A 71,470-nucleotide genomic window follows, 5' to 3' on the forward strand; every position below is an offset into this window, starting at 1 on the left:
CTTAAAAGATGTCGTGCCCGCGAGCTTTCCCTGCTCTGCCCTCACTTTTTTGCAGGGTGAGCCTAAGTTTTATGCCCTCATCCTTAACTATGTCCTCCCGTTTTTTGAGAGGCGGGCCTAAACGGCTCGGACATACCCGTTTGCCACCCCTAATCTTGACCGTCATGTACTATATGACATTTTCTTCTGCCCATACGACGGTCACTACAAGACGCGTCAACTGGAAGTCATCTCCTTATACTCCAGATGGATGGAATGTGGGTCAGCTATGATGTCTCCTTATTTTTCAGAGCGAGTGATGCATTCATTTGACTATTTACATATTATTCTAAGACCCCATTTGACTCCGCTCTTCCCACTGTCTGCCGCAGAGATCTTGATGCGATACTAGATGATTTCAAGAGTCATTCTCTATTTTTTATTGAATTTTTAATCTTTAAGAATACAAGGCTCGCATGTCCATCCCACTTATTTTCTTGTGGGATCAATCAAAATTTTATGTCCTCATCGTCAACTATTTTTGTCTGCAATAATTTTTCGAAACAGATTTAAACAAAACATCTTGCTCGTTTTTACCCGTATTTCTAACAAGTAAACTTAACTCGTATAGTTATGATGTGTTTGTTTCTGCAGTGTAAATGCTATAGACGTTCGTTTGAGTTTAAAAACTATTTTTTGTAGCTTTTTATTTTCATCGGGTGGAGAGAGTCGAAAAGTTATACCAAACATGCACTTATTTGATGATGAAAGTCAATCGCTATTTAGATATTTAATTTTTTTTTTGAAAACCAAGTTAATTGTCGAACACAAATTCAAATATTAACAAATATATTCCTTCCATATTAGTAAATGTTTGAAATACCATTCTCGAAGGAAAAAAAAAACATTGAAAATGTATCTCCAAGTCCAAGTCTATAGTAATATATTTTTGTTCTTTTTGATGTAGGGTATACTCACTTATATAGACAAGACCCAGCACACCTTGGTCATTGCCTCTGTCACATCTCTTTCAACACCATTTTTCAGGCCTGCCATTAAAAAAAGTAAAAATTGTAATCATAATTCTACACAAATTCCACCCACCTCATTACCCCACCACACTTACCCCCCAACCTTGTACCAACAACTCATCATTTTAAATACACCCCATCACTCTTTCCCCCTTTACCACCAAAACATCTCTTCTTCTCTTCATTTCTCAAACCATGGCATTTCCTATCTTACTTCTTCATCTTACTTTTTTCACCTTGAAGGTTTTCTCTTCTCATTCTCATCCTCATTCTCATGCAGACAGAATCATTTCCCTCCCTGGACAATACCAAAACATAGCCTTTCAACAATTCTCAGGCTATATCACAGTTGATGACAAAGAACACAAGTCACTTTTTTACTATTTTGCTGAATCAGAAACCAACCCTTCTTCTAAGCCTCTTGTTCTTTGGCTCAATGGTGGACCTGGCTGCTCTTCTCTTGGAGTTGGTGCATTCTCAGAAAATGGACCCTTTAGACCAAATGGTGAATTTCTCATCAAAAATGAACATAGTTGGAACAAAGGTATATAGCTTCTTCCACAATGACATACATGCATTCATTTTGAATTCTTCAAGTGATTGTCTTGTTCTTTTTGTTGTGTTCAGAGGCCAATATGCTGTATTTGGAGACACCAATTGGAGTTGGATTCTCTTATGCAAAAGGTAGTTCTGCTTATACAACAACAGTGAATGATGAGGAAACAGGTATTCATTATTGAATCTTTTTTGGTACTAAAAATGTTTCTCTTTAGATACTTCCTTTTAAATCCTACTTCTATAGGCAAAAGTAGTATATTTATGTATTTATACTTTCTTAGGCTTTTAAAAAGTTTAGATAAAGATAAAACAGTGATTTATTGTGTATAATGTAATGTCATCACTAACTTTTATATGCCACTTTACATTATTATTCTTCATGTCTTGTTCTTTAATCAAGCATTAAACTGTTATATACTTTTTATATCAGTATGTATGATAATGATAATGATGATGGTTATGATTTTTTTTTTTTGTACATGTTTTTGTAATCTGAAATGGTGCTTTTTTGAATTGTTAAGCTAGGGACAATCTAGTGTTCTTGGAAAGATGGTTTGATAAGTTTCCTCAATATAGAAACAGAGATTTGTTTCTAACTGGTGAAAGCTATGCAGGTAAATTTTTCACCTTTGATTCTAACACTTAAAAGCATGTTAATGTTACACATTTTATTTATTGGTTGAAAATATTTGTGATATGTTTCATTTCAGGTCATTATGTTCCTCAACTTGCAAAGCTTATGATTGAAATGAACAAAAGAAACAAGATATTCAATCTCAAAGGCATAGCTGTAAGAAATGCTGGTGATTCTGTTGTTTGATTATCTATGTGTGAAAATTGATGCTAATGTGAAAATTGGGTTGCAGTTGGGGAATCCTGTTCTGGAATATGCAACTGATTTCAATTCAAGGGCTGAATTCTTTTGGTCTCATGGACTGATATCTGATTCAACTTACAATATGTTCACTAGAGTGTGTAATTACTCTCGCTATGTTCGTGAGTACAATAGAGATTCTGTTTCATCTGTTTGTTCAAATGTTATGGGATTGGTGAGCAAAGAGACTAGTAGATTTGTGGATAAATATGATGTCACTCTTGATGTTTGTATTTCCTCTGTGTTGTCACAATCTAAGGTTATTTCTCCTCAACCTCAAGTAAGTCTCTTCTCTAGTACTCTTTCATTTCACATGTTTTCCATCACTTCTGGACTATGAAGCACAATCATGACACGACTTGTTGACACCGATAAATTTCATCGGTCGGTGTCACACATTGACATGACTCCGATGTGAAGTGGCTGTGCTACGTAGCTTCTAGTTATTGATTTTCAAGTTTAATAACCAATGTATTTTGATTGTTGTCATGTGTCCTTGTAGCAAGCAAAAGAGATGATAGATGTGTGTGTGGATGACAAGGTTACAAACTACTTAAACAGGAGAGATGTGCAAGAAGCACTTCATGCAAAGCTCGTCGGAGTTCGCAAGTGGGATGTATGCAGCAAGTAAGTCATTCTCAAAGTTTTAAATTGCAGTTGCGTCCGCATTTCTCGATATTACACAGAATCACATTTAAACATAATCGTTACGACCTCATTCACAATCGATCTATGAAATGACTGTTCTTTGTTATGTTGATGACAGTGTTTTGGACTATGATTTGCTTAACTTGGAAGTGCCAACACTTCCTATTGTTGGATCACTAATAAGAGCTGGAATTAAGGTCCTAATTTACAGGTACCTTAAAGGCTAAAACCTAAACTTTTCCTTCTCAATTTGATTTAGTGCTAAATTAACATAACCATGTGCACTGATTTTTTTTTTTTGCTATAGTGGTGATCAAGACTCAGTGATTCCACTGACTGGAAGCAGAACCTTAGTTCAAAAATTGGCCAGACAAATAGGACTGAATACAACAGTCCCTTACAGGGTCTGGTTTGAAAGACAACAGGTAAATATATATTATATTGCTTATTTGAATTGTTGAGAACTCATCACTTCAAGAATGTTGGCTCCATTATTTAAGAGAACAGAAAGCCCTCAGTGGACTGACTAGGGAATACTGACTAGTCTTTCCCCCAATGTAGAAAGATCCCTTTCCCTTGGCTTTAGTCTTTGTCAATTGGCTTCTCTGGAGACTTAGATTTTATTCTTTCTTTGAACTTTCTTATGTCTCTATTCACAACAATAGTACTAAGAAAGCACTTATTCACTATTATCTATCATCACATCGAGTTTTGTGTAAGCCCTCGAGTATAATGCATTGCGACTACGAAGTATTGTCTGTTTTATCTGGTTTGAGTTTTGAGAAACTAATGTGAGTTTGAATGAAACATAGGTTGGTGGATGGACTCAAGTGTATGGAAATATTCTGTCATTTGCCACAGTGAGAGGTGCTGCACATGAAGCTCCTTTCTCACAGCCAGAAAGATCACTCGTGCTATTCAAATCATTCTTGGAAGGAACCCCTTTGCCTGAAGTTTTCTGACAAACCCTTTCACTTTAGTGTTTTAAAGGTTGTATTGTAAATAAGCATTATCCTTTAATACCAAATGATGTATTAACTGTGCAGAATGTCAAAAGAAAAGTGTTATTACCTTTTTGGCCTTTTTGGTTTTCAACCTTTGTACTTGAGTTTTTTGTGTGCTAGAATGAACTGTTAAGTGTATTGAAAAGAGATTATGTAAAAAAGTTGTTGAAGAGAGTGCAAGTGGATTCTTGGTTTGAAGTCTTAGGCCAACAAAAAGGTTTGAAATTAGGTGTTGATTAGAAAAGATTTGGTAGAATAATTGAGCGGATGACAAAAATGTCAATTCAGAAAAGATGTAGTCAAGTACAAAGTGTTGGCCTAAAAGAGCAACTTTTGTACAGAAAGGGAACTTCTGATACATTTTGTGCTCTGCAAACTGCAAATATTCCAAATAAACAGTAACAATATTCAAAAACTATAAAGTGACAAAAAGAAAGAAATGGCTCACACAAATCTTTGTGTTCAAGAAATGTTTTGTATTTTTAACAGTCAACTGAATTGATTGCTTACTTTTTAGTATCAATTAATAAAAAATACACACAAATATTGTTTTTAATTTATAAAATGAAGAAGGAAAAAGAGGTCTTAAACTAAAAAGTCATGTAATTTTTCGAGTGTAATTTGATCGTTTATATATATATATATATATATATATATATATATATATATATATATATATATATATATATATATATATATATATAAACCTTTACATTTATTTAGGCAATGTTGTTAAGTTTTTTTATTAGGATAAGTTAAGGGATTGAAGTTTGTATAAAAATTTCTATATTATGACAAAAAGTACTCTATATGAGTACATTGTTTATTTAAATAAATTAGCATTTCTAGTTTAAATAAATGTCGCTTGTAAATAAATTACGTAGATGAAAAAAAATACATCTTAAATCTAATTAATATAAAGAACTGAACTTGACAAAAATAATAATAATAATAAATAGACATAATAGAAACCAGTAGACATAGAAAGTGTAAATTAAAGGTAAAATACATAATAATAATAATAATAATAATAATAATAATAATAATAATAATAATAATAATAATAATAATAATAATAATAAAAATAAAAAATAGACATAATAGAAACATGTAGACATAGAAAGTGTAAATTAAAGATAAAATACATTCTTAGTAAGTTAGATGTTCCGATGTAATCCAAATTTTAATTAGTTTAGTTTAGTTTAGTTTCATTTATAAGTTTTATTTGGTTTTGCAATTGAATTTGAACTAGTGTATATAAATTTAAAGTTAGTCTCAGCATGGAACCATTTTTACATTTTGTGAAATTGAATTGAAAGAAAAAATTAGTTACAAGGCTTTATAAAGTCTGGGTCTGTCCTACGATAAATTTGAAAAGCCTGAGTCGGCATGTGGCCTATAATAGACTCTTGTTTTTGGTCTGACCTGACCTTTTTAAGAGTCTGGTCTAGCCTAAAAGCTTATTTCAAAGCCTATTTTTCATTATAGTTTTTAATTAATGCATATTATTTAAGAAACCTTATAAGTCGTCATATTTATGCATATATGGGCCGGCTTATTTAGTCTTTGTTATAATATATGAGTATATATAGGCTTGCATATTTAGCATTTTTTCTAATAAACATGCAAATATAGGCTGATCTATTTAGCCTATTTTTAATATACATAAAAATATAGACCGGCCTATAAGGGCTTGATAGACTTTTTTTAATAGCCTAAGTCTGGCCTATTTTATTAAATAGACTTTTAAAAAAGCCTAAGCTTGACCTTTTTATTAAATAAGTCTGGTCTGACCTTATATAGGCTAGGATATAGGCCCCTGTAGGCCGGCCTGACCTATTCCCACCCCTACAAGTTAGTTACAATTTTTTTTTATACTCTCTATCTATCTCTCTAAATTTTTGCATCCCCATCTTCTTCTTGTGCATCACTCAGTTGTAACTCCAACAATTGGTATCCAAAGTTCTGGTTCAATTCATAGAGAAACACGAGTGCACGTGAGGTGTGAGATTGATTTTGTTCCTCAAATTCACATTAAATTGAAGGTCAAAATCGAAGAGAATCACATTTCTTGATTCCCAGGGTTTGAGAAACATGGGTGTTGGTGAGAATTTAGTGATTTGTACAAGAGCGAAGATGAACGACGCTTGAATACAAAGCTTCCAGTCTTCTATGGAAAGAATTAGAATCGGTGGCCGATTTAGATGTTTGTGTTAATTGGCGCTCAAGATGTTCTTGATCTCGTCAATGACGGTTACACGTCGGTTGCAGAGTATGCAACAAAGATGCAAAGAAATGCGCAACGTGAAACGAGGAAGAAGGATCAGAATGCATTGCTCTATATCCACCAGTGTATGAATACGATGGTGTTTGAGAAGATTTCCAACTCAACGAAGACAAAGGCGGTGTGGGACACACTTTTGCGGTGCTATGGTGGAGACGCATCATTGAAGAAAGTGAAGTTGCAGTTCATACACAAGCAATACGAGAATCTCAGCATAAAGAACAATGAGAAGGTGCCTGACTACATCTCCATAGTGATTGTGGTGAAGAATGAGATGAAGGCTTATGGAGAAGCGCTATATGAATAAGTAATCATTAAATAGCTGATTGATTTTGACTCTGGTAGAAAGACCAAGATCAGATGTGCTGATGATGAGTATTCGAATGCCGAAGAAATGGGAATTGTCAAAGTAAAACTGAAGAATGCCAAAACTGTATTGATTAAGGATGTATGGCACATTCCTAGATTAGAGAGCAATCTAATGAGTGTAGGTCAACTGCTTGAAAAAGGGTTTTCAATAATCACAAAGGACAATCTCTTGAAGTTGTATAACTGTAATCAGAAGCTGCTTATGTAGTCTGAATTGGGAAGAAAGAGGACATTCAAGGTGAATGTTGAAATAGCAGACACTCAATGCCTTATTGCAACTAGTGTTAAAAAGGAAATGAACTATGGAACAAGAGATTGGGACATCTGAACTTCAAAAGCTTAGGGCATCTGATTTCAAAGAATCTGATACCTGGAATTCTAAAGATTGTTGCACCAGAGAAATCATGTGATATATGCATGAGAGAAAAGCAACCAAGATTGCCATTCTCATCAAAAATGCATTCAAGGGCTACTCATGCTTTAGGTGTGGTGAATTTTAATGTATGTGATCCATTTGAATTACCTTCACTTGGAGGAAATAAGTATTTTGTGTAATTTGTGGATGAGTTCACAAGAATGACATGGCTAATACTCATAAACTTCAACCATGAGATATTTTTCGAGTTTAAGAAGTTCAAAGTGAAGGATGGAAATCAAAGTGGACAAAGGTTGAAAAACCTTAGAACCGACGGCGGAGGTGAGTTCAACTCTGCAGAGTTCAAGAAGTTCTCTAAGGATCATGGAATTGAGATTGAGGTGACTACTCCATATACTCCACATTATAATGGTCTTATTGAGAGAAGTAATAGAAATATGTTTGACATGATAAGAAGCATCTTGAAAGAAAATTATCTACCTCACACATTTTGGGATGAAGTTATTGCCACTGCAGCACATGTGTTTAACAAATGTCTAACAAAGAAGTTAAAACAAGTAGTTCCTCTAGTGAAGTGGATTGAAAGAAAGTAAAATGTAAGCCATTTCAAGGTGTTTGGTTATGTATGTTACAAACACGCACGAGATGCTACTAGAAAAAAAGTGGATGACAAAAGCAAAATCAAGTAGCTTATAGATTACCATTGTACAAGTTTTTATAAGCTATGTTACCTAGTCACCAACAAAGTTGAAGTCTGTAGAGATGTCATAGTGAAATAATCACAAACATGAGACTGGAATAAGTCTTAGTCAACCTCAGAAGAACCTTCCTCTGAAGGTTAAGCCTTTGAAGTTAAGCCTGACCTTGAAGGAGATAATGACTCTGAAGGAGATTCTGACTCTGAAGGAGATTCTGACTATGAAGGTGATTATGACTCTAAAGGTGATTCTGAGTCTGTAGGGTATCCTACCTCTAAAGGTAATTCAACCTATAAAGGTAATCCAGCATCTGAAGGTGATTGGCCTTTGAAGGTGGTTCTGCCTCTGAAGATGGACCAGGATTAGAAGGTGAATTTGCATGGTTTCAGAGACCATAAAGAATTGGACGGATACCAAGGAGACTTGTAGACTTCGAGTTGCTGCATGATACTCAGATTGACTATGAAGGTGAATTCATACAGTGTGCCATGATAATGGACTCTGAACATGTCAGCATCAATAAGGCACTCAAGAAGAAAGTATGAGTGAAGGCCATAAAGGAAGAAGTTGAGGAAATTGAATGAAACAAGACATAGGAGTTAACTGTTTTGCCAAAGAACAAGAAAACCATCAGTGTGAAATGGGTTTTCAAGATAAAGATGAAGCCATATGGTTCAATTTCCAAGCATAAAGAAAGATTAGTAGCTAGAGGATTTCTACAATAATATGATTTAGACTACTTTGAAGTGTTTGCACCTGTAGCTAGACATGAAATAATCAGATTGGTGATTGTTATATATGCAAGTAGGAATTGGCCTTTGATACATTTAGATGTAAAGTCAGCATTTCAGATTGGTCCATTGCAAGAAGAAGTTTATGTGTTACAACCTCTTGAATTTGTGATAGATAATAAAAAACAGATGGTGTACAAGCTACATAAAGCCTTGTACTGGTTGAAACAAGCTCAAAAGGCTTGAAATCTGAAAATTGATTCATTTTTCAAGCATCGGGGATTCAAAAAATGTGAAATGGAGTATGGTGTGTATGTGCAGAATACCTCTAATAGCAATGTGATTGTGGTGTGTCTTTATATTGATGACATATTGCTGATAGGAAGTTGTACTTCTTATATAAACAAGTTTAAAAAGGTGCTGATGAATGCATTTGATATGAGTGACCTTGGAAACATGGTATATTTTCTTAGGATGGAGATTTTACACTTTGAAAAGGGAATCATCGTGCACCAACTAAAGTATGAGCTCGAGTTCCTGAAAAGATTGGATCTGATGGATTGTTAATTTGCAGTCACACCTGCAGAAACAAATCATAAAATAGATTCTGATGTTCATGGTGAGGATGTAAATGCTACAACCTTCAAACACTTGGTTGGCTCTTTGAGATATATGTGTAACATCAAGCTTAACATATGTTATGCAGTTAGAATGGTAAGTAGGTTTATGAGTAAGCCAAAGTGGTCACATTACCAAGCTGCATTAGGATACTCAGGTCTGTAAAGGGAACTTTGAGGCATGGAATTATGTTTCCATCTGGAGTGTCAGATGATGTTGGCCTGATATGCTATTAAGACTCAGACTAGTATAGGGACATAGTTGACAAAAGAAGCAATACAAGATACATGTTTATGTATCTACGAGATCATATTTCATGGTGCTACAAGAAGTAACCCGTGCAATGTCAAACTGTGAAACATGATACATAGTTGGTGCATTATCTGCTTGTCAGGCTGTCTGGCTGATAAATTTGTTGTAGGAGCTGAAGTTCAAAGTGAGAAAACCAGTCAAGTTAATGATTGACAACAAGTCACCAATAAATATTGCCAAGAACCCGGTACTGCACGGGAGAAGCAAGCACATTGACAGAAAGTTTTATTTTTTGGGCAATCAAGTTCAGAATGGAGTGCTTAAGATTGTTCACTGTAGCACTCCAAAGTAACTTGCGGATGTGCTGAACAAGGCAATTAAAACTAAACACTTCACCAATTTAAAAAATGAAATTAGTGTTGTTGATTTTAACTTGAGTATGAACTAAGGGATGATATTGAGATGTAATCTAAATTCAAGTTAGTTTAGTTTAATTTTCATTTAGTTTTGCATTTGAATTTGGGTTAGTGTAAAGTTAGTTTTGCATTTTTAGAAATTGAGTTGAAAGAAAAAATTAGTTACAAAACTTGGTTACAATCTCTCTCCACGTGTGTGTAAATTTTTCCATTTTCTTTTTGTGCATCAATGGAGTTGTAACTTCAACATTACATTCATTCTAATTTAGATATTGAAGATAAATTTACATAGTATTTTTCAATTTTTTTTAGCCACATAAATAAATTGTAGAACACTCTATGAATTATATATGTGGGTGAGAAATTAGAAATGCAAAACAATATGTCTAAGAAGAATAACTTATGAGTTGGTAAAAAGAATAACATACATGTGATTTAAAGGGGGTCATGTTTTTTTGAATACCACACTCATGAAATAGAGAATAGGAAAGTGATAAAGAGATATATAAAGAGATATATTGAATAACACATTAAACCAAATAAATTTTGAAGAGGGTATAGGAAATGGGGTGTATGAGAGACATTTCATACATTAATTATGAGCTCTAATTTTTGAATGATCAATTAAATTAGATGTGATTATAATATATGTACTGTAATAGATTAATGAGGAATGAGAATATAAAATATTATAATTATGATTATTCAAAAAGAAATTGATGTGTCATAAATAACATTATGTGGTGTTTGTTTTAATATATTATGATAAATAGTTTAACATTAATGATAAGTTATACTATCGGATAGGTTATTTTCATTGTCATATAACATAAATCAATCTTATCGATTTGTATCAATGCAAGTTACATTTTGAATGTGAGACGGGAAGTTACTATAAGCATCAAATACTATGGAAAAAATCTAAAAATATTTTTGAAAAGACAAATTTCATCAAACACTACGCGAAATACTATGGAAAAAATCTAAAAATATTTTTGGAAAGACAAACTTTATCAAACACAAAAGACTTCAATAGAATGGTGGCCATGGAGACCGTCAACAATAAAAATTTGTCTAATATTTTTGGAAAGACAAACTTTATCAAACACTACGCGAGAAGACTTTAATGGAGTGGTGGCCATGGAAACCACCAACAATTAAAATTTGTCTAATACTTGGTAAAAATGTTGGACTAATGCGTGAAAAGGCATTAATCAATTTGAATATATAGAATTATTTTACTGATAAATTATCGTAATGTTTGGAATTAGTTTTTATTAGCCTCCCATAATATCTAGGATTGCGATTTAAAAGTTTAAAGGATGGGATTTTGAAAGAGAATTAAAAAATATGATACTTTTGTAGAGAACGTTTTTGTAAAAAAATATATATTACTTTATTCTTCAATGAAAAAAATTGGCATTGATGAATAAATTTAAAATAAATATATAGACTCTATGTTATTTTGGTAGTAAAGTTGTGTAATTAAGAATTAATTTTTTTTTGAATATTTTTACAACATTCTCAATTAATAAGTTAAATGATGTTTTTAATTGTCATATAAATATAAATATGTAATGAATGGTGATTAAGTTAAAATTATTTGTAGATTATATTATATTTGTGACATGAATAATGAAAAATATATTTGTAGATTATATTATATTATGCTTACATGAACATACTATATAATAGAATGTTTTATTGGAAAAAATATATAATAGACTAATATCCTATTATATATTAGGGAAATTTTGGATAGATATTCATTATCTTTTCAATAGATTTTACATTACCTATTTTAAATTTCTCAAAAAGAATATGCGTTAAATTATATATATATATATATATATATATATATATATATATATATATATATATATATATATATATATATATATATATATATATATATATATATATATATATATATATATATATATATATATATATATATATATATATATAAATTGTATTTTCATTTAAAAAGTTATAAATTAAGTAAGAATTAAAAAATTTCATATAATTTTTCAAGACATATTCTCAATTTTTTTTATATATAACAAAAAAATATCAAATAATAATTAAATATATATATTTTAATTTCATATAAATATGTAATAAATTATAGTTAAAAAAGTGACTAAACCCTAAATAAATATATAATTTTCAAAGAGAAAAATATTAAAAAATATATAAAAATTGATTTAGGTTGGTGTTAAGTTTTTTTAATTGGATATAAATTAAGGGATTGAAGTCTGTAATAAACAAATTTATATTATGATAAAATGTATTCTATACATTGCATAGATGAATTGAGTACAATGTTTATTTAAATATAATACCGTCTTAAATTTATATAAAATGTCGGTTATAAATAAATTACTTAGTAAATGAAGAAAAAAATAAATCTAAATAATAGAAAATGTAGATTATAAAATACATTATTGCTAGTGTGCTACATATTTATAGATAAAGAACACAGATTTATTTAGTATTTTCCAACCCTTTTTTAGCAGACTATTCAATGAATGGCATAAGTGGGTGAGAAATTAGAAATGCAAATAGATGTAAAAGGAATAACTTATGAGTTGGTAAAAAATAAAATACATATGACAAAAATGTTGGCCTAACACAAAAAAAATAGGGTTAATAGTCATTTGCCCCTCTGCAATAGTAGTGATATTCGGTTTACCCCCCTTTTAAGAAAAAATTTTGTTTTACCCCTGTAATATTTAGGTACCCCCTAAACGTGTAAAAACCAGGGAGTAAAATAAAAAATATATATTTTACAGGGGGTAATTTTCCTTCTTAGGGGGCAAAAGACTTACAATTTTAATATTATAGGGGTAAACCAAAAATTTTTTTTAAAAGGGGGTAAACCGAATATCGCTACTATTGCAGGGGGCAAATGACTATTAACCCAAAAAAATAAATGTGACTCGAAAGTTGTCACGTATTTTTGAATTTCATATTCACAAAAGAACAATAAAAAATGCAATATATCAAATAACATATTAAACTGAAGAAAGCGGTGTATAAGAGATATTTCATGAATTAATTATGAGCTCTAGTATATCAAAATTCACTTTTAATTCCTCTAAAAAATATTTTTAAACAACGGTTCTTATAAATTTTTTTCTTCCATAATTTTGATCTCCGTCGTCAACTCTCATTAACGGAAGCTAACGTGTCATGGCATGTGAAAGACAATTTGTAAAAAATTTGAAAAATTTCTTAGATTACGGAGGTTAAAAACCTCCTCTAAACAAACCCAACAAATTTTATTACAACAACACAAAGTTGTTATAGGCATTTCATCAAATACTCTAGCTGCACTGTTCAAAATTTCAATATTGTTCTCAATCACAGTTGTTTCACCAATAACATTGTTCTCATCGCAGAGTTGTATTCTAATAGACCAAAGACTTGATGAAATTTCTACATATTTGTCATCATATATTTGGTGATTATAAATAGGTGATGAAAGTAATTGAAAGTTGTTACTTGTAGATTTCTTTTTCTTAATCAAATATAGAGTGTATGTGTTTACCAAGCTCTAGCTTAACATCAGGCGATGAAAAAAATAACGTTATTATTCTTCATTTATGAAATTAGTACATACCTACAATAGCCCACTTCTTTATCTGATTATTCTTATAAATTTTTTTGGAATTTCTAAAATAAAGAACCAAGTTAGCTTATATTTCTTCTTAAACTTCAATTGAATTAGAAATGGGGGCATGGAACCAGATAGAATTCAATAAACTTTATAAAATATGTTTAGTTCAGCAGTAATATCTTGTTCAAAAACAAATGTTTTAATTTTTGTAGTAATAAAGATGTACCAAGAAAATTTGTCAATGATTTCTTAGAGAAGTAATTAAGTCTGTGACATTGTTCCTGAGAATGATAAAACATTATGATATGTTTTGGTATAAAAAGGAAGACATTGGAGGTAGTTGAAATGTCTAATTAATTAACATATCATTCTAAATCTCTCGCTATCAAATTAAAATTGTTACTGTTGTTGTAATTGAAATTGTATAACGACCGGCTTCAAAGAACCTTTTAACAACTTCATCCATGTAATTCTTTCATTGCTTAACAGTCACATCTTTCCCTATTGTACTTGGATAACTAGTGAAAATATTGTCTCCTTTAAGAACTGCTGCTAGTTGGATCAACTCCTTTTAAAATTCACTCAGTTTCGCATCTTCATTAGCCTCTCCTTTCCTTAACTTTACTGGTGCTAGAAGTTCCACTACATCAAAATAACACTAAAAAAAATCAACAAAGTGCAAAACATGCTCGAAAAGTTTATTTAATATACATGAATATACGATCAATGTATTATATATTTGTCCATGAGAATGAGGAACTAACCTGGGCAATCATTCCTGGGTTCTTTCCTGGTTTTAACAATACCTTCAAAGGTTCCAGCTCATTGATATCTCTAGGTAAGAAAATCAGGCAAATTGAAGATTTTCTTATTTGATTTGATTAGGTTAGATTTGATTTTTTTTAAACACACTTGTAAGAATGATCTTTGCATTGGTTACTTATTTGTTTCATCTGCTCTAGCCTAAAGAATATTCCTTCTGCAGGAGTTTGAATCTTTAGGCGCATTAATTTCTGAATTGGAGGGTATCAGGTGGGTGATCTTGGAGTTGGGTGTACTTTGTCTTGAGGGTATCAAGTTCTACCACTGTAAGATTTAATATCTAGATTAGGAATAGAGAGATAAAAGAAACTAAAGAGAAGCAGCAAAAAGAAGATGATATTGTTCAATTTGCACCTTGTTCGCAAAGTGTTCGACAAAAGTTCACAATCAATATTTTTCTTTTTTTTTTTTGGCTTTGTTTAGAGGAGGTTAAAAACCCCCGTAATCTCATTCGTTTTTAAATTTTTGCCAAGCTATCCTCCACGTGGCGTGCCACGTAATCCCCCATTAGTGAAAACTAACGGGAGAGACCAAATTTAGAGACGGAAAAATTTAAGAGGATAATTGTTGGAAGGAAAATTTTAGAGGGACTAAAATCAAATTTGCTATATTTATAGGGACGTCAAACATATTTAACCCTTGATTAAATCACATGTAGTTGTAATTTGTATACTATAAAAAGTTTAGTAGGAAATGAAAATAGAAAATATTATAACCATTGTGATGGGTCATAAATAATACAATGGCGCATAAAATGATGAGATGTCGATGAATAGATTTCAGAGTCTTATTTTAGTATATTATAATAGATAATAGATAGTTTAAGTTTAATGACAAATTATGCTATCGTGTAGGTTATTTTCATGTGTAATATTTGGTAATATTAAAATTATCTTCCATGAAAGTTAATAATTATGATAAGTATCAACGCAGGTTATATTTAGAATGTGCAGTAAGTTTACATTATTAGTAGCATGAAATGGTATATGAAAAAAGTTCACCGTCGAGTAAACTCTAATAATGGTTTTTGGAAAGATCATCAGGAATTCGGTCAAAAACTACGTGAGAAGATTTCAATTAAATGGCGGAGACGGAGACCAACAATAAAAGTTTGTCTTATACGTGTCAAGAATGTTGGACTGCGTACCAGTTCACTTACGCCTCATCTTCATAAATCACATAAAAGAATATCATCAGAGAGACTTGATAATGCCATGATAATTGAAATCCAAAATACATTAACCACTTTGAATATTAGTCATGGTGGGAGTGTGAGCCCCACACACAGACTATCTCATTCACTGACAAATTAATATATTACCATTCTCTTGCAAAGTCTGAAGCACGAGTGATTATAAAATGGTGAAATACATGTGTATTTTGCACCCGTGCATACATGACTCGTGATATTTTATTTTCTTAATATTATTAAACGAATCTACCTTTAACATTGGTCGTGACTTAAGTTTGGTTCTAGAGTTTATTGTATGGTTAATTCAGATATCATTAAGAATATACCCGGTGGGGTATATCATAAACCCATGCAAGTATATCAGTTTTAGTTAGACAAACTTTTTTAAGAATATACTGGTGGTATATCATATACTCAAACGAGTATATCAGTTTTGTTTTAGACCGTTTGTTTTAAGTTTGATTTGGGTGGCTAGTGTGTATATAAATACCACCCTTAATTGTAATTGAAACAAACACAATATATACAATAATCAATAACCTCTTTTCCCTCAATCACTCTCTAATTTTCTCTCAATTTATCATCATTTGCAAGTAATATGTGATACAGGTTCCCCAACAAATTAGTATCAAGAAAACTTGTTCGATCCTTAATCTCTAGCCATGGCGAATGGAAGCACTACCTCCAACAAATTCTCACCCAATCAACCAGTTTTTAAGAGGGGGAACTATGATAGATGGTAAGCATAGATGAAAGTCATATTCATATTTCAAGATGTGCATGAAATCGTGAATGATGGTTTGATCATATTATGATGGCAATTGAAGAATCTAAAGACTTGTCAAAGATGAAGCTTGAAGAATTGCAAGCATATCTTGAAGCGCGTGAGATGAGGTTGAAGCAAAGACATTTAGAAAAGGTATCTGAATAGGTATTGCATGCAAAATTCTTCAAGAAGATGAAAGAAAACTCCTTAAGCAATAGCAAAGTAAAAGCAAAATGGAAGAAAAGGTTGAATAATAATGGTGATATTGGTAAGGCTTCAAGAAGACAAAGTGAAACTAGCAAGAATGGTGCTAATCCAAACCAGAAGACTAAGAAGAAGGATGACATGAAGGAGGTTCAATATTATTGTTGTAAAAAGCTTGGTTATTATGCTAGAGACTGCTACTACAACACAAACAATGATAAGGACAAGGGTGTGGCTCAATTTGCTCATGATGGTAGTAGTGAATCTAAAGATGTTATCTTGATGGCTGCAACACATTTGGCTTCAGAGAAAGCAAATGTGTGGTACATTGATACAAATGCAACAATCATATGACAAGAAAAAAGAATTTGTTTTTCAAGTTGGATGAATTAGTTAGAAGATCAATTTGTTTTATAGACAACATCACGGTGACATCGAAAAGAAGGGAACTCAAGGTGTTTGATGAAATATCTAGGCCAATTATAAGGGAACCTTTGTAAACCAACAAGACATTCATGTTTATGATTAATATGATTGATCATAAATGTCTTGCATCAACCACTGCTGAAGAAAAAATTGGGTTTGGCATCAAAGATTTGGCCATCTCAATTTCATGAGTCTTAGGATGATGCATATGAAGAAGATGGTATATGGACTTCCAAAGATTGAAGTGCCAAAGCATCTTTGTGAGAAACAACCTAAACCAACTCGGCCTGCACAAACTCAAAGAGTGACAAGATCAAGCAGAATTATAGCTCCATCAATCAAGATGAATGACTATAAGTGATTTACTGATCAAGCAATTAAGGAAAATGGTGAGCTAATTAAAAAAGGAATAATGGCTGAGTCAGAACCAATTAATTATGTGTAAGCTCTATAGGATGAAAATTGGAAAACTGTAATGGTTGAGGAACTCAAGGCCATTGAAATAATCTGATTAGTTATGGCCATAGAAGCTTACAAAGGTTGGAAGATGCACCAACTTGATGTGAAGTCTTCATTCCTTAATGGATCTTTAGAGGAAGTTTAAGTGAAAAATCACTAGGTTTTGAAGTAAAAGGGAATGAAAAACATGACAAATCTGAATTAAGAATGGTATTATGGTCAATTAATATTGCTTTAATAATATATCCAATGAAGCATATCATAGACTCGAGCTGGAATATCAGTTTTAGTTAGACATATTGCGGGTATATCAGTTTTGTTTTAGACAATTTGTTTTAAGTTTGATTTGGGTGGCTATTGTGTCAATAAATACCACCCCTTATTCTAATTGAAACATACATAATATACACAATAATCAATAATCTCTTTTCCCTCAATCACTTTTTAATTTTCTCTCATTTTATCATCATCTGTCAAAGGGACAACTGATAATGCCATTATCCTCCAAGAAGCTATTCATTCAATGCATAAATCTAAAAAAGAAAAAAGCCAACATGATGTTAAAATTAGATCTTGAAAATGCATATGATCATGTTAATTGGGATTTCTTGGAATGTTGTTTAAAGCGAAACAAGTTTCCTTCCATTACTATAAAGTTGATCATTCAATGTGTAACTAGCTCCTATATGTCTATTCTTTGGAATGAGAGACGACTACCAAATTTTGTTTCGACTAGAGGTTTATATCAAAGTGACCCCCATTCACCGTATCTCTTTGTTATCTGCACGAAATTCTTGCCACCGACAATCATTTGGGCAGTCGATTATGGCCATTGGAAACCTGTTAGGTTATCTCGTAATGGACCCCCTCCATTGCATTTATTTTTTTCCGATGATGTTCTTCTTTTTGCAAAGGTTTCTAACTCCCAAACATGGATCATTTCTGATATCTTGAATCGTTTTTCCATGTTTTCTGGTCTTAAAGTGAATGTTGCTAAATCAAGGTTGTCCTTCTCTGCTACCACTAAGAGGAGTAAAATGGTTTTAATTTTCTCCAGCACAGGTATCAAGCAACTCCTACTATAAAGAAGTAATTGGTTTTTCCTATGGTACACGATCATTTTCAACGCAAGGAATTTGAGTTCCTAGAGAATAAAATTAGCCAGAGGTTAGCATCCTGGCAACATAAATTGTTAAACAAGGTTGGTAGTTTCACTCTAGTAAGGCCGGTCCTGAACTCTATCCCAAATTATTATATGCAAGTGACTTAGCTACCTCAGCCAACTTGTGAGTTTATTGATAAGATGACTAGGATTTTTTTGTGGACCGATAATTCTGACTCTGGTGTGTATCTCGTTGGATAAAATAAAATCACTAAGCCCAAAAATCCAGATGATCTTGGGATCCATAAAGCAAGAGAGACTAATACTTCTATGTTGGGTAAAGTGGTTTGGAATTTCCACCAGGATTGTGATTCCCTATGGGTGCAAGCTTTAAAATATAAGTACATAAGTGAGGAATTGTTCCTAAATATGAAAAAAAAATAGGATAAGTTGCTTGGAATACAATTATGAAAACTCTATTTACTCTTAAAATGACTTTGATTTTAGTTTGGGGGAAGTGAACTCATCTTTTTGGTTTTCAAATTGGTATGGCATCAGGAAACTAGTGGGACATATTCTCTATGTGGATATTCATGACCTGGAAATGCGAGTGAATGGTGTTTACTCGGATGAGAATTGAAACTTTAATTCATTATATAGTAATATTCCTTTGGTTATTTGTGACCGCGTGAAAACGCTTCTCATTTGTTTGAATTCTCTAGTGTCGGGTCGGTTAAGATGGCAAGGAAATTTAGATGGTATCTGTATTGTTCGGGATGGTTATAAATGGCTTAACAAACTAGAATTTGTTCAAAATACAACAAGCAATAACTCTTGGAAGTGGATGTGGTATATTCTAGCTCTTGAGAAGGTGAAATTCTTCTTTTGGACGACTTTACATAAGTCCCTTTCTACGAGATCGATGTTGTGTCATCGTGGTATGCTCCAAAGAAATCTCTGTCCTAGATGCAATCAGGACACAGAGATGCTCTACACTGCTTGAGAGACTGTGAATTTGATACTCGTTTTTAGAAATCTATTGGCTTCTTGGACTCCTTATTCTTTCAAGGAGATATTTTATATGATTGGATTAGATATGACATCAATGATGACTTTATCTTTTTGGCTGTTTGTTGGTGATTGTGGCGCGCTAGGAACAAACTGTGTATTTCGAAGGAAGTGGTATCTTCCTTTATTTTGAAACTCTTCACATTGAATTATGTTAATCTGTTAGCTAAATGTTTTCCCAAGCATAATCAGTATCATCTAATAAGAACGATTACGTGGAATGCACACAAATATAGTAATATGATTTTGAATATTGATGGCAATAGCCTCAGTAAACCTGACATCTCGAGTTTTGGTGGATTAATTTGAAATGCTGATGGTGCTTGGGTTCACGGTTTTGCGGATAATATTGGTTGTTCCAACATCCTTCATGTTGAGTTGATGGCGCTATATCATGGATTACGGATGACCTGAGATTTTGGCATCAAAGACCTGATGTGTTATTATGACTTCAACTCTGCTATCAAACTTATCTCAGAGTCTGTTAATGTTTGACAGCACCATGTCACAATTCTTCATAATATTAAAGAGATACTCTCTAGAGAATGACGAGTTCAAATATTTGTGCTGATTATCTAACAAAATATAAGGATAATGATGATGAGGTACTAATCCTTTATGGGACCTCTGATTGAAATCATCATTCTAGTGCAACTTTATTTTTTAAATAATTTTTTTTCTTTTCTAAATAATTTTATTATTTTTTAAATGAAAAATGTTTATTTTGACATAGTCAAGTGATAGCCACAAAAGTTGTAGATTGATTGCGTTTTACACTAATGCCGACATCAAATACTAAAACTTTATTGTGCACTATTAAACCAAATTAGATATTATTATTATAGTTATTTTAGATCGATCTTTCATCACCAAAACTTAGTATTACCGTTACTTATTTTGTTCCGCCTCTTCCCTCCAGTCAGTGTTGCAACCAAAGAGCAAACTACTCACTAGCTTTTCCCCTCGTTACGATCAGTTTTTCATTCTTTTTTTTTTCCTACTAAAACATGTCAAATGAGCCACAAAACCAGGTCTGTTTTCCCTTTTCCCTCTCATTCCTTTTTATCATAATCAATTACTAACAGCAGAAACTTGTCTTAATCTTCACATTTGTCTTAACAACAGGATAAAGAGCAATTCGAGTCTGAAGGACCATCGCCCCTAACCGTTGCTTCCCGGGTATCTATGCTTCTTCTGTCTTCTATTTATTTTCAATTAGGTTTATTCTGCATTTCAAAAAGCTTATCAATTTTATTTGATTTACTTAGGTTTTTAATTGGCTTCAATCGGTTAGAAAACGTACTTCCAATTACCGCTCCTCCGGTTTCCCTCGCTCTTCTTCCGTACCCTTTTGGTATCTTACTATTTCTATATTTTATTTTATTACATCGAGTGTTTAAAAGTATATGGTAGTGAATGCTGAATTTGATTTTTCTTTGGAAATAGAGTGTTGATTTTTTGTTATACATTCAGTATGGTTTCTCAAGTGTTTGGTAACTGATTTAAATTGTGACTAGTTTTGGAGAATCTGCAGAGGATGCAGAAATTGATATGCTTACTGATCAAACTGAAATTAGCGTGTGGGATAGGCTTGGTAAAGCTGAAATGTTGGACATTGAATCGAATTCCTTTTCTTGGGACATGCTCTCTTCACTTCACCATACTGAGCACACCAGTAGCAATGAGCATTCTGAAGATGAAATGAATAGAGCTCTTGAGGTTTCTTGTTTTCTTATGCTCATAATACTGTTTACAAGCACATATAAAGAACAATATGTCTATTTTATTTGATTTCAAACATTTATAAAGAATTATAACTTCTTTCTTTCTGTTTTAATTTTTGTTCCATTTAATTTTGCCTAGGGTTTCCATGTTGTAGCAGCATTATGTTAATTCATTTTTTTTTGTGTCAAGTATATTGCCAATGTAGATATGTTCATATTTTATTCCATGTTCAGTTGTTATGATAATCATTTTATTTTCTTGGCTTTCTGCCTCATTTCATCTCATTTGTGTCCACATAGATGACAGTAAATTCTGGAGGGGTTGTCTTCTTTGCCCTTTTCAATGTCGTGAGCGATGATGCTTCTCCAAAAGAAGCAGCAGCGGTCATAAAGATATCTTCGTCAAGAATGGCAACACAGTCTGAACGACTTGGATATGAATTCGCCAAATGGTTGGGAGTCCAAGCTCCACAGGTTTGACTCAACCTTGACATTTGCAAGTTAGCTTGTAGTTAGTGATATTTATTTTTTACTTTGTAAATTACAGGCTAGAGTCATTCACAATACCAGTACAGAATGGCTCCAAATAAGGGAAGCGGCAGAAAAAGCAAGGGATGCAGCAAGTTGTGAGAGTGATGTTATTGGTGAAACGACCTGTTCGGAACTTTTGGAAGCACTAGAGCTTAGTCGGTGTCTCTTGTTTATGAGGTACAATTCAAATATAGTTTTTATATGATAAGATTTTAAACATGAAAATTGAAAACAGTTATTTTGCTGTGAATTATTATTTTCATGTTAACTTTTGATATTTATTCTAATGATTCATGATCTTTTTGTAGTTATGTACATGGCTCACCTTTACTTGAAAGCTCTAGCGCGTTTGAATCAAGGGATTCTGCAGAAAGAACGTCAGCCGCGCTTGGCAGGGTAATGATGCTAGATCTTGTTATTAGAAATGAAGATAGACTCCCATGCCCTCAACTTAGATGGCGTGGGAACCCTGCCAATTTGTTATTGGCTGAAAAAGCAATCCCTTCAAATTTAGATACAAAAGAAGAAAGTGTTGATTTGGTAATGAACCGGTCCAGGGTAGTTGGGACGCTGCAGAAAAAGAAAAGGTCCACTTCAAGATCATGTTCTCATAATAATGAAATAAGATCACAAGGCTCTCCTCTTTCACATATAAGAGAATCATCTGATGACATGTGCCTTAAAAGTCAAACGTCTACTGGCTCCAACATTGTGGCTATTGACTCTGGTGTTCCTCGTCGACCTCCTGCTATAAAACGTGCAGATGATCAGGTAAGTTATCCTAAGTTGGTTGAGTTAGTACTGAATAGCTCTGAGTTTTCCTCTTGCCTCTTACATGATATAACCGGAGGGAAATTAGGAAGTCCTCCCTTAGAAGACATAAATTTAACCCTTGACATACAAGGGACTGATGTAACATCAATAGTTCACGAGTTCCGTTGTGGTTTTCGTGCTGCTCTTAGGGATCTGCAAGGATTTCATATATTCCTACTTACACTCCATCAAAAACTTGATAACTTGTTACGATCATTTAATAATACTATAAGCAAAATATCACTGGGGGAGTCTGAAAAGGAAGATTCTCCTTCACCTGCTACTGGTTGTTGTCTCTCTCCAACAAGAAAAGAGAGATTTTCTAATGATAGCCATCAAGATTTTAGTGATTCAGATTCACAGAGATCTGCTCCAAGGGCATTGTCATCTTCAGGCAATAGGAATTTTTGCGACTCGGCTTCTCCTATGTCAAGAGAAGGTTGCCATGGAAAATCCTCCAAAGGGAGTCTGGAGCCATTGCACGATTCTCATTTTACAGCTAAGCTTCGAGACTTCCATAAATTTGCCAAGGTTCGTCTCTAGGTAGTATACCAGGCTGTACTCGTACAATGCCTTGCTTTTGCCACCCATTGCTTTAGTGCCTTGTTTTCTTTTTTATTTATTTATACTGTTATTGTGGAAAATAAACTGATTTATAACAAGTCAGTATTATCAACAAAATTAATTATTATGGACAGTGGGTTGGATGTGTTATTTGTTGGCTTCCGTTTTTGAATGAAAGCATGAATTCTGGGAAAATTGTTACTGCTTTCTTATTCTGGAGAAACACATTACTCTTACCTTTTGCTCTTGCTGTTTCCCTAATCTTCGATTGATGTGGTGTCTTTACACTGCAACCTATTTTTTTTTCTCTTGTCTTATACTCTATCATACTTTCTAGGTTGATGCAGAATCTTATAAAGAATTGGAACACTGGAATGAAATGCTTAAAAGTGATGCTATCAAGTTATGCCAGGAGAACAATTTCAATTCAGGATTTTTTGAGGGAAGTGATAGCAACACTGTTGTTGATGCATATGAATTGAAGGTATCTTCTGAGTTTAAACTATTAAGCAGAATTATTGAAGTCAATTCATTCATAGAGGATATATATTCATATTAAGTATTTACTACATTAACTTTCAGATCAGACTTGAGCATATCCTTGAAAGGATTGCATTGATATCTGAGGCTGCAAATACAGAGAGACCTTCTGCTATTACAAATTGTTTGTTCATCGGTGGTGCGCTATCTGCAAGATCTATATACACAATGCAACACTTGGGAATCACTCATATCTTGTGTTTGTGTACTAATGAAATTGGACAATCAGATTCTCAATTTCCGGATCTTTTCACCTACAAAAATTTCTTTGTAAGTCTTGTCATTTTTCTATTTTTTAACTGTCCCTCCCCCGGCTTATTCTACTGATGTATTTGTAAAGGTTTTTGCGTGAGATTTGGTTTACCTCCTTGAAGACTTGTTTATATTATTTATTCACTCTCTTCTAGGATTAATATAGTTTTTTATTGGAGTTGAACTTTTATTCATTGCTCAAACTATCAAACTTTTGATCAATGGATCACATAAAGGCTATCATAATTCATACCATGTCTATAGACAACGATCCCGAATACTCGAGATGTTAGGTGCAATATGTTTGATGACTGAGTCTATGGGCCCATCTTATCTCACTCAAGCACAGTTTCTAGAAGTATATAGATACTGAGGGAAATAAAGTTGGTTAGCATTCTCCCCGGCTTTAGGGGGTTTCTTATTATAAAAGAGAGGGATGGCGGAGTGAGTAATGCATTGAAAAAAATAGTGTGTCAGTTAGGAGAGTCTGGTTAGGAGCAGGTAGGAGTTCTAGGACTCTGGTTTATCTCTTTTACTTTCGGATTTTACTCCCCTGTAAGAGCTTGTTCAACATTTAGATACTAATAAATTCCATTTCATTACCTTCAAAAATTGAGTTCTAACACGCCACATCTCTCTACTATAGTATGTGGATTAGCCTTAACATAAATGGTTTTTTTCTCACTGAAACTTTGGTTTTTGATAAATGATTCTCTACTTTAGTCTGATGACTTTAAGTTAATAATGTTGCCAATTCTCTTCCTTACAATACAGGGTTTGGTTTTTTTCTTACTCAACTCTGTAGCTTATTCCTTTCCTTATTTTTTGCATAAAAAACATTATGGATATACTATGGCCAAATTTATATTTCTCACCTTTTCCACTGTTCTCTTTTCTATACGATCAGTTTTGAATTTTGATCTCCTTTGGCTTATATAGTATTTATTTGTTACGGTTGGACACATATGTAATGCATTTACTGATACTATCCAGTATATATTATTTAAGGCCCATTTGTTTCAGTTTTTCATGTAAAAGTCACTTTCATTTTCTGCAGAACAAACTTTAAAAAAAAATTCTAGCTATTTGTTTCAGTTTTTCATGTAAAAGTCACTTTCATTTTGAGCAGAACCAACTTTAAAGTTTTTGTATAGCATTTGTTTAAGCTTTTTAAAAGAAAAAAAAATAAAAGATTTCTGACTATTTTATAAAAAACTACTTTGAGTGGCTTCATATTTCTTTTCACTTTTCTGTTTCAACAGGTATGTGACACTGAGAATTCTAACATCAGCCTCTTATTTGAAGAAGCTTGTGATTTTATAGAAGATGTCGAGAGAACAGGTCAGGGAATTCTAGTTCATTGTTTCGAAGGAAAAAGCAGAAGTGTCACTGTAGTCCTTGCTTACTTGATGCTAAGAAAGTAAGTAAACCTATAAATACAATATTGCATAAAGTTAAAAGTAATATTTTTTTGGAGGCACACCTCGATAACCATATCAATGCAATTATAACTAAATAGTTCAATCTTGATGACAAATTATGCTACTTATTTTTATTGTTAGATAAAATAAAGCCATCTTAAATTTATAAGCCATCTTAAATTTATCTTCCTTCATAGTAATAGTTAAGAGTATCAAGTAACTACATTTGCGATGTGATGCAGGAGTTTCACATTACTAGAAGCATGGAATGCTATGAAAAAAGTTCACCGTCGAGCACAGCCGAACGACGGTTTTGGAAAGATTTTACAGGAACTGGATCAAAAACTCCATGGGAAGGTTTCAATGGAGTGGCGGAGGCGGAGACCAACAATGAAAGTTTGTCCTATATGTGGTAAGAATGCTGGACTTAGTAGCAGCTCACTTAAGCTCCATCTTCAGAAATCACATAAAAGACTATCATCCGGAAGTGTAGATAGTGCCATGACAATGGAAATCCAAAAGGCATTAACCACTTTGAATATTAGCCGTGGCGGGAGTGTGAGCCCAACACACAGGCTATCTCATTCAATGACAGATTAATATAATTTTTCTCGCAAACTTTAAAGCATAAGTGATTATAAAATGGTGAAATACATGTGCGGGATATGTATGCGGCGGTACCATACATTACTCGTGGTTCTTTATTTTCTTATTATTATTGATCAAATCTACCTTAAGTAATTAGCTGTTATGAGCATCCGAGTATATGTTGATATTTAGGATCAATTTAAAAGTTTGGAGACAGTTTTAAAAGAAAGAAATAAAAAATCTGTATTACTGTTTTTAGAGAAACTTTTTGTGAAAAAATATATTACTTTATTCTTCAATGAAAAAATTTGTCATTGAAGAATAAATGAGATAGAAATAAAATCGGTATACATCATATTAAAAAAAAATTAAATAATAACTAATTAATGTTTTTAATATATATATAAATCGGTATACATCATATATATATATATATATATATATATATATATATATATATATATATATATATATATATATATAAAGTTTCACATTGAACAATATATGACATGAACATGTGCTTATAAGTGGGGTAATCCTCACCCTATTAATCAGTTTTGTAGGGTGTAATTAGCCAAATCACATTTCTTAAAAAAAGCAAAGATGGTATAGATTAGAGAAATTTATAATAGATAAGGATTATTCTTTTTAATAATTAGTTTACATATTACGTTTTTATTTCATATTTATGAATTAAAATGTAAAATTGTAGATTTTATGTTATTTCATAAGTATGGGTTTTGGTACCTCAAAGGATGCGATTGTAGTTTAGTTGGTTATTCTGATTCTGATTTTGTCAATCGGATAGGAAGAGCACTAATGGAACTTGCCACTTATCTTTTAAATTTTTAGCTAGTTGGCATAGCAAGAAGCAAGACTCTGTTGTCTTGTCAACTGCTGAGGAGGAATACATCGCAGCGGGTAGTTGTTGCACTCAAATTTTATGCTTAAACAACAATTACTTGATTTCGACATAAGACTTCAACATATTCTGATAATGTGCGATAATACTAGTGCTATTAACCTAACTAAAAATCGTGTACTAAACATACTGAGATACGTCACCATTTTCTACGTGATCATGTTGAAAAAGGAATGTCGTTTTTGAGCATGTTGATAGCAAAAATCAACTTGCCGATATTTTCAAAAAACCTCTTGCGACTGAGCCGTTTGTCAATATTAGTCGGGAATTACGCATTCTCAATATCTCAAATTTTGCCTAAATATTTTGATGCATGCATTCTCTTCAAAATTATTTTAACCTTCGTTCGAAAGTTCTATTTCATTTGAGTGCATCCTTCATTTCTCATTTGAGTGCATCATTCATTTCTCATCCGATGAGGTAATATCGTCTCACTTATTTCTTTGGATATTGAAAGTTCTTTGTCTGGAGCAGTAGCAGTCTTGGAGTCAGCAGTGTTCTTTGAGTTCTTCGTACGATATCCAGATGGGAAACTGTGCTTGAAATAGCAGTTGTCAATGGTATGGTTGGTCTTGCTACGATTGGTGCAAATCATAGGGGTTTTGGAAGGAGTTTTCCTTTTAACCTTGTTGGTAGTATTGGCATATGGAATTGCAGGAGTTGCGGAAGAAACAGATGGGGATGGTATTTGTTGTTGTGCTATCAAGGAGTAAACCTTGCTGATATTAGGAAGAGGGTCAAGAAGCAATATTTGGGTACGAATATTGTGGTAATTGTCATTCAGACCTTTGAGAAAGCAAGAAACGTACTCCATATGTTTGTAATTGGGCACAGCTTTTGCTAAATCACATGTGCAGGGTGTAGGGCATGAACATGAAGGTGTGGGTCGTAAATCCTCGAGCTCATCCCATAGAATTTTGAGATTAGTGAAGTATGTAGATAAGGATTGATCTCCTTGTTGAATTGAATGTAAATCGCGTAAGAGATCGGAAAATCGAAAGTGATTACCTTTCGTAAATCTTTCTCTGAGATCTTCCCAGAGGTCGAAAGCAAAGTTGAAGTAGATGGTGCTTTGTGCAATATGTGGAGAAAGCGTGCGATTGATCCAAGAAAGAACCATGATGTTGGCGCGATCCCAAAGTTCAAAATCGGGATCGGTGGAAGAGGGTTTGGAAAGACCGCCGTTGATGAAGGAAAGTTTGTTCTTGGAGGTCAAAGCACGGCGCATGGATTTACTCCAATTATGGTAGTTGTTATCAAGGGGAGGTGCAACAATGGTAGCACCTGGATTTTTTCTAGGATGAAGGTAATAGGGGTTTCTTGGATTCAAGCTAGGGTCATCAGATTTGTGTTTGGGTTCAGAGGTTTTGGGGTCAGGGGTTTTTGGTTGTTCTTCATCAGAAGAAGCCATGAAAGGTTAAGAAGAAAGAAAGAAGGAGAGTTATGCAGAAGGTGGAGAAGGAATGGGTTGTTTTGTTTTGGTCACTGATACCAAATTACATGTAAATGCATTGATGTGAAGAAAAAGAAGCCATGTTGGCGGCAGAAATTTGATTCAAAATGATAAAGATAAAGTGTAGTACTAAGAGGTCTAAGTGGGCTATATAGACATGAGAGGCATAAAGCCCGCTTATCTAGCTAAGGCCCAATAGACTAATGTACAAATATCCAATAGAATCTAATAGGAGTAGCGGTAACCAGAGGATCAAATTGTATGTATTGGGTTACTTGATCGAGCTCTAGATCAAGGGAAGGGAAGAATATAGGATCAACATCAAACATATGGTTGAGATGGTTGGATAGCTATTTCTCTCTTGTAAACAACAATTTGTAAATTTTAATTTTATTATATTAATTCCGTTTGAAATTGGGGGTAGACGTACTCATAGCAAAGCTGATTGGGGAACTGCCTAAACAAATCTCTCTCTCTCTCTCTCTATCTCTCTCTCTTTCTCTCTCTCTCTCTCTCTCATTGCAAATTGTGGATTCGATTGTGCAATCTGTACATTGAGATAATTTCTTTTTCAAATATTACAAACTGTTTTGCTGAGTTGATTGCAATCTATAAGATAGCAATTGAATTTTCATATCAATAAAATCAAAGAAAAATCTGAATAGAATTGATTGCACACCAAGTGTTCGACAAATTGCTTAAGTTAAGTTTTTGTTTAATATTTTATTGGAACGTGATTATCATTGTGAGATTTTATTTAAACATTATTGTTGAAAATATATTGATTAATTTTCTCATCAATCGAATATATTATATATGATTTGACGCATATCTGATTTTTTTTATAACGGTTCGGGATAGACAATTGGTGATTCTGAAGTATTTCCGCTTGCCATAGTTAAACAGATTTTTAAAAAAGAAAATTTCGTTTGCGACCTATTCACCCCCTCTAGATCGTAGCCTATCGTATACCAGATGAAGTTATCAATGTTATTAGTATCCCTTTATCTGGAAGACAACCTGATGATAGAATCATTTGGCATCATGAGAAGAATGAAGAGTATTCGGTTAGATCAACCTATCGGTGCTTGAGTATCGAGAGAGCTAGTTTTAGATCTGGACCTTCAGTTGTTTCAACTGATAACTTGTGGAAGTGGAATGCCCCAATCCAAAACAGAGTAAAAGAATTTTTAAGGAGGGAGGTTAAAAAACATTCCTATAAAAGTAAATCTTCAAAAGAAAGGTCTGACTTTAGATACTAGTTGCCTCTTCTGTCACTCAACTTTAAATCCGCAGAACACCTTCTACTTTACTGTCATTTTGCAAAACAAGTTTGGTTTTCCTCTGATCTTGGATGTCGTATTCCACCAGGCACGGATGTCCATGTTTGGATTGATAATTGCTTACATGCCAATGATACATTTAGTGTTCAATTGAGTTGCTATACAATGTGGCAGATTTGGGAGGTTTGAAACAAATTAATTTTCAAATAGATGATTGTCAGTTCCCAACTGTGGCTGCAGCAGAAGCTCTTTAAGCTCTCTTGTACTTCAGTCATGCTTCCCCTATCCCGAAGGCAAAGGACCAGAATTTAGATTTTCATACTGACTTATTGACTTATCTGACCAAGGGAACCTTGTAGTTATTAATGTTGATGTTGGTTGTTATGTGGATGAAGTTTTTTTCTTTTGGGGGTGTTGTTAGGAAAAAGAACAACGAAATCATATTGTCAGGGTGCAGTAGAAATTTGTCATAAAAGCTTCAAATGAAAATTTGGTTTGAATAGTTATTCTTAAAATGTTATTTTAGATATTTCATCTTATTGAAACTTTCTTTGGATATCAAAATTTTAAATAATCATTTAATTTTAAAGCTATTTCAAATAGATTTTCATAAAAATTATTTTTGAAATACAACTTTTTAAAAAAATTAAGATTTTGACTAGATTTTGGTCTTCAATAATGTATGTTTATATTATAGAATGTCAAAATTAGTGTTTCATTTAGAAAATAAAAAATAAAAAAATTGGTAATATTTTAAAAAACAGTTTTGTAAAATCTATTTTAAAAAATACAAAAAAAAAATCATTTTTTTAAGGGTCATGTTAACGAGTGCCCCAGGGGCACTGGTTAAGGATTCCAAATATAGAAAATATTCTTTAAATAAATCAATTATTTAAACTTGCAATGCATTGATTACAAGTGTTTTTAAGAAAAACATACCTTTTATTTCTTACAATAGTCAATTATTTTAATTTTCACTACATTTAATAAAAGTGTTTAATAAACAAAATATATCATTTTAAACTCTTAACCATTAAGGGACATGCATCACAATAAATCCTAATTTTATTTTTAAAATACTTAAATGACATTACAAATGTTAGAATTTTTATTGGTTGTATGTGTAAAATTGTTTTACACTACAGTGCACTATTTTTAAACTCTATTATAAAAACAAATGATGTTATATTGTTTTCACAATTATTAAATGTGCGAAAAAATTCAAACTATAAAACACTCATAATTATTTAATATGCATTAAATATTTTTCATTACTCCATCCATCTCAAATTATAATATGTTTTTGGACATTTCACACAAATTAAAAAAACTTAATTATTACTTCCTCCGTTTTTTATTATAAGTCGTTTTGGAAAAATATTTTATATTTAAATATAAGTCGTTTTACAATTCCAATGAATAATTAATGCCTGTTTTTCCTATTATATCCTTAAATATTTATTATTCTCTCTCATTTCAATTATATAAATTTATCTTCCACATGTTATTAATGAAGGATAATTTTGTAAAAACCTTCGTAATTTCTCATTTTCATACAACAATTATTATTTTTCTTAATCTGTGTGAAAAGTCTAAAACGACTTATAATAAAAAACGGAGGGAGTATTTTATGGAAAAAACAAATTATATATAACTTTACATTAATATCATGGAAAAAATTAGAAATGTTGCATTAGAATTTAGAACAAATTTATTTTACAAAGCATCTTTATAATTGAAGATAGATAAAATATATTTTTAGAATTTAATTAAAATACACCTATAAATATAAATATATTTTATTGTCAGTTAATTATAAGCACTAATTTATTAGAGAAACCTGATTTTTATTATAATCACATGTAAAATAACACAAATGGATTATTGTGATAAATTGATGAAGTAAAAAGTTTTACACAAATGGATTAGTGATAAATTGGAGTAAAAAAATTTGAGAGTGCATAACAATTAATTTTTTATTTTTTAATAGTAAAAAATTTAAATAAAATTTATTGCATTTTTAATAATTTTCAAATAATTCAAAGCATACTGTATTTAGCTATTTTAGAAGGATCTATGATCACGCAGTATTACCGTTACTTATTTTCTTCTTGCTATTCCCTCCAATGCCAATTAGTGTTTCAACCAAACCTAAGCAACATGTCAAATCAGCAACAACTCCGCCGTGAATCATCCGAGCAACAACTCCGCCGTGAAGCACCTGAGCAACAACACCGCCACCGTGAAGCACCATCCCCAACCACTATCTGTCCGCATAACCAGGTATCTTTTCCCTTTTCCCTCTCATTCCTTTCCATCATAATCAAAATACTAACTACACAAACTCAATCTTCAAGATGAAATTGCAGGATAAAGACCAATTCGACTCGCCCCAAACCGTTTCTCAATGGCTTCGATCAGTTCGCAAACGCACTTCCAATTCCGGTTTCCCTCGCTCTTCTTCCACCATACCTTTTAGGTATCTTGCTATTTCTAAACTATCTTTACATTGACTGTTCAGTGTATATCGTAGTAGTAGATGTTAACTGTTTAAATTGTGTCTAGTTTTGGAGAGGATGCAGAAATTGACATGGTTCATGATATTAGTGTGAGGGATAGGCTTGGTAAAGCTGAAATGTTGGACATTGACTCCGGCTCCTTTTCTTGGGACACGCTCTCTTCACTTCACCACATTGAGCACACCAGTAGCAATCAACATTCGGAGGATGAAGTCAATAGATCTCTTGAGGTTCTATCCTTTCATATGCTCATAATATTGTTTACAAGCACAGATAGTTACTATGCAGATGAACAATATGTGTATTTTTATTTGTTTTCTAATGCATATAAACTTCTTTCTGTATTAATTTTTGTTCCATTTAATTTTGCTGAGGGCTTCATGTTGTAGCAGCCTTAGTTTAGGTGTTAACTATATATGATCATTTTCTATCAAGTTTAGGTTGTTATAATAATTGTGTTTTATTTGTATGGCTTCTGCTCATTTCTTCTCATTTGTGTCCACATAGATCACAGTAAATTCTGGAGGGGTTGTCTTCTTTGCCCTTTTCAATGTAGATGGGAGCAATGATGCTTCTCCAAAAGAAGCAGCAGCGGTCATAAAGATATCTTCGTCAAGAATGGCAACACAGTCTGAACGACTTGGATATGAATTCGCCAAATGGTTGGGAGTCCAAGCTCCACAGGTCGTTGCCTTCTTACTTGATTCAACCCTAACATTTGCAAGTTAATCTGTAGTTAGTCATATTAATCTTTTACTTTTATTTGTAAATTATAGGCTAGAGTCATTCACAATACAAGTTTAGAATGGCTCCAAATTAAGAAAGCTGCCGAAAAGGCAAGGGATGCAGCAAGTTGTGAGAGTAATGTAATTGGTGAAACAACATGTTCTGAACTCTTGGAAGCACTCGAGCTTAGCCGGTGTGTCTTGTTTATGAGGTACAATTCAAATCTAGTTTTTATATTATAAGGTTTCAAACATGATTCAAATGGCAACAAAAGTTATATTTGGTTGTTTGGTTACTTTTGTCATTTCTTGAGGATTCTTATGCTCCATGTAGATGCATGATCTTACAATTTTGAATCTGGTGTGAGAAAATATCATCCTAAATTGGAGGTTCTGCAATGATTCAAAAAAAGCAATTTTAATTCAAAGGAACAGTCGCAATATTTTGGCAATAAACAAAAGTTAATTTCTGTTTTTTTGCTCTCTTCTACATGTATAGTTTGAAAACTATGATGTTTTTTGTTTTGGCATTGCTTGTTTGTGAGTAACTAAATCAAATTTAATATTTCTATATCTTAGAAAAACGGTAAAATGCAAGCGATTAATGTGTTTTTCCGTGAGTTATTATTTTCCATGTTAACTTTTGATGTTTAGTCTAATGATTCATAATCTTCTTGTAGTTATGTACATGGCTCACCTTTACTTGAAAGCTCTAGTTCATTTGAATCAAGGGATTCTGCAGAAAGAACGTCTGCAGCGCTTGGTAGGATAATGATGTTAGATCTTGTTATCAGAAATGAAGATAGGCTTCCATGCCGTCAACTTAGATGGCGTGGGAACCCTGCAAATTTGTTATTAACTGAAAAAGCAATCCCTTCACATTTAGATACAATAGGAGAAACCTTTGATTTGGCAATGAACCGATATGAGCCCGGGGTGGTTAGTAGGCTTGAGAAAAAAAAAAGATCTACTTCAAGATCGTGTTCTCATGATAATAGAATAAGAACACAAAGCTCTCACCTTTTACATATAAGAGAATCATCCAATTATACATGCCTTAAAAGTCAAATGTCAAGAGAATCAATATTTACAGGCTTCAACATTGTGGCTATTGACTCTGGTGTTCCACGCCGTCCTCCTGCTGTAAAACGTGTCGCTGATCAAGTCAGCTATCCTAAGTTGGTTGAGTTGGTACTAAATAGTTCTGAGTTTTCTTCTCGCCTGTTACATGATATAACCGGAGGGAAATTAGGAAGTCCTCCCTTAGAAGATATAACTTTAACAATTGATGTACAAGGAAGTGTTGTAACATCAATAGTACAGGAGTTCCGCAGTGGTTTTCGTGCTGCTCTTAGGGATCTGCAAGGATTTCATATATTCTTACTTACACTTCACCAGAAACTTGATAACTTGTTAAGATTGTTTAATAATACTATGAGCAAAGTATCATTGGGGGAGTCTGAAAATGGAGATTCACCTTCACCAACTATTGGTAAGTGCCTCTCTTCAACAAGTAAGGGGAGATTTTCTAATGATAGCCATCGAGATTTTAGTGATTCAGATTCACAAAACTCTGCTCCAAGGGCATTGTCATCCTCAGGCAATAGAAATGTTTGTGACTCTGTTTCTCCTATGTCAAGAGAAGGTTGCCATGGAAAATCCTCCAAAGGGGGTGTGGAGCCATTGCATGATTCCCGTTTTACAGCTAAGCTCCGTGAGTTCCATAAATTTGCCAAGGTTGGTCTCTAGGTAGCATAGGCTGTATACTAGTACAATGCCTTGCTTTTGCTGCACATTGCCTTAGTACCCTGTTTGTTATTTTTATTCATATGCTTATTGTGGAAAATAAATGATTTATGACAAGTCTGTGTCTGACCAATGTGTCTGACCAATTTAACTATGGTAGACAATGGAAAATTGTTACTTATGCTCTTGTTGTTTTTCTAATCTTTAATTGATGTGGTGTCTTTACAATGTAAGATAGCATTTATTTTACCATGCATTATATTTTTTCTTTCTTTTGTCTTATACTCTTACCATACTTTCTAGGTTGATGCAGAATCTTATAAAGAATTAGAACATTGGAATGAAATGCTCAAAAATGATGCTATCAAGTTGTGCCAGGAGAACAATTTTAATTCAGGATTTTTTGAAGGGAGTGATAGCAACACTGTCGTTGATGCATATGAATTGAAGGTATCTGATTTTAAACTATCAAGTAGAATAAGTCAATTCATTCATAGAGGATGCATATTTATATTAATTATTTACTCTATTAACTTTCAGATTAGACTTGAGCATATCCTTGAAAGGATTGCATTGATATCTGAGGCTGCAAATACAGAGAGACCATCTGCTATTACTAATTATTTGTTCATCGGTGGAGTACTATCTGCAAGATCTATACACACAATGCAACACTTAGGAATCACTCATATTTTGTGTTTGTGTACTAACGAAATTGGACAATCAGATTCTCAATTTGCTGATATATTCACTTACAAAAATTTCTCTGTGAGTCTTCTTATCATATTTCTATTTTAACTGCCCTCGGATTATTCTACTGATATATTTGCAAAAGTTTGCATGAGAATTGCTTGACTCCTTGTTTATATTATAATTTCAAGTTTGAACATACATGTAGATGTTCATGAATAATGTTTTATCTTCAACACCCTAGTTATGTATAACATCTCCGAGTTTCAAATGTAGAGAAAGCACTTGTACTTTCATTTTGAAAGAAAAAAACAGATATCTAGCTATTTTATAAAAACTACTTTGAGAGGCTTCCCAAACAAAGAAAAAAGTGACTTTCAGATTAGTAGCAAACATAAATCACTTTACGCAAAAGTTTAAACAAACAGGCCTTATGCTTCTTATTGTGTAGATCAATAAATATTATGTTGTTTAAGATATAAACTGTCTCTTAAATTCTGATTAAAGGAATAAATCCTAATATTTTTTCATTCCCCTATTTGAACAGGTATGTGACACTGAGAATACTAACATCAGCATCTTATTTGACGAAGCTTGTGATTTTATAGAAAATGTTGAAAGAGCGGGCCAGAGAATTCTAGTTCATTGCTTCGAAGGGAAAAGTAGAAGTGTCACAGTAGTCCTGGCTTACTTGATGCTAAGAAAGTAAGTAAACCTATGAATACAATATTGCCTAAAGTTGAAACTAATGTTGTGGAGCCATAGAGTTATATATATATATATATATATATATATATATATATATATATATATATATATATATATATATATATATATATATATATATATATATATATATATATATATATATATATATATATATATATATATATATATATATATATATATATATATATATATATAAAGTTATTTATAAAAATATTTTTTTGGAACACTTGTATATAGTTTAATCTCAAGGACAAATTATGTTAGGTTATTTTCAACTACTGAATTAAGTAACAATTATCTACTCCATTGTTAGCAAACATAAAGCAATCTTAATATCTTTTCGTATGTGTAATATTGCCACTGCAAGTGATATATGGGATGTGTGAGGCAGGAATTTCACATTATTAGAAGCTTGGAATACTATGAAAAAAGTTCACCGTAGAGCACAACCGAATGACGGTTTTGGAAAGATCTTACAGGAACTTGATCAAAAACTGCATGGGAAAGTTTCAATGGAGTGGCGGCAGCGGCGGAGACCAACCATGAAAGTTTGTCCAATATGTGGGAAGAATGCTGGATTGAGTAGTAGTTCACTTAAGCTCCATCTTCAAAAATCACATAAAAGACTATCATCAGGGAGTGTAGATAGTGCCATGACAATGGAAATCCAAAAGACACTAACCTCTTTGAATATCAGCTGTGGTGGGAATATGAGCCCCACACACAGGCAAGCTCGCTCAATGACAGATTAATATACTTCCCTTCTCTTGCAAACTCAAACTCTCAAGCATGAGTGATTATAAAATGATGATACTTTATTTTCTTCTCATTATTATTGATCAAATCTATCCTCTTTGGCTGTGATCTAAGTTTGGTTCTAGAGTTATTTTATTGATAAATTATATGTACATTTTATAGTGCAGTCAAAACTGTACACAATAGTTGTAGCCGGCATCTCAGAAGATCAAAACTTTAAAACAGATTTTGGTTTTTATTTAATATTAAATTCTGAAGTTAAAATTTGAACAGATTAGATTTTGATCAAACAACCTCAAGCTAGCTAACTATATGCAGTCAACTGACTTGTGCTGCTGCACAAGTAGAATTAGTAAATTTCAAGGTAAACTCAAGTGTTAGGTATTAAGACATAATGAAACAAAACTTTATTCATTTTGAAACTGCCTTACCTTGGAATTGAATTTTACCCCTTTGGACTACTGGACATTCTTACAAATGTATTTTTTTTTTTTAGAGAATGTTTTTGTGAATATATTTTTTTTTTGTGTAAGCAAGAATTATATTAACGGGAGAACTAAGGGTTCTCCAACCTTGATACACAAGACCGGCATAATAACCGACAAAAAAGAGATATTACAAACCAAATACGATCACGATAAAAAAGACATCGGGTCTTTACAAAAATCGTAAAAGTTGCACTTGGAGTAAGTAATATCACCCAAAGAGGACCATCTCCACATCAAGAATTTGATTTTCCAAACTATGTCATTAATGCTCCAAACTTCATTTTTTAAACAAAAGCCATTCCTTGTCAACCAAATAGTCCAACAAATGGCCAACCAAAACACCCCCAATTTTCCTTCTCTAACTTTTTTCAAACGGCACTTATCGTACCACTCCATAAAAAGCGGAAAGCAATCCTCCTCCTTCCAACCCGAAAAATCCGCCCACTCACCAATATCTTTCCAAACAAGTTTAATTACATAACATTTGAAGAAAATATGGTCTCTATCCTCCAAATGAGTCCCACAAAAAATACAATTTAAATTAGGGGTAGAAAAAGCAATACCTCTAACCTTCAAAAGATCTTTGGTTGGAAGCCTATTCACAAAAAGTCTCCACGCAAACGCTTTAATTTTGTAAGGGATCTCCATCTTCCAAATCTTTTCCAACACTACATCATTCCTATTAATAGGACCAAACGAAATTCGACGGGAAGCATACCGGTGATAACACGATGAAACCGAAAAAATCTTATCCTTCTCCAAATTCCAAATCACGGAATCCTTTTCCGAATTACAACCCACAAAAGTATCCAAAAAGTTCCGTAAAGACAACAATTTGGATAATAAACCCGCCTCAACCACTTTCTCTAATGAAATTCCCAAATCCCCCCATATCCACGCCCCGTCTCTCCACCCACCCATCACCGCTACGGAGACATTCTTCAACAAAGAAATATCATAAAGTTCCGGATACAATTCCGACAAACACACATCATTCAACCAACAAACTTCCCAAAACGGAGTGCTAAAGCCATTACCCACAATAAAACAACTATTTTCAAGAAAAGGATCTTTATGAAAAGAGGAAGAATTACCAACCTTTATCAAGTCACGCCACCATAAAGAAGAAGATGAAATTTTATAATGATCCCCGCCTCCAAACAAATGCAAATTAATATCTCCATACCGCGCTTTCAAAACTTCTATCCACAACAAACTTCCCCCCTTAGCAATTCTCCATCTCCACTTATTTAAAAGGGCTAAATTAAAGTCATTTAAATCCTTAATATTTAGACCACCTTTTAAATAAGGTGAAGTAACACCCTTCCAACTAACCCAATGAATACATCTTTTCTCGGATACTCCTCCCCATAAAAATTTAGCTTGCAACATAGAAAATTCCCGAACCACTTTAACCGGCATCTTGTAAAAAGACATAGTGAAAATGGCTAAAGAACTCAAAATTGACTTCAAAAGGGTTATTCTCCCGCCGAGATTCAAAAACCGGTTTTTCCATCCCAACAACCGGGTCTTCAACTTATCTAAAAGCGGGGTCCAAGTGCACTCCTTCCTCGGGTTGAAGCCAATTGGAATGCCAAGAAAATAGAAGTTACTATTTTCTATCTTGCACGCTAGATAAAAAGAAACCGCTTCCAAGAAATTTGTAGAAACGTTAATCCCTATCAATTTGCTTTTGTGAAAATTGATTCCAAGACCCGAAACCATCTCAAAAGCTCTCAACACAATCTTGACCGCCTTCACATGTTTCCAAGTACCCTCCCCCACTATCAAAGTGTCATCCGCAAATTGTAAAATATCCACACAACACCTCCGGTTAATAGAGAAGCTCTCAAACTCTCCAACCTCTATGGATTTTCGGACCAACCTCGTAAGAACCTCCGCCACTATGACAAAAAGAAAAGGCGAAAGAGGATCACCTTGTCTTAAACCCCTCTTCACCGCGAATTCCCTAGTGGGGCTCCCGTTAACCAACACCGACATGTCGCTCCTAAAAATCAATAATTCCATCCAACCCCTCCACTTTTCACCAAATCCCATATTTAATAACAATTGTCTCAAAAAGTTCCAAGAAACTTTGTCATAAGCTTTCTCAAAATCCACTTTAAAAAGTAAACATGATTTACCTTCTTTTTTTGCAAAATCCACCACCTCATTTGCCACCAAAACCCCATCAAGCAATTGCCTTCCCGGAACGAAAGCACTTTGGCACGGCGAGATGATAGAATTTAACACCGCCTTCAAACGACCCGCCAACATCTTCGCCATGAATTTATACATACAACCCACCAAACAAATCGGTCTATAATCGTCCAAGGAAAGCGGATTTGCGGACTTAGGTATCAACGCCAAAAAAGAGGAAGTAACCGCCTTGGATAGTTCTTTACCTTCGAAAAAGTGATCAAAAAATCTCAAGAAATCTTCTTTTATTAAAGGCCAACACCTTTTAATAAAAAGAAAAGAATATCCGTCCGGGCCCGGACTTTTGGAACCACCACAACCATTTAAAGCTTCTAAAATCTCATCTTCTTGAAACGGTCTTTCGATCCACACTTTATCTTCCTCACTAATGCGATCAAACAAAACTCCTTCCAAAGACGACACCATCCCTTCCTCCTCATCAAATTTCATAGAAAAATGATTAGCAACAAAATCTTTAATATCTTTTACCTTATCCAACCTCCCATTCAAAGTGTTAATGGGTCCTAGATGATTATGTCTTCTTTTTTCCTTCATGACTTTGTGAAAGTAACCGCTATTTGCATCTCCTTCTTTTAACCATTTCAAGTTAGCCTTTTGCACTAGCATGTTCTCCTTTATTCTCAATTTCATCCAAAACCGACTAGTAGCTTCCTTCCTTCTAAACAAAGTATCCGGTAACAAGTCCTCGCCTTCTAACTCTAAAAAATCATCCCCTCGATTAATATCTCTAACCTCCTCTTGAATTTCCAAATCGATTCTACCGAAAACCTCTTTATTCCACCACTTTAGCCGACCTTTAAGAAGATATAGTTTTTGTTTCAAAACATAATCCCCTCTACCTTCTACTTTGAAGCTTTTCCACTCGTCCTCCACAAAAGGAATAAAAGCACTATGCGAAAACCATTCATTGTTGAACCTAAATGGTTTTGGTCCCCAATCTTCGTTGTCAATCTCTAGCCAAATCGGACAATGATCGGAAATATCTCTCTCACCCACCATTTGCCCTATCACCCCCCAATCATTCAAAACCTTCTCCGACACAAGAAATCTATCTATCCTACTCATAGATTTACCATCTCCACTATACCAAGTAAATTTTTTTCCTTTACATGGAACATCCACCAACAAGCTTTTTTCAATAAATTCCGCGAACTCAAAAACTTCATGAACATTAGAAACGACACCTCTACCTTTTCTCTCCCCTCTCACTTTAATAGCATTAAAGTCACCACCAATGATCCATTCACCATCATTGTAAACTTCTTTCAACTCCAACAACTTGCTCCACAACATTCTCTTTTTGACAAGGTCACAAGGAGAGTAAACATTAATTAAGTAAAAGAAATTATTGTTCTTACACACCTTGATGCCGAGATACCCCTCCACTCTAAAACTCAAAATAACATCAACCACGTCTCCCCTCCACAAGGTTAGAAGCCCGCCCGATCTACCCGTAGAATTAGAGAACGAAAAACCAATATCTTTTGCATTCCAAAAACTCTTGGCCACAAAGTCTTGCATGCTAGTTAATTTTGTCTCTTGAATGAAAAAAATGTCCGCTTTACTCTTAATCACCAAAGAACTAATTCTTCTCCTCTTAAGAGCATTGCCACCCCCTCTAATATTAAAAGTTCCAATAATCATCACAACAACTTTATAGACTCCTTCAACTCAGCTTTTTTCAAAGCCGCTTCCTGCTCCAATCTTTCTATTTTCTCAATGGCTTTACCGTTTCCTCCCTTAGCCACCACCCCCAATCCTTCCATAGATTTCCATATCTTAGTTCCGGCTTCCTTATCTAAGACACCCCATTGTCTACCGTTATTCCTACTAATGTCGCTGCCTCCACTAAGATTTCCGTAACACATATCCCCCATGTTAGAAACCGCATCTTCCTTAGAAAGCTTAATAGAAGAGCTTGCTCCGGAATTACAAGATGAAGCAATAACTCTGCTGCCCCCAATGTAAGGCCTGTGTTTCTTCCCGCCTGTTAGAGCCAAAACCGGTTCCTTACCTTTCCCCCTGGTCAAAATTTTCATAGTCCTCCTATGAAGAGAACCGCCACAGTCCGACAAGTTCTTAAAAACCACCTTTTTATTACGACCCTTCCTGCAAAACTTAACCCCTCTAACAGCCTCATCAAAAACGCCACCCACACCGGCATTAGGTAAAGCATTGTTCTCCAAGCCAACTTCCACAGCAACTACGGGCCCATCAACTGGAGAAAGAACATTAACAGAGTGAGAATTATTAATTTCCAGCCCAAAATCCTCCAGCCCATGATTCTGTACAGAATCAACAGCACGCTGTGTCCCTTCTTTCTCCACCGAAATCGTCTTCGAGAAGGAGCTCTCCGGCACTGATGAGTCCCCAGCTGACTCCACACTGCTATCCCTACCATTAGGCCGATCCACAGTAGTCGCTGCGTTAACAGTCACACCATCAGCGCTGGAAAAATCTTCAATGTCATCCTCCGAAGCTGCAGCGAAAAGCGATGACATAGAATCCGACTCGGAGGGAACCAAATCATAATTTTCATGATCTGAAAAAGCACCCCTGTTAAACATACAGCCAACATCCTCCGATAAGGAAACACGAAATTGTTTGTCATCAATCGACACCACAATCGATTCCGGCAAACGAAAGTCCAACGAGACCGAAACCCTCACCCTAGCATAGTCAAGAAACAGCCCACAACCAGTGTGTTCATCTAGAGAAAGAAACCTTCCAAAAGAATTTGCCACCAAAACGAAGAACTCCGAATTCCAAGCGTGAGCCGGCACACCTCTAATACAAATCCAGACTGATCTACAAGTATCTACCACTCCCTCCTCCCATTTGTACACCTTCTCAAAGCAATTCTTCCACCAACTTTTGCCTTCCTCCATGAAATTACCGATAATTCCCACTTCCGATTCTTCCAAAAGACAAAGAGAATCTCCCAACGGCGTGACCTTAACGTTATAATACCCCTCCATCTCAAACTTGGTTTGCATTTCATATGTAGTACCTAAAACAACCACCTTGCCAACGTATGCTTTAGAGAACCTCTGATTATCTTCAGACTTTGACGAATAAGATACCCTACTATTGTCCTCAAAAGCCTTCTGCTGCCTTTTGTTATTCACCACATCAGCGAAAGACCAATTCCCGTCTCTACGAGTATTGAGCCCCAAGCTCGACGCCTCCCCTCTATAACTCCTAACAGCTGCATAATCTACATCTCTAACTCTTCTCTTGCCACCAACGTTTCCGTGAGAAGAAAGATTGGAACGTTCGAATCTAGGAATGTTGGCGTGGATTTTCCTCCCATTAATCTGAACATTGTCCAAAGAGATAGCTAAAAGTCTCGAATCTACGACCTCTCTGAACCTCGCAAACCCAAACCTTTTCCCCACCTTATTCCTTCTGGGTGAAATTGAGACCTCCACCACCGAACCAATACACCCAAACAAACCGAACAGATCTTTGGCTTTGGTGTCCTCAGGGAATTCAGAAATGTAGAAAGAAGAAAATTTCGACAACTCACTACCTTTAAAAACCGAGTTAAACGGAAAGGTTTCCCATTTCGCCACCCAGTTCCTAAAATGTTTCTTCCTCACATCTGTCCAAACCTCCCCCCTCTGAAAACCAACTTGTCTCATAATCCAAACCAAAGAGCAGACCCAGCCGACAAAAAAACGAATCTATCCAACAGACAAAACGCAAACGGCCCAAAAAGATGAGCAGATCACAGCTACCACAAGACCCAAACTCCTCTCCCTCCACCAAGGTCCCTGATCCTAGAACCAGGAATTTAAACCGAAGATGGAGCAAAAGAAGAGGAAAACCCTATGATAGCTATGTTCAGAACCCGAGAGACCCCACCAGAAAACTCGACTGAGAAGTAAAGGAAGAAGACCAAATACCTCTGAACAGAAACCACCGGCGCAAACCCTAACGGAGAAGCTGGCCACACCCGACGTCCTACGCCGCCCGACGCCGGTTATAACTTGGAACTAGATATGTTATAATTATTTTGTTTTGGACTTTTTTTGTGAATATATTGTTAAATGTTAATATATACTAGTACTAATAAAAAACATACTCTTTGTTCTTTCTCTCCTTTACTTGGTTGTCAACATTAAAACTATCAACACTAATGGCATGTCCTTCAAAATGAAGGGATTTAGTTAAAGTTATTAATAAAAAATCATTTCAAAGATAATGTGAATATGGTGCTGATAAGAGTTTAATTGTTCTATGATTTGTCTTGGTAAGTTTAATCCAAAATGTAAAATTTCAAGATATGAAATGGGCTAGGAAGTAAATATTTGGTTTACTACATAGGATTGGTATTCCAGGTAATTCCATAGTATTTGTTTACTAGATATGATGTAATGCATTATTTATCACCTTTTATTTACGATTAATTTATGAGAAAAAAAAAAGTAATAAATTAGTAGAACCTATTCATGAATCCACTTATTAACATGGATCCCACTAGTTTATCACATGTATTAATCTCTCTCATAGATGAATAGTAAATAGAGGGAAGGATAAATGGAACAAAGTCGGACTCATAAACTAAGAATACAACCTATTATGACATGAACCTGAAAAACATGTAACCCACTGTACACTGGGTCACATATTTCAAACAGATCTAATTACCCTGAATTTGTTGTTGTCATACAAGTATTTGTCATTACATGTCGATCAATAAATATGCCATAGCTATACTATACAGCAAAGCTGGGATGTTATATTACATATTCTATCGGAGAAACATAAAAATACTCCAGCTTCCAACGAAATAGCCATGGATGAAGATGAAGTGATGAACATGTCCAGGGCGTGCCATAGACAATTTTTTTTCATCATTCACACACCCTTTTTTGGTTTTCCCTTCTTATCTGTTCTTGTAATATAAGCCCCTTGTAACTCGGCCTATCAGTAATAGAATAAAAGATTTATTGACAAGAAAAACCGACTATGGCTATGTTTAAATAAATCAAGTACATACATCATAGAAAAGGTAACCAACCACATTATATAGAAAGAGCCTCTGGTAACGACTCTGGAGCGCCGCTGCTACCGTTGAGAACAATCACTTTACCATCAGAATCAACATCCACAATGACAGAATCACCCTCTTTGATCTCTCTAGCGAGCATTTTCTCAGCCATGCTATCCTCCAAAAGTCGCATGATGGCTCTTCTTAGAGGCCTAGCTCCGTAACTAGGATTATAACCTTCATCAACCACCCTGTCCCTAAATCTTTCTGTTACTTGAAGTTCAATTTCTTTGACCTTCAGTCTCTGAAACACCTCCTTGAGCATTATGTCTGCTATCTCCTTCACCTCCAATTTTGTGAGTTGTCTGAAAACAATCATTTCATCCAACCTATTCAAAAACTCTGGCCTGAAGTATTGTTTTAGCTCCTCAGTCACCAAGCTCTTGATTCTATTATAACTGCCGTCTTTCTCGTCGTAATCCAAATCAAACCCAATTCGGCGGCCTCCTTTCTCAATCACACTGCTTCCAACATTTGATGTCATTATAAGAAGTGTATTCTTGAAATCCACAGTTCTACCCTTGCTGTCTGTTAATCTTCCATCTTCAAGGATTTGAAGCATCATGTTGAATACATCAGGATGGGCTTTCTCAATCTCATCAAAGAGTACGACAGTGTATGGACGACGCCGAACTGCTTCAGTCAATTGACCGCCTTCGGTGTAACCAACATATCCTGGAGGTGAACCAATAAGTTTGGAGACTGTGTGCCTTTCCATGAATTCACTCATGTCAAGACGAATCATGGCTTCTTCAGAGCCAAAGTAGTATGCAGCCAATGCTTTGGCCAACTCGGACTTCCCCACACCAGTTGGACCAGAAAAGATGAAGCTGGCAATTGGACGATTAGGGTTCTTCAATCCAACTCGGGCTCTACGAATAGCCCGACTAATGGCTTCCACTGCTTCATCCTGACCAATGATTCTCTTGTGTAAAGTATCTTCCATCTTAAGGAGGCGATCAGATTCATCTGCTGAGACTTTATCAACAGGAATACCTGTCCAGGAGGACACAATATGTTGAATGTCAACTTCAGTCACAATAGGACCTTCATCTGCTGTCTCAGTCTCTGCTTTGCTCATCTCCTTGCCTTTCTCTACAAGTGCTGAGATTTGCGCCTTGAGATCCATTTCTTTGTCTCGCAGTTCTCCAGCCTATTCAGAAATTCATGGGTCATCAAGTCACACCAAAACATTGCACATTCGAATAAGGAACAGAGCACTGGGGTAACACTAAAGTGTTCTTTGAACTCAATGAACTAGAAGCACGGATCATTCTAGTTCAACTATAAAATTTCAGGAATTCCTTTTATATTTACTTGAGCACGGGTATTATTTTTCTTAGACAAACAACATTATCTCGTAGTATAAAGGTAGTTGACAATCTTCCTGAAAATGTTTGATGTTAAGTACTTTAGAAGTTAAATCTTCAGTGAAAGAAGTTACCTTTTCAAAGTCTTGGTTGCGAACAAATTCCTCTTTCTCCTTAACAATCTTCCTAACCTCCTTGTCAAGTTCTTTTGCCTCTTCTGGCAACTGGAAGCACATAATAGCCCAATTAGCTAAACAATTGAAGCTAGAACTGCTAGTAAAAGGGTAGACAAACAATATACCTGTGCATGTTGAAGACGGACTCGTGAACCAGCTTCATCAATCAAATCTATAGCTTTGTCAGGCAAAAATCGATCACTGCAGAGAACAAACATTATTATACGCCAGGAATCACTTTGAAAAGATTGGATGAGCATTTTGAATAACATAGATATTAATCAAACAGATGTAATAGAATGACAACCCCAGGAGTCCATATATTTATGACATTAATACAGCATGACATTAATATAAGAAATTCTTGAAATTTAAAGACATGATTCAGCCTAAATACAAGAAACATATTTTACATAGATGCACGTGTCAAGAGAAATTGACTGTTTCTCGTTATAAAATATATTGAAAAGCAATGATTACAATTTGCGAAAAAAGATATCTGTAATTGTAATAAAAATAGTCCAGTTCAATACATGAAGATATCTGTGATATATTTTCATTGCCCATATCCAACTATAATCCTATTGCCACCAAAGAGCTATGTTAAACATCCAGGGGTACTGATACATAGATATTTTAATTTTTTTTAAAATAAATAAAATATAAAAATATTGTAGATTAGATGGTTAAGCTGCTAGACAAGGCAGAGTCAGAGAGATTCATAGAGGACAACAACTAAATTCAAGAAGTCGAACATGTACATCACTTATCAATGGAAAATTTTCGGTTAAACATGCAACATTGAAATGATATCTATACCAGCATAAATGATACGCAAAATAAATAGAAAAGCGGATGGACAAATCATGACAAACCTGATATACTGGTACGAAAGTTGCGCAGCAGCTACAAGAGCCTCATCAGTATAGCGGAGCTTGTGGTGAATCTCATAACGTTCTCTAAGACCTTTCAGTATCTGTATGGTTTCATCTACAGTTGGTTCTGGTACTTTAACTGGCTGGAATCGTCTCTCCAAAGCTGGGTCTTTTTCAATGTGCTTCCTGTATTCATCCAATGTTGTGGCTCCAATACACTGCAGTAATATTTTAAGTCAACATTGTTTAGTACAATTTAACAATAAACAGCAGAGTGAACTCCATCAAACCGATTAACTTACAAGATACTCATGACAGTGAGAATATTGTGGGCACTAAGCACTTCAAAATGTGTCTAAATTGACCATTTGGTATTCCATTATCAACCAAGATTGAAACAGTAGGAAATGCCAAAACTTTAATTTTTAGATTAAAAATTCCAATATTAGTTTGATACTTAAGCATATATTCTTTAATTCTGATTACAAGCCAGCAAGTTAGCAACAACTAGCGACCACACTAAACTATCAGAAGACATGTCATATATTCTTTTCGGAAGATGTGGATTTGCTAGAAGTTTTATGACCAGAGAAGGTTCGAACTTTTTCTTAGGAAAATTTCAAGAGTGGTGGCTAATGTAATCCAACTAAAAACCAATTACTTCATCTGCTTGGATATAGCACAATGACTTTAAAGACATAATCAAAAAGCAATAAATCCATTTTAAACACTTTGAGGAAATTACTACCTGTAGTTCACCTCTTGCAAGAGCTGGTTTTAGTATGTTAGCAGCATCAATAGCACCTTCAGCTGCTCCTGCTCCAATTAGAGTGTGCACTTCATCGATAAAAAGTATGATCTCATCACTTTGTTTGATTTCTTCCATCAGTTTCTTCAACCTCTCCTCAAACTCACCACGGTATTTGGTTCCAGCTACAAGCAGACCCATGTCGAGGGTTATAACCTAGTTCATGTGAACAAAGCATATTATAAGAATATGTTGGATATATAAAATCATTCATTATCACATGCCTTCAAATAACAGTTTAAGATTTTGGAGAAGTTGATTATATCATGGCATCAAAGTCTCCCTTGCTAACTTGTGCGAACATTGATCCTTGACAACATCATTTTTCTAAATAATATTTGAATTTCAAATTATGGTAAAAATAAATCAGCACATTAATGCACTTCAAGCCTAAAGGGCTCTTCAAAAAGGGATGTGTCAACAAATATAATGGAAAAGTTATCAGCGGTTAAGTACATAATCAATTGAAACAACATTGAAGTTAATCATCGATGTTGTATAGCCATAAATTTGAAAATAATTGAAAGAGACCTGAATACCCCCTTGCTTGTTGATGATTAATAGTGTAAAGAGTGAAGAAAAGCATATCCATAAAAGACTATTGTATGTCAAAAACAATTGAGCAAAGAACGTATTCACATTATTCCAAAATCATATTACACTCCCAAAAACCCAGCAAGTAAAAATTATAATACTTATCCTACACTATGCAATTAGTAATGGAAACCATGTGACTGAAACGAGATAGCACTTCCTAAAGACTACCAACATCCAGGTAACATAAAAACAGGACATTTTCATAATTACTTGAACGCATCCAAATAATGGTACTCAAATATAGAATAACAACTCAACTAAATGGTCGGCAATTTAAAAACGCTAAGGGTTAGATGTTTTCTTTCTTTTAACCTTTTTTCCTTCGATTGTTTCAGGTACATCACCATTAGCGATCCGCTGAGCAAGACCTTCAGCAATTGCTGTCTTCCCAACACCAGGCTCTCCAATAAGACAAGGATTGTTTTTGGTGCGGCGGCCTAAAATTTGGGTGACACGTTCAATTTGTGGCTGCCTTCCCACCACAGGATCCAACTTTCCCTGAGGGACAGATGATAAACATTTTAGCTTTTATGCACCAAGTAGTATCATCCACCTTCTGTCATGAAGAAAACGAGGAACTGTCATTACCTCTTCTGCAAGCTTGGTCAAATTGGTTCCATACTCCTCCAAAGTTGGCGTTTTATTGTTACTACTTCCTGAGCCAACAGTAGCAGTAACACTGTCAGCACTCTCACCCACCATGCGAATAACCTATGCCCATTCCAAAGAAATTATCAGTCTAATGCAAGTTAAGAAGAAGAAAAAATGCAAACATTGATGTGGTAAAAAAAGATATAAACAAAGGTATAATACTAGCCTGTGTGCGAATGTTAGTAGGATCAGCGCCCAGGTTTTCAAGAACACGTGCTGCTACACCCTCACCCTCTCGAAGAAGACCTAGAAGCAAGTGCTCTGATCCAATATAATTGTGACCTGAAATTTTCATGGTGTAAGATTCAGAGTTTTAATGAGTTAAGACTTACAATTGAAATAATATATCCCAAATACAGCCAACCACTGAAAAAAATCACAGTCGGTAGCTCAATTTTTTTAAACACAATCGAAGCTAGATAGTATATTCTCCTGTCCTTTTTAAGAAATAAAAGACCAGATCATCAAGGCCAGGAAAAAGCATTTAAAAGAGTTAGTATTATTATATTTCCAAAAATACCCGTAACAATCATTTAACGAATTCACTTGCATTGGGAATATGTGGTTTCTAGTTAACATAAATCTCACAATAAAATACAAGGGATAAGTAAACGGTCATTATGGTTCAGTTCACGGTTTCTTTTTTTATTTTTCTTTAAATTGTGATAGGCAGCTCATCTCCTTAAGTAAAGTAGATAAACGTATGAACCACAACTAAATCACCTATACCTTATATTTCAAGCAACAATTACCGGAAAAAAACTAGTAAGTGTTATAGACGGATTGGAAATAAGACCAAAAACACTGTTAAAGATACAAATGCTTTTTGCAAACTATAAATTAGGCTATAAAACATAATAGAGGAAGGTGAACAAATGCATAGTTGAATACCAAGTTGGCGAGCTTCCTCCAGTGAAAGTTCCAATACACGCTTTGCACGGGGAGTAAATGGAATCTCGACAGCAACAAATCCACTACCTCTTCCAATTATCTTCTCCACTTCAACTCGTGCATCTTTAAGGTTGATTCCCATAGACTTCAAAACCTTAGCGGCAATACCAGTTCCTTCACCAATAAGACCCAAAAGAATCTGCTCAGTTCCTACAAAATTGTGACCAAGACGTCTCGCTTCCTCCTGAGCAAGCATTATCACTTTGATTGCTTTCTCCGTGAAACGCTCAAACATGGCTCTAGGAATGAATCTCTTAGCCCTCGCCCGCCGTGAAGAAATTGCCATCGATACTTTCGAATGAAAATCCAGTCCAGGTCTCAGCATAGTATCCAAATGATTGATAGTACGAAGTCCCGAGAAACCTGGCACTCTTAATCCGCTTGTTCGCGAAGCACACATCGTCTTGACTGATCGCTTAGACTTTCCCGATCCCTTATGTTGACTAAGCTTCTGCCCAGCCACTAGGCCAGGAACAGTAAGTGACTGAGCCAAAACTCTAGCCATGATTCCTGAATATCCGGCTGCATTAGTTAATAAAACTTAACCAATAAGAAAAATCACAGGTGATAATAATATCCACTTGCAAGGGGTCAATTCAAAATCAAAATAGTAATAATTTAAACTTCAAGTATGAATGCATGATTAGAATGAAAAATCATCATCAACAACAACAACAACAATCATAGCAAGGAAATTTAAAATTGAAAAATTAACAAGAAGAAAAACACAAAATAATTAGGGAAAAGTTGAATTACAGAATCAGCAACATCAATTGTAGTTGCAAATAAACAAGAACTAACAACAAGTAACAGTAACAGAAACAGTAACGCCGGGAGAAAATTTGAACGGAAAAATAACAAGAACTTACCGGAAGCAGTTCCCGGGATAAACGGATAAGATAAAGCGAATCAAGCAAGAAAAATTGATATTTAAGAATTTAGTAAAAAGAGACCTGAAGAAGCTGATAAGGGAGAAGAAGTTGTTTTTATGTAATAAATAAAATAAAATATAAAATATATGATATATAATGATAGAGGAAGCAAAGTGGAGGAAGGAATAAAATTGTGGTGGCAAATCGACTCAGTCACTAGATAATAATAATAATAATAAACAAAAATTATATTTAGATATTTTTATTATCTTTATATATAAAATCTGATGGTCTATCGGAACTTCCTGTACCCTCTCCCACTGAATCATTAAATATGATACGTCGATTGATTCGAGGTTGTGTCTATATACATGACACGTAGCCGGCTACAGATTCATAATTTTTTATAGTGAAGTCGTATACGTATCTTTTCGTAGTCAAAGTACTGTATCACACGCTGCCTTATTTATTTCTAATCCAAACTTTTGTCTATTTTGCATTTTGATCCTTCTTCAAGGTAACTCATTGAACTGATTGGTTCTCCTTTTTATTAACTGTCTTACCCAAATTAGCTTATTATTAGTTTCCATTAATTTCCTAATTACACGAAAATTCAACATTATGACAACAAACTTTACCTCACTTACAACGAAGCTATAAACTAGTTCTTATTAAACATTTTTAACTACATTATTAATTCTTAATTACATACACCTAATCCATGTATCTTTCTCTTTAATTATTCTTTTTCTCTTCGTGGGAAACTTTCGTCATGGAGATAATAAATCTAAACGAAACATTATTTGAAACAATGATATTTATAAATGAACCATTATCCTTTATAAGAAATAGTCGTTTTAAAGTACATTATCATGCTTGTATCATTGTTCCTCCCAATATCCTCTCTGATGGGATATGGGGAGATCACAAAATCGGAAGAAGTCCGTTAAAATCTTCTTTTCCGGTATTCCTTCTTCAAGTTGTTCTAATTTACGCCATAACAAGAGCTTTGACTTTTCCTCTCAAGAAATTAGGCCTGCCAATCCTCATTCCACAGATGATGGTAAGCAGTTTTATTAATAATTCAAATTTTAATATATAAAATTAAGAATATTTGTTAAATTATTATATTCAATTTATAATATGATCATGCATGAGCTTATATAAACATGCATGAGTCGGAGAAATTAATTATTAATTTGTTAGATTGTTTATTTTTTTTAGACTGGGCTAATTTTAGGACCAATGGTGCCAGTATTTGAGGACTACAAGAAAATATTGTTTCCTTATGGAAGTCAAGATACACTTGCAACAATAGCAGCACTTGGTTATGTGTTATTCTTATTCGAAACCGGTGTAAAAATGGATTTCAACATGATTTTAAAAACAGGAAGAAAAGGATGGGCGATTATAGTTTTCGGGTTGATAGCTCCTATGGTAATTGGTTTCTTTGTCCGTCATTTAGCGGGTAAGAGTGATCTTGAAAATATTACTCTTGAAGGAGATATAGTAATGGTAGGACACAATACAACATCATTTGTAGTGATTGTTTCTCTTTTGAATGACCTTAAACTTCTAAACTCCGAACTTGGAAGATTAGCATTATCTGCTGCTTTGGTTGGTGACATATTCAGTAACGTTTTTGTAACTTTTTCATCTATTATGATTAATACCAATCACCATATTCCAATTGGTATAAGGTTTGGATCTTTAGTTGGCATTGTTATCTTCATTTTGTTTATCTATCGTCCTACCATGTTTTGGATTGTTGAACATACATCTGAAGGGAAAGAAGTTAAGGACATTTACATCAACATTGTTATTGGGACTCTTTTTGTTTTGTGTTGGATTTCGGGACAACTAGAAAGAGGTCCTATTTTTTTACCTTTTATTTTCGGATTGGCTACGCCTGCAGGACCTCTCTTGGGATCTACATTGATTAAAAGGGTTCATTTATTGGGCATAAAATTGTTTTTGCCAATTTTCATGACTACTAGTACAATGAAGATGGAATATGGCTTCTGGAATTTAACAAAATCTCCCACGTTTGATATTGTTATGTTTGTTTTCTTTAGTGGTTACTTTGTCAAAATGGTAACATGTTATTTAGTCTCAATCTTTTACAAAATGCCTTTAAAAGATGGTATCTCTCTTGCCCTACTTTTGAACTGCAAAGGTGTTGTGGAAGTAACCATGTACTCTACTGCATTGGACAGAAATGTAAGTACTAAAATTTGTAAAAAGTTCTTATTTTTTTTCTTTCTAGAATACTTTTTACATTGATCAATGGTGTATAATGTATACTTGTTTGTGAATGCAGGATATTAGCCCGAAAACATATGGTGTGGTTATGATATTAATCATGATTTCAATTTGCATGACTCACATGTTGGTAAAATGTTTGTATGATCCTTCAAGGAAATATGTTGGCTACCAAAAAAGAAACCTATTTCATATGAAATCCAACTCAGAACTAAAGATACTAGTTTGCATTCATAAACAACACCATGTAACTTTTATCACCAGATTTATTGATCTATGTTACCCTATAGTAGAAGATCCTGTCACCGTAGACGCATTGCATTTAATCGAATTAGCTGGACGGTACTCGCCAATTTTCATTTCTCACAAGAAGAAGAAAGTTGTTGCTTTAAACTTGCATGACTCTTATTCTGATAGTGTTATTCTTAGTCTCAAACTATATGAACATGACAAACAAGGTGCGGCAATTGTAAACCCTTACACAGCAATATCTCCAGTTAACTTAATGCATGAAGATATTTGTCACCTAGCATTGGACAAGGTTTCATCACTTATCATCCTTCCTTTTCATAGAAAATGGTCAAGTGATGGCAAAGTTGAATACGATGATATAAACATAAGGACTATAAATTGTAATGTATTGGACAAATCTCCATGCTCAGTTGGAATCTTAGTGAATCGTGCCGTTTATCCAACAGATTCATCGCTTCGATTAGCCTTGGTGTTTTTGGGTGGAAATGATGATAGAGAGGCTTTATGTTTAGCGAAACGGGCGGCACGAGTCACTAGCATTGAGCTTGTGATATACCACATTGTAGACAAGAACAAAAGTGGAAAGGAAAAGGAAAATTTGTCGACAATGCTTGATATAGCAATGTTAAAAGATGTGCAGTTAGAACAGTCTAGAATGGGAAATGTAACATTTAGAGGAATAGAAGTGGAGGGTGGATCACAAACACTTGATGTTCTTCGTCAAATGGTAGATGAACATGATTTTATTATAGTTGGTAGAAGACATGGAATTGATTCTCATCAGACTTCTGGGCTTCAAGATTGGAGTGAGTTTCCTGAGTTGGGTCCTGTTGGAGATTATTTGGCTTCCTCAGATCTTGATTGCAAGGCATCAATTTTAGTAGTGCAACAACAAATATGCCTATAGTTGTAGATATATTGGTTACATGAAAAGAATGAAGCATTTTTTTGTCGTGTAATTACTTTAATTTTATAGTGATGATAGTCATATATTTTAAATCAAATTGTCAATTTTTGTTGGTTATTACATATTCCATGTTTTGTTGTGTAAATAATGAGATGGCTTTGCATATCTTAAATTCTCTTCTAATAATATATGTTATAATTTTGAGTCATGTAGTGTCATTATATAATTTTTTATATTACTTTTAACAATATATATCCCCAATTGAGTTTTATCGTAGAACAAAGAACGATGAGAACTTAAATAAATAACCTTAAACAAAAATTAACATGTCAAATAATATAAACAAAATTACAAGGAGAAAAATAAAAAAGACGAGTATACAAATTTTTTATCTAATTTGATCAAATCAATCTACTTTAAAAAAAGAGCAGCTCCCTATCCATTATAATTTAAATTTTATTACAAGAGATTATTTGATAAGTTGCACAAAAATATTCTTCCAAATTCATAACAGTGTCTATGGGCTGCAATCTTCCCTCGAGCTTTTAGCTTTCCTACAAAGGAAGGAGTAGCCAACAAACACAATTTTTCTAAGATAAAAATAAGGTGTCTCATTAAAATCCCTAGCTCTATGAAAACGCAGAGGGATAAGAGTGCACCCTACAAAATAAATTGTCCTTACAATTGGCGAAAATTGTAATACTCGCCTATGAAAAATCAACAAAGTAATTAAACAATGGTAACGGAAAACAAATAAACTACAACAATGCACATGTCTCCAGGGGGAATTCCTTTCAGGATTTTAATCTTTGTTCTCCTCACTAATTGGAGAGATATATCTCCTATTTTTTACTCAAATGTTTCTCAATATCTTCTCCACTCGATATACGAATCACATAAATCCATCGTATTTTGAGATGTTTCTCACTCTCCATAGATACCTCTAAAAATCTTTAAATTCTTGGAATAATGAATCCTAATAATCTCTCTTTGTCTCTCTAAATTTGTCTTTCAAGAAAATTTTCCAATGACTAAAATACCCAAAAATGGCTGAAAAGCGTCTTTTTATATACATCAGGCAAAGCACATTGTGCTACTACAAAAACTATGGGACACACTGCGTTCTCGTGAATCTTTCTGCTAAAATTTTGAAACCAACACCATAATTTTCCACCTATACTTTAAAATCAACGGTGTTGCCAATTTACCCATCAACCACCTTGATGCTCTCTCCAACACTTGAACCACTCTTCAACGAATTTCGCCAAGTTCAAGCAACGCTTGAACCGTAATCTTGACAATAATTTGGTGAATAAATGCGCCAAATTCTCTTCTAAAGCCACCTTATGAACCATAATCTCCCTTAACTCGTTCATGTCCTTTATAAAGTGAAAATGAATATCAATGTACTTTGTTATCTCATAATACATCTGATGATTGACCAAGTAAATAGCATTTTGACAATCACAATATATTTTCATACATTCTTAAGGATTTCTAACCTCCCATTCATTTCTCTCAACCATATGGCTTCCTTGTCCCTTTCAACAAGGGCAATATATTTCACTTTACTACTAGAGAATGTGATCATTGATCATTGATTTATCTTCCAGATTATAGTTTTATTAAAAAAAGTAAACGTAAAATTCGATAAAGACTTTTTAGTATCCACATTTACCCCATCATATGCATCCATGAAACTTTTCAAATCATTTTGCCCTTGAGCTACATTTGTGTATTTCAAGTCATCCTTTGACGAACTACTCAAATACCTTAGCAGCCACTTCAGAGCATCTCAATAAACTTAACCAGGACTGACCATAAACTGACTTATTGTGCTAACTACAGATGCTTATACCAAATCATACATGATGTTTTCAACCCCACTTGCATATGGAGTACTTTTCATCATCTTTTTTCTTCTTCGTGTGATAGCCCAAAGGCGTATTAATAATTTTAGCATCTTGCATTATAAACCGCTCAACCACTTTATTCAATTAATCAAATTGAGATAAATGACCATTAGAATCTCATCATTTATTATTTTCAATCATCTTTGACCATTTTTGCTTTTGAATGATTTCCTATCAGCGATATTTGCTTTAGGCCTATGTAAAAGAATTTTTTTTAAAACCTTCCTCGTAATATCTAGATTCCGTCAATTAGGCCCTTAGTTGCCAGATTTCTACAAAGATTCTTTCATTGTTGCTAGCTTGGCTTGGGCATATTGACACTCATTGTTGCCAGCTTGGCTTGGGTATATTGACACCATGGCCTAGCGGTGGAGGCTTGGGTTTTGAGAGTGTGCTCCTCTAAAGATCCTGAGTTTGAATGTTTAAATAATATTTTTTTTATTGAATTAGTAATTTTCTTTATTTTTTTACATTACGAAATAAATTAAACAAAATATTTATTTAAAGGAATTGGGCTTATGATACATGCACTCTTAAATGATTTTAACCTATAAGGCCATTTGTGAATTTGCTTTATAAACACTTGTTTTTTTGTGTAACAATCGATGTGGGACTTCAATTATCAGTACTGCAATATTATAGATGTTTCCACTATTTCATGTAATGTAAAGAAACGTGTGGAGTGTTCTTATATTGATCCAACCATTGTAGTCACAACTTATGAATGTCAACACATCCATCCAAGTCCAGCTGTGTCTGACTCCGCCTTCGCCGGAGTTCAAATACCGCCACTTCCTTGTGTACTCTCCGATGGATTTCCAACTACTAACTTTGGTTCAGTTTTGCAAGGGAAATATTTATCACACCATCAGCAGTAACAACACCATCATCATCAACAACAACTAGTTAATACATTGTTTTATTTGAGTAACCCTTATAATTATAATTCTTTAGCTTTTATCCAAGAGAGGGAGCTTTATAATCAAGGGACAATAACTTACTTTATACATTGTTTTGGTTAATATATGATTTCATAAATAGCTTCATTATTACTTCCTATGTTAGTATTTCTTTCTTTTTTAGTATATTTTCTTGCTTACTTTTTCTATTGAGTAACAACTATGTAACTTTTCTTTTTGATATGCCTAATAGGTGGCGAGTAAGGGTGATATGTTAGTATGTTATTAGTTTAATACTTCATGAACCGTAACAACTATGTAACTTTTATTTTTGATGTTTTTGTGCATATTATTATAGTTTAATATTTGCCAAAATTTTGAAGGATAGATAAATTTCATTAAGTTAAATACTTCATGAACCGTAACACATGTTGCTGCTTCATTATTACATGTTTCAATTATTATAATTTTCAAACTGTAGTGATAGCATGATGCAAATTATCAATAGTGGTGTAGTGATAACATGATGCAAATTATCATGTTTTAGTTTAAGGTTTGCATGGTATAGTGATAGAATGAACACTAATTCTTCATGTTCATTCTTCATGGTGTAATGATGATATTACATTTGTTCATATATACAAATATTTAGTTATCTTTCTCATAGAGTCCACGCCACTTACATTTATTCTAAAACATTTATTTTCTGGACCACAAGTCATTTCAAGAGCACTTGCACTAACAAAACCTATTGATGCTAGGATCCGAAGTTTCATCGGCACCCAGTTGCTGATATAACGCCTATTTGTTGTTGTGTAGTGAAGAAGATGGTCACCATTTATGGATGAAGCATGGATGTGTTGTTGTTGTGTAGTGAAAAAGATGGTCAACATTGATGGATGAAGCATAAAGGTGTTATTGTGTAGTCCTACATCGTTTGGTTTGAAACCAGAAATAGTGTTCATATACCAATCAAACATATAAACTTATGATTTAAAATAATGTGAGAGTAAACGGGAAGCTGGGCAATTATTGAAATGTAAATGGGCTTAGGCCCAAAAGTAATATTTTAATAATTTTAAAAAAAATTAAAAAAAATTAATAAAAATAATTTAAGAAAAGGTAAAAAATAATAATAAATAACAAATTAATTTCAAAAAGTAAAAAATTAGAAAAATTAAATAAAAAATTAAAGAATTCCACATGGCTTTAAAAATATTAATCAAAAATAAAATAAAAATCCAGCTGGATTGCCAGATCAATGAAAATTGCAATCTGGGTGAAATAGTGTATTCCAGGGCTATGACCATGGAATATGAATATTACAAGGGGGTTTTACACAAAAAAAACTTTACCAAGGGGTTAAAGCAAATCTTGCTAACATTACCGTGGGGTGTTGTATATTTAACCCTAAATAATATCAACATCAATGTATCTCTAAGGTGGTATAATTTTCATCCTTATTCTATCATGTGTCAACTGAAATTTTGGAGCCAATCTTGGTTTTATAACACCCCGAGTTCGATTAATTTATTTAATTGAAATTTTATTGCTTTTAGTTAATTATTTAGGTGATTTAATTTTTTTCTAATTATCTATTTCATTGATAATATGTGATATATGACTAATTGATAATTATGAGTAATTTTGAGAGTGTTAGAGAGCAGTAGAAATTAATTAGAATTTTAGTTAACTTTAAATGGATAAAATAATAGAATCATAATTAATTAAATAGAAAATAAGATATTATAAGGTTTGGGGGTAAAAACTTGATTAATTCAAAAATTATAGTATGAGTAGAATAAAGGAAGGTAAAAGGTAAAGTGTGGAATTGTTAAAAACAATATCAGGTCATATATGTAGAAAAGGTGAGCAGAGCCAATTGTCAGTATGTAGAAGTTGTGTGAATTGGAATAAGAGGCAAAGTGTGAGAGAATGAGAACAAGGGCTTAAGGGAGGAGAAGAACACCATAAACAAACTTGTTTAGCTGTTGGATATTCAGGTAAAGGGGAGAATTATTTTTATATGGGTGTGATTTACATGAAGGGTAGAGAGGGATCCTCACCCTTCAATAGGTTTTCCATTTTTTCGCCATTATTGATGTTTGTGAGTTCTTGAGAAGAAGTGATATGGAGTTCTTTGTCATTGTTAAGATTAATAAGAATTTCATGTATTGTTTTATATTAAAATTAATGTGTGGATATGATTATGTAGATTGAGATGTGTTGTTGTCATGACATGTTGTTGGTGTAAGCCGTAAAGACCAATAGATTTGGTAATTGTATTGAATTATTTATTAATAATAAAGACAATATTCTTAAAGTATTTGTAGTCGAGCTTTATTATGAAGTGGAATAACATTAGAGCATTGAGACTATTATATGGATAGACTAATGATCACACCTCACGGATCATGGATAAAGAGTTGTCAACTCTTAACATATGTATAAATATTAGGAATAATATTTTTACTGGATTGAACCGCTATGAGAATAGTACATAGAATATAATGCAGAATATCATAAGTTATTCTCATGGTGATATTGGTGTATACCACCCTTCAACCTGAAACTACTATGGGCCTTAGATGTGGAGTCGAGTTCTTTATTGCTGATCAAATATTGTCCGTAACTGGATGACCATAAAGACACTTAATGAGTACTCCTCAAAACATGTTGAAGGACATGAGTGACCTATATGAAATCTGTCCATCTTGTGTAACAAGATAGATGTCTAAGGATTCAATATTGAATTGGATAAGGGCAACAGAGTCTATGTCTTGTGTTCAATATAGACATAAGGGAAAAAAGGTATTTGTACACAATAATATTATCACAAAAAGGTTTTGTTAGATCGCATAACATTTTTGTGACTTGGATAGTGATCGTACCTGATCAGAAGAATCGTCAAGGCCTGCTCGGATGCTGGTCTTCGTGAAGTGAGGGGGGGTGTACCTGCAAGGTACTCCGATGCCAAAGTGAGTAGATGAGCAAAGGAGAGCAAGTACTAGCTAAGGTTAGAAGAGAATTGAATACCTGACCCTCTAGTTAAAGAGGGTATATATAGCCCCCAGCGCTGGGCCATGATCTCGCTATTGGGTTGGATTCCCAAGCCCAACTAGGAGACTACCAGGTTTCCTGGGCGGAAATATCGGAGGTGCGTGTACGCCCTCTGTCCTGGTTAACCGCTCCGAAGTCCAAGGGAAGACGCGGTCTTTTAGGAGCCACGTGGGATCCGAGTTATTCGGAGGATTGGATATGAAAGAGCCCTGCGCGGAGCAGGGTCCTCGGCAAGGATGATGTCCGGGGGAGAGTTAACGCCGAGCAAGGTCGTCCGCTCCGGGTAGGGTGTTAGTGCCGAGCAAGGAGTGTCGGGAAGGCAATGAACTATTCATGGGCCTCTGAGGCTTATTGGGCCGAAAGCGGTGTTGGGCCTAGCCTTGGCCCAGTCCAGAACAGGAGCCCCCCAAGTCGGAGTTTTCTGGTTAAGAAGCTGTGACTTTGCTTCTACGCTCGGACCCCAATTCTCGTGGTTGCTCGGTGAATCGGTCCTCGTTACACAGACGCGCTCGGAGGAAAATCCAGTGGTGGGCAAAACGTCGCGCGTGGGAAGCACGCGCTGACGTGGCATAGGCAATGATGGCCTAGGGTCTAGGAGGCGGCGCCTGTCAGGAGAGGTGACGCTTCGCCTTCCGAGCCTTTTTCCTATAAAAGGGGGCGAATTCTCTCATATGGGAGTTTTCCTTTCTCTGTTTATCTGCTCGGCTTCGATCAAGGGTTCCTCGGAGAATAATTTCCCAGCTCGTTCATCATATCAAGATCATTGCCTAGCGGAGGATTCTCCTCGGCCATCCTCATCATGTCTGCAAGTAAGTTCGTTTAGCCTGTCGTTGCTTTACTATTTTTCATAGGATTTGTGTTTCGCTTTCGAGGTCTTCGCCATCGTCATCCTCCCCGGGTTATCCAAGCGATGCCCGGGGGTCAGCGTGGGTTGGCAGGCCGGAGTACGTTGGCGTTAAACTGCTTAAGATAAGCTTTCCCGTTGTCGTGTCATCTGTGAGTCCTCGGCTGACGAGCGTTGTTCCTCGATGGGGGTTTGGCCGGGGGCTCTGCTGCTCCTGCTCTACCCTTTCGCTTGCCTTGCGGTGGAAGGGTGGATTTGATGGACTATCGAATTCACTTCTCCCTTCTGCGTGCAGGTGAATCAGATTCGAGTGCTACCTCAAGATCCGGCTCGGACACCGACTCGACGACCAGTGACTCCGACAGCTCGACGGCAACTAGTTCCGACGTCGAAATTATTGAGGAAGATGGCACTCCCTCGGCCGAAGGCGCTCACACGGGATCCCCTGGTTCGAATGCCGAGGAAGGAGGTTTCCCCTATGCCGTTATTCAGTTATGAACATATCGTTGCGCCCGATTGGATAGCCGAGGAGGCTCTATCTGTTGTTTCTCGGTACACCGCGTCTCTGGATGGGGCGTTTACAGAAATTGAGGTTCTGGGGGAAGGCGATCCGCCCAATTATCAAATAGGTTGCCCGTCTCCGGACGAACGCATATGCTCTCGGTTTGCCGGGGACGGATTTGCGATGTACGATTACGTGTTTAGGGAGCTCGGCTTCCGGTTACCTTTCTCTGGTTTTCAGGTTTCAGTTATGGCGTTTCTATCTCTGGCGCCGTCCCAAATTCATCCGAATGCTTTTGCTTTTATGCGGGCATTCGAGATTGTTTGTGATTATTTGGGTATAGGCGCAACGTCTGCGTTGTTCGGAAGATGTTTTCGTGTTCAACGGCAGGCGTCAAACGGGCGGTACAGCTGGGTTTCGTTCAGGAACGCCGAGCGTAAACTCTTCGGAATGTATACTGATTCCGTGAAGGGTTTTAAGGATCGATACTTCGTTGTCCGCCCCCTAAGTCCAACGGCCTACTCTTCGGTGTCGGATATGGTGGCCGAGCGGGATGCCGAGGGGGAGATAGTGAGGGATGAATATGGGCAGGAAGTAAGGGAGTTCTGCACGACGTTTCCGTTTTTCTGGTGGAAGGGTCATTTTGCGTCTCCTCCGAAATACTATGCTTGGGAGGACGATGATTTGGATGATCAAGACCGGGAGTCATACTCGGTCCTCTGCAAATACGTAGATAGCTTTACTATGTCTCGTTGGGTGACGAGGAATGGGGATCCCGTATTGAACGAGGACGGGGTGCCGATCACGGAGCAGCGCCCTATTAATACCAAGGCTTTGCTAGCTTGTCGGACTCCCGAGGAGACCCGGACGTTGTTAGGTTGTGTCCATTCACCTTGCTTTGTGATCTCTGTCTGTTATTTTGCTAACTTGTTTATTTTTTCTTTGCAGAGGCTATGCCGGAGAAGGAGGATAATATCCTGAAACAGGCTTTGGATGCGAGGAAGAATCAGAAGAAGAAGAACCAGGGAACCGGAGCTGGAGAGAACTCAGGCTCGGCGGGCTCTCCTCACAAGAGTCATGTCGACGAGAGGTCTTCCAAGAGATCTCGTCCTTCCGAGGGGGGACGTCCAGATCAGTCGAACCTAGGTCCCGGGCGCGCCTTCGTGTTGCCCCCTTGCTACAAGGATGGAGGCTATTTCGAGAAGTTCCCCTTGGTTGCCTCACCGGACGAAGCTCGTCGGATCAGTGATATGGACACCCCGTCCCTTCAGAAACAGTTGGCGTGCGACAGTGCCGCCGTGATGAGGGTCTTGGGGATGGCCCAAGTGTTGGCCAGTGGAGGTTCGGGCTCGACCGAGGCCCTGAAGGAGGCCGAGGCGGCTAAGAAGGTGGCCGAGGACAAGGTGAAGGCCATGGAGACCGAGCGCAAGGAGCTGAGGAAGAAGGTCGACGCGGCCCTGAAGCAGAAAGACGCGGAGGTTGCGGCTGAGAAGAAGAAGCTGGCTGACCTTCGACTTGAATGGGCTCCCTCGGCTGACGAGTCGCCGGATGTGGCAGCTCTAAAGTCTAGGGCTGAGTTTGTGGAGAAGATAGAAAGCCTGAAGATAAGTCTGGCCGACATGGCCGACGTCGGTTTCGAGCGTGCTCTTAACCAGCTGAGGCTTCTGAACCCTGGTTTGAAGGAGGATAATGTCGGGCTCTCTTCGAGGATCGTGGATGGCGTGTTGGTGCCTGAGTCCCCGGGGAGCGAAGAGTAGAAAGTGTAGTTCCGGGCCTGCGTGTCCGTCTTTCTCGGCCTGCGTGCCATTCTTTTTGTTGGGCTATGCCCGGATAATTTTTGGGGCCTGCGTGCCCGACAATGATTGTAACTTTTGACATCGCCGGCTAATTTGGTCGGCAGCCTTAATGTTTTGTAGCTTCGCTTGTCTATATTCGTTTACTCGCTCCTTTAAAATATTATCGTTATATGCTCGTATTTTGATAACACTTCTTGGTGCTCGGAAACCGGGGTGTTTCTTCCATACTTAGGACTTTTTCTCTTTTAGCCGGCTACGCTCGGGCATGCCGGGAATCTGCTTATGTCTGAATTTCACTGTCGCATGTTTGCATTGCTGTGTTTTGATGATTACGGGATCCGCTCGGGTATTCCGGGGACCTATCTGATGATTAGAATTTTGAGTAAGGACGATGCTCGGCTTAGATAGGTTGCCCGGGCGTGTTGAGTACGGTCCGGGTGCGCAGAGCAGGTGTGCGCTTTTAGCGGGTACGAGACCATGTTTATGGCCAAGTTCTCGCGGCGTGAACGATCCCATCGCGAGCTGGGGTTCTGCCAATCAGGTACTTCCGCGGAGGGTCTAGGTGTAGAGTCTTCCGCGTGGTCGGTTTTCCCATTTCGTGGGAGGATCCGACCGTTGCTGTCGTGGAGTTCCCGTGTTCGTACCGACGACGCGGGTTCCTTCCCGGCTTGCACCTGTGCGGGATGCAGGTCTCCGGGGGTGTTAGGTCGAGTCTAACTGTGATAACGTCTGAGTTTTTCAGCGTTCCAAGGCCGAGCAAGTTTTACTCCGAGGAGATCTTCAAGGTAGTAGGCGCCGTTCTCGGTTTTATCGTAAACTCGGTATGGGCCTTCCCAGTTCGGGGCTAGTTTACCCTCGCGCGAATCTTTCATATTTCTGCGGAGCACTAGGGCGCCGACTTCGAATTCGCGCTTGGTGACTTTGGTGTTGTAGCGGAGAGCTATCTGTTGTTTTAATTTTGCTTCTCGGAGGGAAGATCCCGCGCGGATCTCCTCGACCATGTCGAGTTCTTCCCTCATAGCTTCGTCATTGAGCTCTTCTTCGAGGGGTGCCTCGGTGCGCCGAGAAGGTTCTCGGATTTCCACGGGGATCACGGCTTCGGTGCTGTAGGTTAATCTGAATGGGGTCTTACCTGTGCTCGAATGGGGGGTTGTTCGGTACGCCCAGAGTACACTATGAAGTTCTTCGACCCAAGCTTTCTTGGCTTCGCCGAGCCTTCTCTTTAGTCCCCGGAGGATGACTCGGTTAGCCGCCTCGGCCTGCCCGTTCGTCTGAGGATGCTCGACCGAGGTGAAGTGTTGTTTCGTGCCGAGCTTGGCCACAAACTCTTGAAACTTTCTATCGGTGAACTGGGTGCCATTGTCGGTGATTATGGCTTGAGGCACCCCGAATCGGGCGAGTATGTTTCGTTTGTAGAAACGGAGCACGTTTTGAGACGTGATTTTGGCGAGCGCCTCGGCTTCTATCCATTTCGTGAAGTAGTCGACGGCGACCACCAGGTATTTATTCTGGTATGAGCCGACCGGGAATGGTCCGAGGAGGTCCATTCCCCAGGTGGAGAAAGGCCATGGTGACGATAGAGATTTAAGCTCGTTAGGGGGAGCCAAGTGCATGTCGGCGTGACGCTGGCATTTGTCACATTTACGGACATGCTCTTTGGCATCTTGTTGCATGGTCGGCCAGTAGTAGCCGGCTCTGAGGGCTTTCCTCGCGAGTGATCGGCCGCCGAGATGCTGGCCATTGATCCCTTCATGGAGTTCTTGGAGTATCTCAGATGCTTGCGAGGCGTCGACACACTTAAGGAGAGGGATGGAGAAGCCTCGCCGGTATAGTTTGTCCTCGATGACCGTGTACGAGCAGGCTCGTCTCTTGATAATTGAAGCTTCCTTCGCGTCGGCGGGTAGTTCGTCTTTGGTGAGGAAGTTATATACCGGGGTCATCCAGCAATGGTCGTCCCCGATAGCGAACACTTGCAGAGCTTGCGCGTTTTTGCTTATGCTCGGTCTGGGTAAGATTTCCTGGATTACCGACTTGTTTCCACCTTTCTTTCTTGTACTCGCAAGTTTAGATAATATGTCGGCTCGCGAGTTATGCTCCCGGGGAATGTGCTCGACGTTTACTTTTGAGAATTTTTTCATTTTCTCCCTGACGAGAGTGAGATATTCGGCCAGTGTGTCGTTCTTTGCTTGGTAATCGCCGCTAACTTGAGACGCGACGAGTTGGGAGTCGGTATAGATCATGACTTCGCGAGCGCCCACGTCCTCGGCAAGGCGTAGGCCTGCCAGGAGAGCCTCGTATTCGGCCTGGTTGTTTGACGTGGCGAAGGACAAGACCAAGGATACTTCGATGACGAGCCCCTCGTCGTTTTCTAGGATTATTCCGGCCCCGCTCCCCGAGTTGCTTGAGGCTCCATCTACGAAGATGGTCCATTTGTTTTCGGTGGGAGCCGGGCCGCTAGAAATTGAGGTCATCTCGGCAATGAAATCGGCGAGCGTCTGAGCTTTAAGCGCCTTTCTTCCCTCGTATTGGATATCGAATTCGGATAGCTCGAGGGACCATCTTAGCATCCTCCCGGCCATGTCTGGTCGGCTGAGGAGTTGCTTAATGGGTTGGTCTGTCCGGACGACAATGGTGTGGGCGAGGAAATAGTATCTCAGCCTCCTCGCGGCCGTTATTAGGGCCAACGCAACTTTCTCTATCTGCTGATATCGGGCCTCGGGCCCTTGTAGGGCTTTGCTCGTGAAGTATACGGGCTTCTGTCCGTCTTCCGTTTCTCGGATTAAGGCCGCGCTGACTGCCTCGTTCGAGACAGCCAGGTAGAGATATAGGGTCTCGTTGCCATCCGGTCGGGATAAGACGGGCGGTTTGGAAAGTACCTGTTTGAGGTGAGATAATGCCCGTTCGCACTCCTCGGACCATTCGAAGGTCGCCTCTTTCCGAAGCAACTTAAAGAATGGGAGGGCATGCTGGGCGGATTTTGCGACGAAGCGGGATAGTGCTGTGAGCATCCCGTTTAGTACTTGGATAGATTTTTTATTGTTAGGGGTAGGAAGTTCTGAGAACGCTCGGCATTTATCCGGGTTGGCTTCTATTCCTCGTTCGGTTAGGTAGAATCCGAGGAACTTGCCCGCCCGTACTCCGAAAGTGCACTTCTCTGGGTTAAAACGCATCTTGCAGGATCTGGCCTGCTCGAACACCCGTTCGAGATGTGCCGTGTGGTCGTCGTCTTCTCGAGATTTGACGATCATGTCGTCCATATATACCTCGAGGGTGTCGCCGATCTCTCCCCGGAAAACCTTGTTCATCATCCGCTGGTACGTGGCTCCGGCGTTCTTGAGTCCGAAGGGCATTACGTTGTAGTAATAATTGCCTGACTCGGTCATGAATGCCGTGCATTGCTTGTCGCTTCTCGCCATGGGGATTTGATTGTAACCTGAATAAGCATCCATAAACGATAATAATTTATAGCCGGCCGAGTTGTCGACCAGCCTATCAATATTAGGCAATGGGTATGCATCTTTGGGGCATGCCCGGTTAACATCAGTATAATCAACGCACATTCTCCATTTTCCATTAGATTTTTTGACTAGTACAACGTTTGAGAGCCAAGTTGAATACTTGGCCTCGGAAATAAAATTTGCCTCTAAGAGGTCTTTTACAGCTTTCTCGGCAGCCTCCGCTTTCTCGGGAGACTGCCGACGCCTACGTTGAACTACTGCTTTTGCGGTCGGATTGATGGAGAGTGTGTGGCAGGCGACCTCAGGGTCGAGTCCGGGCATCTCTGCTGCGCTCCAGGCGAACAAGTCGGCGTTGTTCCACAGGCAAGCTATGAGTTGCTTCCTCGGTGTATCCGGGATGTTCTTGCCGATCCTCACAGTCTTGTCGGGGTTGTCACCCAGAGGAACGAGCTCGAAGTCCCCGTCTGGAATGGGCCGGATAGGGTGAGCTGTCTTCGGCTGCGGTTCTTCGCCATTCTTCAGCTCCTCTTCTGTGAAACGAGCGTCGAGGTCGACTGAGCTGACGTCTGTTGTCGTCTGCCGATCTTCAGGAGGGGATTTGTCCTCAGCCCTTGGTTTTTTGTTGGAGCTGGAGGGTGGGGAGATCAGCTCCAGTCCCTTTACTGATGCGTCGAATATCCTCCTAGCAGCTTCGATGTCGGCATTGACTGTGACTACTCGTCCTCTCTTCGTATAGAACTTCATCTTCAAGTGAACGGTTGAGGGGACGGCAGTGAGTTCGGCCAAAGAGGGGCGCCCGATGATGCAGTTGTAGAGGGTCTTGCAGTCTATCACCAAGAACCGTGTCTTGACTTGCCTGGAAGCTTCCCCCTCCCCGAAGGAGACGAGCAGTTCGACGTAACCCCACGGCTTCGTGGTTGACCCGTTGAATCCTTGGAGGTCGGATCCCACGTAAGGAGTGAGATGCGAGTCGTCCAGCTGTAGGGTTTGGAAGAGGTGGGAGTACATGATGTCGACCGAGCTTCCCTCGTCGACCAGGACCCGTCGGACGTCGAAGTTCGCCATCCTTGCTCGCACAAGCAGTGGGATTGTGGCGTTCGGAGCGCCACCGGGTAGCTCCTCCAAGTAGAAAGTGATCGGTTCTGACCTCCCTTTGAACCTCCTCAGGGTCGGGGTCAGGTCCGTGGTGGCGCTGATCAACTCGTCGAACTTCCTTTTCACGGAGCCGATTGTGAGGGAGCCAGGGTCCCCGCCGTTGGATATCAGCATTGCTGTCGGGAACCCTTCCCAGACGCTAAGGGCAGATGTCACTCCGACCGAGGGTATGAAGTCTTCTGGTCGGGTGACGGATAGTGCCACCTGCAGCGGCCTGGCATTCGGTGAGTTGCCCTCGTCGGAGCTCCGACGGTCCTTTCTTCTGGGAGGGTCTCCTCTCTTTGTGTACTTAGAAAGGTGACCCTCTTTGATCAGTGTCTCGATGGCGTCCTTCAGGTGTATGCACTCGTCCGTCAGGTGCCCGTGGCTCTTGTGATACTTGCAGTATTTGGACTTGTCGGTCCCCGGCCGGGAGGGATTCGGCTTCGGGGGCCTGATGTTGGAGTTTCTGAACTCGGCGTTTATGCACTCGGCCAGGATCTTCTCCCGTGAAACTTTCAGGGGGGTATAGTCGTTGAAGCGCCCCGCTGGCCCTCTGCGCTCCTTTGTGTCGCGGGACCTGTCGTCCCTCTTTCTTTCGTTTGCTCGGGGCGCGGCGGACGGGTCTTGGCTCGAGCTCCGAGTAACGCCATTTCCCCTCGATGCTTTGACTGCGGCCGCTTCGCCTTCCTCGAAGGAGATGAAAGCCTGCGCCCTTTTCAAGATGGCGTTCATAGATCGCATTTTTTCGATCTTTATCGCTTTCCTGAATTCGCTGCCGGGGAGGAGCCCTCGCTCGAGGAGATACCTTTTCATGTAGTCGGTTGTCTCCACTTGGACGGCCTCCTTGTTGAATCTGTCGAGGTAGTCTCGGAGAGGCTCGTCGGTCCCTTGGACTACAGCTTCGAGGTTTGCCTCTGATTTCGGTTGACGGCGGGAAGCAGTGAAGTGACTCAGAAAGAGTTCCTTGAGCTCGGCCCAAGACTTGATGGAGTTGGGAGGGAGATTCCTGTACCAGGTCATTGCCCCCTTCCGGAGCGTGGTCGGGAAGATCCGACATTTGATGGAGCCTTGGACGACGTGATACTCCATGACGGCCTCCAGGTTCCTGATGTGGTCGTCGGGATCTGTAGTCCCGTCGTATGCATCCAAAGTCGGGGGTTTTTCCATTCCTCGGGGAAGGCGGGCCCTTCTAATGCTTTCAGACAAGGGGCTGCGGAATTCCTCCTCGTCGCTGGCGCTCGGAGAGATCGAGCGTGTGTTACGCCGGGCGGGTTCCTCCTTGCGAGGTTTCCTCCCCTTCCTGGCGAGCCTTCTTTCCTCTCTGTCGGGAGAAGGGCTCTCTTCCTCTGCGGGTTCAGGCCTCCGATTTTTCCTGCTTTTCCGCAGAGGGGAGCGCGAGTAGGACCTTTGGCGGCGGGATCTTTTCGGTGGAGACCGAGAGGAGGATGGTGAGCGTCGGCGAGTCCTCCTAGGCGGGGAGCGCGAAGAGGAGGAACGCGATCGACGGTGTCTCCGCGGGGGAGAGCGGTGACGGTGCCTCTTTTCCAGTTTCTCAATCCGTTCGCCCTGGAGTCGGATGAGGCGGTTGGTCCGCTGCAGCTCTTTGAGGATGACGAGGGTCGAGGGGTCGGTTTCCCCATGGGCATCTGTAGCATCCCGAGTCTGCCGATGGTGAGTTCTCGGTCTCTCACGGGAACGGGTGGAGGAGGAGGCAGTCTGCCCGTCCCTGTGGTCCGTCTCGTGTTGGACGCGAGTCAGCGGTTGTTCAGGCTGGGTTTGGATCAACTCGGCGTTGCGATCGTTCCGAGTTGCGTCCTCTCCGTTGTTCTGAGGTTGGAGCTGCTCGGCCTCGTCATTCTGAGCCTGCTCGACGTGCTGAGGTGGTGGTCTTCTGACGGATTGGGGGGTCTCATGACCTGTCCTCCCATTCCTTTCAGCAGAGTGTCGCCGACCTCCCCGTCGATGCAGAGCCTGGCTGGATTCCTCGATCATGTCCGTAAGACGGAAAGGATCGGGGGTCGGGACGAGGACAGTGTTGTTGTTGTTACCGGCCATGACGATCGAAGGATGGATTAGCTTTTGATCTTTGTTTTTTTTAAAGAAGGGGAAGCTTGATTCCCACAGACGGCGCCACTGAGCGTACCTGATCAGAAGAATCGTCAAGGCCTGCTCGGATGCTGGTCTTCGTGAAGTGAGGGGGGGTGTACCTGCAAGGTACTCCGATGCCAAAGTGAGTAGATGAGCAAAGGAGAGCAAGTACTAGCTAAGGTTAGAAGAGAATTGAATACCTGACCCTCTAGTCAAAGAGGGTATATATAGCCCCCAGCGCTGGGCCATGATCTCGCTATTGGGTTGGATTCCCAAGCCCAACTAGGAGACTGCCAGGTTTCCTGGGCGGAAATATCGGAGGTGCGTGTACGCCCTCTGTCCTGGTTAACCGCTCCGAAGTCCAAGGGAAGACGCGGTCTTTTAGGAGCCACGTGGGATCCGAGTTATTCGGAGGATTGGATATGAAAGAGCCCTGCGCGGAGCAGGGTCCTCGGCAAGGATGATGTCCGGGGGAGAGTTAACGCCGAGCAAGGTCGTCCGCTCCGGGTAGGGTGTTAGTGCCGAGCAAGGCGTGTCGGGAAGGCAATGAACTATTCATGGGCCTCTGAGGCTTATTGGGCCGAAAGCGGTGTTGGGCCTAGCCTTGGCCCAGTCCAGAACAGATAGCATTGATGTGTTGATAGATACCGCTCACTGTTTATTATATTAAATGTATGATTTAATATAATTGTCAACTTCACGAGAACCTACAAGCTCACACACATAAGGACAAATTGATAAGAGATAGAATAAATAAGGAACACTGTAAGGTATGGTGTACTTAAGAGAATTATGGAATATCATAAGATACAGTGTACTTAAGTGAAATATAGAACATCGTATAATATAATAATAATGGTTATTATTATAGTTATTAAATCTAATAATAAAATATGCTTATTATAATAATCGTTATTAGAATAATATGATATTATTATTATTATTATTTGTGAAAAAACGATATCGGAATCACAAAGTATAATAGGTTTCTTTTGCCAAGAAACCCACAAGGGTAAGAAAAAAGTAGGGGAGCAATAAGAACACAAAGAAATTGGTTATAATTATTATTATTTACTTTCTCTTTTAATCAAGATTACAAGTGTTACAAGAATAGCAAATAACCCTCTCACCCTAAATTAGGATTTGCAGTATGCAATAATGAGAGACTAGTATGCTATTTATAATAAATCTAACATACTACGCTAATGGACTTTTTCACAAATACTCATTTCAAGCAAACTTAGGGTACAAGCTAACTTAAAAAATTGGACATAATAAACAGGCCCAATTCGAAAATACTAACAACCCTAGAATTTCGACATCCCCATACTAGAACATACTTCGACTACACTATGTAGGTCCTCGACACCAGTATGTGAACATACTTCGACGGCATGCATAAATCTTGTCGAACCCGAAGCTACTCTTTGAACCACTAGAGTTCGATCCAATATCTTACAAATCTCCACCTTGGAACAAACTTGAATATCAAAGGACAAACTAACTTTCTTCATGCAACTTTATCAACTGCATACAGTGGAAAAACTTGTAATTGGGCAGTGTCTTGATGATCATATCAGCAACATTATGATC

General features: G+C 36.9%; 5 protein-coding genes across 12 annotated transcripts; 4 read left to right on the plus strand and 1 right to left on the minus strand.

The window, feature by feature from the left end:
- The first annotated feature begins 1,147 nt into the window (after nt 1-1,147).
- LOC131655419 (serine carboxypeptidase-like 45) lies at nt 1,148-4,171 on the plus strand. Its single transcript, XM_058925306.1, has 9 exons — nt 1,148-1,554; nt 1,638-1,736; nt 2,090-2,182; nt 2,279-2,358; nt 2,435-2,722; nt 2,945-3,069; nt 3,209-3,301; nt 3,398-3,515; nt 3,903-4,171. The coding sequence occupies exons 1-9, from the start codon at nt 1,206-1,208 to the stop codon at nt 4,050-4,052; spliced, it is 1,395 nt and encodes a 464-aa protein (XP_058781289.1). The 5' UTR covers nt 1,148-1,205; the 3' UTR covers nt 4,053-4,171.
- A 16,142-nt stretch (nt 4,172-20,313) lies between these two features.
- LOC131661016 (dual specificity protein phosphatase PHS1-like) lies at nt 20,314-26,101 on the plus strand. 2 transcript variants are annotated; one of them, XM_058930414.1, is made up of 11 exons: nt 20,314-20,530; nt 20,625-20,678; nt 20,768-20,853; nt 21,077-21,218; nt 21,524-21,697; nt 21,771-21,931; nt 22,063-23,098; nt 23,469-23,615; nt 23,714-23,941; nt 25,186-25,343; nt 25,587-26,101. In XM_058930414.1, the coding sequence occupies exons 1-11, from the start codon at nt 20,507-20,509 to the stop codon at nt 25,942-25,944; spliced, it is 2,568 nt and encodes an 855-aa protein (XP_058786397.1). In that variant the 5' UTR covers nt 20,314-20,506; the 3' UTR covers nt 25,945-26,101. The 2 variants fall into 2 exon arrangements, with proteins under 2 accessions (XP_058786397.1, XP_058786396.1); XM_058930413.1 differs by having other exon boundaries at nt 20,316-20,530; nt 21,017-21,218.
- Nucleotides 26,102-31,689: 5,588 nt separating this feature from the next.
- LOC131661015 (dual specificity protein phosphatase PHS1-like) lies at nt 31,690-36,974 on the plus strand. 5 transcript variants are annotated; one of them, XM_058930410.1, is made up of 10 exons: nt 31,690-31,873; nt 31,948-32,069; nt 32,198-32,339; nt 32,617-32,793; nt 32,886-33,046; nt 33,515-34,571; nt 34,884-35,030; nt 35,121-35,348; nt 35,818-35,975; nt 36,391-36,974. In XM_058930410.1, the coding sequence occupies exons 1-10, from the start codon at nt 31,751-31,753 to the stop codon at nt 36,749-36,751; spliced, it is 2,676 nt and encodes an 891-aa protein (XP_058786393.1). In that variant the 5' UTR covers nt 31,690-31,750; the 3' UTR covers nt 36,752-36,974. The 5 variants fall into 5 exon arrangements, with proteins under 5 accessions (XP_058786393.1, XP_058786392.1, XP_058786394.1 ...); XM_058930409.1 differs by having other exon boundaries at nt 31,960-32,069; nt 32,156-32,339; XM_058930411.1 differs by having other exon boundaries at nt 31,960-32,069.
- A 6,975-nt stretch (nt 36,975-43,949) lies between these two features.
- LOC131661017 (chaperone protein ClpC, chloroplastic-like) lies at nt 43,950-50,914 on the minus strand. Of its 3 annotated transcripts, none has more exons than XM_058930415.1 (11): nt 50,757-50,914; nt 49,828-50,409; nt 49,103-49,218; nt 48,874-48,996; nt 48,598-48,783; nt 47,629-47,844; nt 46,881-47,098; nt 46,131-46,206; nt 45,964-46,053; nt 44,490-45,672; nt 43,950-44,392 (listed from the first exon to the last, which is right to left on the minus strand). In XM_058930415.1, the coding sequence occupies exons 2-10, from the start codon at nt 50,390-50,392 to the stop codon at nt 44,494-44,496; spliced, it is 2,769 nt and encodes a 922-aa protein (XP_058786398.1). In that variant the 5' UTR covers nt 50,393-50,409; nt 50,757-50,914; the 3' UTR covers nt 43,950-44,392; nt 44,490-44,493. The 3 variants fall into 3 exon arrangements, with proteins under 3 accessions (XP_058786398.1, XP_058786399.1, XP_058786400.1); XM_058930416.1 differs by having other exon boundaries at nt 44,469-45,672; XM_058930417.1 differs by having other exon boundaries at nt 49,828-50,397; nt 50,757-50,913.
- A 1,090-nt stretch (nt 50,915-52,004) lies between these two features.
- On the plus strand, nt 52,005-54,180 carry LOC131657883 (cation/H(+) antiporter 4-like). Its single transcript, XM_058927234.1, has 2 exons — nt 52,005-52,979; nt 53,080-54,180. The coding sequence occupies exons 1-2, from the start codon at nt 52,005-52,007 to the stop codon at nt 54,178-54,180; spliced, it is 2,076 nt and encodes a 691-aa protein (XP_058783217.1).
- The last annotated feature ends 17,290 nt before the right edge of the window (nt 54,181-71,470 follow it).

This window comes from Vicia villosa, linkage group LG3 (genome assembly GCF_029867415.1).
Source record: "Vicia villosa cultivar HV-30 ecotype Madison, WI linkage group LG3, Vvil1.0, whole genome shotgun sequence".
Taxonomy (NCBI): Eukaryota; Viridiplantae; Streptophyta; class Magnoliopsida; order Fabales; family Fabaceae; genus Vicia; species Vicia villosa.

Excerpts from the sequence above, each read along its gene's own strand:
- LOC131655419 (XM_058925306.1), top strand. The coding sequence starts at position 1,206 with ATGGCATTTCCTATCTTACTTCTTCATCTTACTTTTTTCACCTTGAAG. Across the intron at positions 1,555-1,637 it reads TGAACATAGTTGGAACAAAG|AGGCCAATATGCTGTATTTG; the intron begins GTATATAGCTTC and ends TGTTGTGTTCAG. Across the intron at positions 3,516-3,902 it reads TCTGGTTTGAAAGACAACAG|GTTGGTGGATGGACTCAAGT; the intron begins GTAAATATATAT and ends AATGAAACATAG.
- LOC131661016 (XM_058930413.1), top strand. The coding sequence starts at position 20,507 with ATGTCAAATGAGCCACAAAACCAG. Across the intron at positions 21,698-21,770 it reads TGGGAGTCCAAGCTCCACAG|GCTAGAGTCATTCACAATAC; the intron begins GTTTGACTCAAC and ends TGTAAATTACAG. Across the intron at positions 23,942-25,185 it reads TCACCTACAAAAATTTCTTT|GTATGTGACACTGAGAATTC; the intron begins GTAAGTCTTGTC and ends CTGTTTCAACAG.
- LOC131661015 (XM_058930408.1), top strand. The coding sequence starts at position 31,751 with ATGTCAAATCAGCAACAACTCCGCCGTGAATCATCCGAGCAACAACTC. Across the intron at positions 31,874-31,947 it reads CTATCTGTCCGCATAACCAG|ATGAAATTGCAGGATAAAGA; the intron begins GTATCTTTTCCC and ends TCAATCTTCAAG. Across the intron at positions 32,340-32,616 it reads AAGTCAATAGATCTCTTGAG|ATCACAGTAAATTCTGGAGG; the intron begins GTTCTATCCTTT and ends GTGTCCACATAG.
- LOC131661017 (XM_058930415.1), bottom strand. The coding sequence starts at position 50,392 with ATGGCTAGAGTTTTGGCTCAGTCACTTACTGTTCCTGGCCTAGTGGCT. Across the intron at positions 47,845-48,597 it reads AAACAATCGAAGGAAAAAAG|GTTATAACCCTCGACATGGG; the intron begins GTTAAAAGAAAG and ends CACATGAACTAG. Across the intron at positions 46,054-46,130 it reads TCCGTCTTCAACATGCACAG|TTGCCAGAAGAGGCAAAAGA; the intron begins GTATATTGTTTG and ends ATGTGCTTCCAG.
- LOC131657883 (XM_058927234.1), top strand. The coding sequence starts at position 52,005 with ATGGTGCCAGTATTTGAGGACTACAAGAAAATATTGTTTCCTTATGGA. Across the intron at positions 52,980-53,079 it reads CTACTGCATTGGACAGAAAT|GATATTAGCCCGAAAACATA; the intron begins GTAAGTACTAAA and ends TTGTGAATGCAG.